General features: G+C 35.4%; 1 protein-coding gene and 1 long non-coding RNA gene across 2 annotated transcripts; one reads left to right on the top strand and one right to left on the bottom strand.

Annotated features, from left to right (window-relative positions):
• Positions 1-5768: 5768 nt before the first annotated feature.
• On the top strand, positions 5769-31178 carry LOC149842319 (uncharacterized). The gene is made up of 3 exons (XR_016431059.1): positions 5769-5856; positions 7289-7405; positions 31062-31178. It is a non-coding gene; the product is annotated as an uncharacterized LOC149842319 (long non-coding RNA).
• A 2971-nt stretch (positions 31179-34149) lies between these two features.
• On the bottom strand, positions 34150-43821 carry LOC149842318 (uncharacterized). Its single transcript, XM_090001383.1, has 4 exons — positions 43526-43821; positions 35988-36089; positions 35491-35617; positions 34150-34492 (listed from the first exon to the last, which is right to left on the bottom strand). The coding sequence occupies exons 1-4, from the start codon at positions 43727-43729 to the stop codon at positions 34449-34451; spliced, it is 477 nt and encodes a 158-aa protein (XP_089857509.1). The 5' UTR covers positions 43730-43821; the 3' UTR covers positions 34150-34448.
• Positions 43822-57504: the final 13683 nt, after the last annotated feature.

Genomic DNA, 57504 nt, shown 5'->3' with positions numbered 1-57504 from the left:
CAAATACTTTCGCTCAAAATTGTAAATAGAAAATTTTTTAAGACCTTTTACCCTTATCACAAATATGATGTGAAGTTTGTGTGATGTATCATTTCGTTTAGGCAAAACTTCATTTAAATGTATATTCACAGATATTTTTTTGTGGTCCTTAGAATGCACGCAAAAAATTATGTTATTTATGCGGCCTTCTATATTAATCATAAAATCATAAATACCTTAGCAAAAAAATGCATATTTTATACCAAAGTCACAGAAAACCGTGTGAACCTACTTTTTTTCTTTCTTTAATCATCACTTAAATGTATGTTTACACTTTTTTTTGCAGTATTCACGAAACATGCATGTAAAAACAAGTTTTGTGAATCTCTTTATGATTGTAACTTCACAACTACTTTAGAAAAATTGCATATTTTTATACCAATTAAAGTTGTTAGAGACCATGTGAACCTCCCTTCTAATTTCTATAACCCTCGCTTTTTATGAAGTTAGTACTTAGAAATGAAATTCGCAAATTGGGTATGAACTTTGTAAATCATGTCATTGCGAATATGCTCTTTATATGTGATTTTTTTAAAGAATTTATGGATTTATCGATATATCACAAATATTAGAGTTGAATACAACACAAATTTCCTTCTTATTAGTGGATTTTTGAACAAGCATTAAATGTGAACTTCATTGTATAAAAGTACGGGAGGGTTTCACCCTAGGACCTTTTTGAGTTTTTTGTAGTCCCCAACCAGTGGTCCCCAGTGTGCGTCTTTCGGCAAAAATTTCAAGTGAATCATAAGTAACAATTCATTAGTGAAAAATCATCAACAGTGTATTTTTTTGGTAAGCACATCTTTAGCAACCGAACCTATTATTTTTTTGAAACAACGGCTTCAATCATTTATTCTTTTGAAACATTGCATGAGTTACTTATTTTGTGAAAGAATTGTATCTTGTATTAAGCATCATCATTCCTACTCTGTGGTTAAATTTGTTGGGCCTTGTTCCATCGACTATTTTTTGATGATAGTTAATGATGTTCTCTAAGAGGGTTAAAGTACACTACCATACTTATCACACTAATTAGAGATGTATATTAGTCTCCAAAAATAGTAACTTTAACAAATTTGTGGCTTTGATGTTTCATAAAACCGGTTATGCAAAAGAGTTATTGAGCCTTCGCTATAGTGATATATTCTTTAGACATAAATAATCGGATTGATATTTTATACGATAATGATGTAGAAGCGATGTTATTTAGTGGTAACATTTACTTAATTGTTTGCTTTAAAACTAAAGAATATGTTGTTAGTTGTGAAGTTAAACAAGCAATTAAAAGTCATGTATAAGAAATATTATGTCATTGGCTATAGCACACAATCTAAGAAGTCAATGTTTGATTATATGGTATGGATGGGATAGGAAAGTAATGGATAATTAGCAATTGCAGTTGATCAATTAATAATTGAATTGATTGGTCAATATAGTAGAATTAATGCAATGTATGAGCATGACATATTTTTGAGTGAATGAAATATAGAAGTATATTCATTTTTTGAATGAATGGAATAAATGTAATGTATGAAAAAATTTAATTTTTTAGTGAATGAAATATATGAGCAAGTTCATTTTTGAATCAATGTAATGAATGCAATGTCACTCGTACATTCAATTTTTTAATGAATGAAATTAATGTAATATATGATAATGAAGTAAAATCACATATTTTATAAGAAAATCGTTGGATATTGTGTGAACCTTCTTTTTTAACCCTCACTTAAATGTAACACTCTGTGAGGACTTCAAAAAACAATGTGTTAATATACATTTAAGTTGGGGTTACAAAAAAGAGGTTTATAAGGTATTCAACGACTTTTATATAAAATATATGATTTTATTAAGGTATTTGCAAAGTTACGATCATAAGGAGGTTTGCAAAACTTGTTTTTCATGTTTCGCGAAGACCGCAAAAACAAAGTGCAAACATACATCTAAATGTTTATTAAAGAGAAGAGAAAGATGATTCGCATGGTTTTTCTTAACTGTAATATATAATATATAATTTTGCTAAGGTATTTATAATTTTATGATTAACATAAAAAATTGAATAAATAACATAATGTTTTGCACGCTTTTTGAGGACAGTAAAGAAATATATGTGAATATACATTTAAGTGAGGTTTTGCCTTAACCGACGAGTTAAATAATATATTGCACAATGTTTGTTTGTGTGAAAAAGGTAAAAAGGTTCTAAAAAGTTTTTTATTTGCCCTATTTAGAGGGCAGGGAGATTTCAAAATTTTAAAAGCATTTTAAAAAAAGGTCATATTTGCCCTACAGTACCATCATTTTTTGTTAAAATAAGAAATAAATAAGAAATTTAATTGAACTTGAATTGTCGTTAGCATCTTTTTTTTTGGGCAATTCAAGCCAATTCCGGCTGATTTTGACAATATTGGGAGAGAGAGAGGATCGGTTGCATGAGGCACTCTTCTTTCCTCAGTACATACGTTCTGCATCCACTTCATATCATATTTAGGATGACGGTTATTTTTTGAAAATATCGTTGATCTTTTTTAAATTACAAAAACCTTGATAAAAGCACAAAATTATCGTTAATTACTTTATGGTTTTGTCTCCTTATAAAAAAATTACATCAGGGCCCACAATTTTCTCGGGATGTTCTTAAAAAGTTATTAAATTTAAATTGATAACAATTTTTTTTTTCTCTTAACGACAAAAATATAATAATGAAGTTTAAGATGTTCTAACTCACAGCGCTCGGTGCAGATCGTGGCTCACATCATTCTTTCTCCAAACAAATAGTGGCACCGCGTACATGATGTCAAGTGGTTAGTTTCTGGTAAAATACAGGCATTTAGTTTACCAAACTCTAAGGTACTGACTCCTTCGTCCCAGGTTCGACTCTCACAGTTTGTGCGGTACCTTTTAACTGGTGAACTCCATAAGAGTTGAGTTTAGGTGTTGGTGACCTCACCCGGAGTTTACCTTGCAGCGAGGTGAGCCCATTAAGTGACCCAGTTCTCAGTGAGGGTTCTTAGTCATTAAGAAAAAAGTTAACAATCAAAGGGTCTGTGTGGTTGGCAGTAGCTGTCAGTGCACGTCGCCTTGTAGTGGGACGTTGCAGGTTCAAACCCCCGTGGTATGTTGAATAGTAACTGGTGGGGTCTGTCTAATCCCAAGCTTGCCTTTAAAAAAAAATATATCAAACCCAACAAAATTTCAGAACAGTGTTACAGGGTTTTGAGATGCATTAGACAGATCCATCAAGCATGGATCTAAAACTGTCAGGTTCGGTTCCGATTTAAAGTGTTATGAAAACCAGAAAAAGAATATTATGGTCTAAATTAGCTACAGATTTGCACATTGACTGAGGAATCTTAACCCGTTAAAGTTAATTGTCAATTGAAAAAGAAGGGGAACGCATACAAAAATAGAACTACCAGTGCTACCTGAGCCCCATGCAACTGCCATCAATATAATAATGTACATGGCACTTGAACTGCTCATCCAATTGTGATAAATATCGCCAGATTTATTCAAAACTCATAAATAAAAAATTATCTAACAGTTTTACACCTTAATTTCTCATGGTATTTTCGAATATCGTGATTTCTTTCATAGAAACATAAATATTATATTTTGTACAATATTTATGTTTGATTAGCTGTTTATTATAAAAATCATCTGTTATTAAACATTTTTATTTGTATTTATTTATAAAAAATTTTATATTTTATATTTGTTTTTTATTATGATGTTTAGTAAAAAAACTAGTTTTTCAAAAAATTAGTAGATTGATGGCACCCTTTCAACAATTAGGAAGGTTGATGACATGCAAAATCTACTAGCTTCATTCTGCACATTTCCTCGGCGCCCCTTTGGGAATGCCTTCTAGGCTAGGCTAGGCTAGGGATGAGGAAAAATGAGGGCCTGTCCCGTCTCGTTCAGTTTGGGGTGGAGATGAAGGACATAAAACGGAGATGGAGGCGGAGTAAAATCAAAACTTGTGCGGGGATGAACTTATGCTTTCTCCTGCCCAGACCCACCCGTTCTTCTCCCCATTTGAAAACTCATCCCAAACCAAGTGTTTTGGGTCTTCAATAACTCTTCATCTTCAATGGCGGGAGGGAGGAGCGGAAGTTTACGATAAGCTGTTTGGACATCGGCACCCATGCTGGATGCAAAAATTACCTCATACCATCTATATAAAATCGTTCGTCCAAATCCTCTGTGCCACTATCGGCACCCTATGCTGATGATATGATTATTTTTGGGCGAGCAAACGTGCAACAAATGCTTAGATTCAAGCTTATTCTCCAGTTTTTTCTTTCTCCTTCTGGGCTTTCCCTAAATGATAGCAAATGCTCTATTACTATGTTCAATGTTCAGTATCCTATGCTTGCAGCGGGTCAACGGATTTTCAATTGTGCAATCTCTGAGTTGCCGATGACGTATTTGGGTCTGCCGTTACAAGTGAAGCGCCTATCTTCCGCTGCTTGGACTCCAACTATTCAAAAAGTGAAAAACAAGCTTTTTTCGTGGCAGGCGTCTTATCTCTCCATTGCTGGCCGTCTGACTTTAATCAGACATGTTCTTTCTTCTATCCCTGAATTCTTCATGTCAATGTTCGTGATGCCGGTGGGCGTGGAGAAGCAGATTTGTCGTTTAATGATGGATTTTCTTTGGTCTGGGTGTCAGCTTAAGAGTAAGCGCCATTTGGTTGGTTGGCGAACGTTGGTGTTACCTAAGCGTATGGCTGGCTTAGGTGTTTTTGCTCCAAGACAGAGGAGTATTGCTCTTGTGGCCAAGCAATGTTGGATGGCCCATCAACCTTGTTCTCCTTGTGCTCGTTTGCTTCATGCTAAATATGGTGCTCCTGATTTATCTAACTTTCGTCATGGAACCCGGGGGCTAGCGATCTCGCACTTGCGAAGCATGTGGCTGAGAGCCTTATCGTCCTTCAGAGATCAAATTGGGGATACAGGTAATTATGACCAGTGGTTGCATTGGGCTATTGCACCAAATGGTGCGTTCCACACCCATAAAGTGTATAGATCGTTGCTCCCCCCAGGGGCAGATTGGTTCCCTGAGTGTGCGTTATGGGGTAAGGGCCCTACCCCAAGATCTCAGGTCTTGGCTTGGTTAATTTTGCATGATAGGGTTCAGACTCACAGTTATTTAAAGAAATTGGGCTTTCAATTCCCAAGTTGGTGTGTGCTGTGTCAAGCTGCTGAAGAAACTACTTTTCATTTATTCTGGTCCTGCCCAATCTTCGTGGCCCTATTTAATAGCACGTGGAGATCTCCGAACGTAATTGTTAAAGAGGAGTCTTTTGAGCTTGATCTGCTCCTAGGCCCTATTGAAATTAGATGTTGCAAGCGGTGGAGACTGATCTGGAAGACATGGTTGCTTACTACTTGGTGGTTTGTTTGGATGGCACGCAATGATGCTACTTTCCGTCAAATTCCGGTCATCCTTAACAATCTTGTCCATAAAATCTTGGTTGATGTATACGCGATTCTACGTATGCATCTTAGAGACCTCTCCTTCCGTCTGAACAACGTTCACTCATCGGTGGTTCCTTCTTTTCCAGAGGATCCTGGTTGAGCTTGGCTTTGTTGTTTGTTGCTAGCTGGCTGTAGTTTCTTTTCCTTTTGCTTTTGTTTTTCTATATTTTAGTTTTGTTTTCTATTTTGTTGGGTTCAACATTTTGTTGATCTTCATGTGTGATAATGTTGATCCTCTTTCGGCACTATCGGCACCCTTGCTGGTTTCTCTCTCTCTCGCGCGCGCTCTCTGGGCGTGAGGATCAAGGAGAAAAGGAAGAAGCTTCAAACCGAGGTACGATCGGTTCTATTTTTCCCTTTTCTTAGCCTTCTAATCCAGAGATTGTGGATTTTCGTGTGTTTGATTATCATGAGGAAAGGCTTCCCATCGATCGTTTAGCGCTAGGGTTTCGATCTGGGGAGTTCTAGGGTTTGAAACTTTCTAACGAATCGAACATGCATTAGGGTTTGATTTTCTTTAACTTTCGTTCTTAATGTTTTTGGGTTGTGGGCTGTTTCCAAGATAGTTTGCATGTTTATCAGTGCGAGGAGTGTTTCTTCAGTGTGGTTGATGTATGTGGTGGTGTTCAGAACGGGTTATTTTTTGTTGGTAAAAATCATCAGCGAGTTCATGTGGATCACAATGTTGCCGAAATTCGGTTTCTACGTGGGGTTTGATTCTGAATTAGGGGTTATTAGCATTCGTCATATGTCGGGATTCTGCAATGGCTGGTCTGGAAACAGTAATCCTTCAGTTTGGGGTTTTGTTATTGACATTACGATGGTTGTTAGTTCTCACCGCAAGGTATCCAGAAAGGCACTTGGTTTGTAGTGATGTGCATTTCTAGAGGTATCCAAGTTTAAATCTTAGGAATAAACAGAAAAGCACTTGGTTGGTAGTGATGTGCGTTTCTTGACAAATTGAGAACTTAATCAGGTACTTGTGTCTCATTCTTTTGCATATCAGATTACTTAGAATTTTGACATTGCTTGGTAGTGGTGACAAGCATGCCAGCGAAAATATGTATGCTGTACTGGGGGTCTTTTTTAGGAAGTGTGAGACAATAAGCAACATTGGGAATGCAGTTCTCTATGAATGCATATGCACTGTTTCATCTATATATCCCGCTCCTAAATTACTAGATGCTGCAGCTGAAGCAACATCCAGATTTCTAAAGGTTTGTTCAATGCAGAATAAATTTTTGGTTTGCTTCCTAGGTACTTAAAGTACACTTAATATGTCAGATGGTTAAACAAACTTGGCCCTCTTGCTTGTAGAGATAATGAAGGCAAGATAGTGATCCTCATCCTGAATATGCTTTTCTGATGTGAACAGAGTGGATTGCAATCTCTTCTGAAAGATTACACTGTTGAACATGTTTACTGTGGATGTTGATATCGTTCTTCCTTTAGGTGTTTTATTTTATATATCTGAAAAATAAATAAATTTCCAGTATCCTAGTTTATTGTGATTAACTTATAATCCTGATTTTCATAAGTAGTATCCTTTTATGATCATTTGCCATTAATAATGTTCTCATCACTTTTACCCCTTTTATGGGGAGTTCTTTATAGCTGGAGAATGTGTTGTTTCCATTAAATACTGTTGTCATGTAGGCCAGTGAATCTTTATGTCAAGGTTATCTTCAACAGGATCCAGGTGGAGTCATGCACATTATGGGGGAGCCTAAGTTGCCTTCTGTTTTCATTTTCTGTTCAAATTTCAGGTTATCTGTTGGGTGCTTGAAGAATATGGAACAGCTGATGGGAAGTACACAGCTTCTTACATAACCGGAAAGTTGTGTGATGTGGCTGAGGCCCACTCAAGTGATGGCACTGTTAAGGTAATGCTGCATTTGAACCTTAAGATTGACCTATTTTTCCATTGTGTTTCTAAATAGATGCTTTGATATTTTTATTTCATAGTTCCTGGTCTTTCTTCTACTATTACTTTTTTATTCTAAACTGGGTTTTGAGCAAAAAAAAGCCACGTTTGGTGTGTTTAGGTGACACCAAAACCTGGTTCACTTAACTGGGCTTTTGCCGGAACCCTGTTAAGTGAAAAAATCCCTCCCTTGGTTTATCGGTGGAGGGCTTTTCCACCCCCCCCTCCCCACGTCACTGTTGTCTGGCCATTTTCGGCTCGTGGCAGGTCGGAAATGGCTTTCAAAAATGCCTTTTTTTCAATATCAAGGCAGGACCAGCCATTTGCCCGCCACCCACCAGACGAGAAATGACCAGCCATTTCATTTTTGTTGGCCCATGACCAGACCCACCTCGAGTTGGGTTCAGGTTGGGTTGGGTGGGTTTGACCTATGCCCGACCCAAACCCTTCTCATTTTAGAAGGCCAAGGGTAAGTTGGTCTTTTACTACAAAAACACTGCTTTAGAAGTCTTCTTAAGTAATGTGCCAAACACACCATTAATGTTTAAAAGTCCTTTCAAGTTACAGTTTTCAAACAACTTGTTTATTCTGCGGTTGCAGTTGAACTTCTAAACTGTGTCATCGTCAGAAGTGGCATCTACGAAAGTTCAAAATATGGAGCGCCAAACGCATCCAAACTATCTTTCCATTTAACAAGGGCATATAGCCTTAAACAAAAGTGAGTACCCCCACATGGCAAACCCAAAGTAACAGAATTACAGGGTGACTCGAGCAAAGACGCAGCCTAGACACACAAAGTAAGCACAGTAAACAAACTTGGTTACCCTGTCTTTCTTCTAACATAAGAAAGTCAGGATTGATATTCTGCTTCATCTACAAGTCAGAAGATGGCTAGTTTGAACAATTCCCAGTACATCCTAAAAAATTGCAGCACCGTGTATGTATTCCTACAAGAAACATTACCAAAGGGGGGCTCTGCTTGTCTGGTAGGAGCAGCTAGTGCATCTTGTGTGGGGATGTTGCAGGTTCAAAACCCCAATGGTATAGTTGTATAATTGGTAGGGGTCTGCCTAACCCCAGCTTGCCTTTCAAAAAAAAGAGAGTGGGTCTTAAGAAAATCATCAATACTAGCAAAACAATAGGGTACATACATTAACTTCCATTGAAGGGGACATCGCCATTCATTCACGAGAGCAATTTTTTTTGGGAACATATCTCTTCCTTCAATACTCTCAAGCCAGATCACTAAAAGCTAAAAAAATCAAAAGAGGATTCACAAGAAAATTAAAAGTAGGGTATGAAGACACTCTTTGCTTTCATTAATTCTCCAAAACTCTCATTATGTTTTCTTTGATACATACAACTCATATTTATACCGGTGGGTACCCCCGTTACCTTACCCAATTAAGTAAGTTATATGTTTAAAATACATGAGTCTGTATGCAGGGGCGAGCCAGGAATTTAAGCCAGGGTGGGCACAATTGCATAGTAAAAAACAAAAATTTAATTTTTATGACAATAAGCTATAATAGCAAGTGACACAAAAAATTCGATGTACTACATAGTGTCATATTAAAAAATATATATACACTAATAATGATTACTAATAAGTAACAAATATTTAATAAGTGAATAAGAACTGAATTAATTAAAATAAATACAAGCTAATTAAAACAAAAAAATACACGCTAATTAAAAGTGCATAAAATTATCATCTATGCTAATTGAAACAAAAAAAATCTAAATCCAACTCTCAATGCCAAATGCATATGGACATCAAATAATTTCATTACATCTTAATTGGTCTGTAAGTGCGGTGATCAACCATGAAGAATAGTGGCATAAAGCTATCTTACCGGCCTGGATTTTGGAAGTTCTTCATAATCACATCAAATGCATGTGTTCTCTTTTACCACCATGCTTTAATTTTCCAAATGTTCTATAACAGTAAATAAATCCAACTTTCTACACCCCCCATTATCCAAATTTAGATCTGGTGGACGGATTTAATGGGTAAACTGCTTGGATTGTTGTTATTTGGGGCTAAAACAAAGATAATCTCGCTTTCCCTCTCTTATGAGTAGAAATCAAAGTTGCATATGCTCAACTTGGACTCCGAACCAGATCAGGGCAAACTTGACCAAACATCATTTAACAAGTTCTATACTTAAAAATAAACGTTAACCAGGCTTTACTCTAAGACCAATCACATTCAACTAAGAAATCCATCCTCTCAAGACATGAGCCTTGAGCCCAAACAATGTTTTACATGGACATTTGTTTTGAAATAATTTATGTATAGCCCGAACAGCAGTCAATCGACAGAGGAGAGCAACCAAAGGAATGAAAGACCACTATGAACACAACCAGGCAAACAAGATCTTCATTGGGGAGCCTCAAATGCAACCCATATGCTACGCTTATATCCAATAACACACACACTCAAAGTAAAAATGGAGGACGAAAAAGCAAGAAAAAAGGCTAAGATTGATTCATACCAGGAAAAAACAGGTGCTACAAACACCACAAAGATTCATAAGACCCCACACAGATTCCAAGAAAGAAACTTATTCATCACCAATATTCTACTCTAGTAACAATGGAGAGGATCTCTGCTCCAATAAGCGAGAGTTAGGGAATTAGCCATTTAGGGTATGCGGGGTGGATTTGGGAATGAAAGGGGAGGGCCCGAGCGAGCCTTGGGTCAAGCACCAATGTTCACCCTGACCTGCGTCAGGGCACTGCCCACATTTCATGAGTCAAGGTGTGCACTACTCACCCTGACCCATATCCCCTTGGGTTATTTCTGTGGGTCAGGGTGGGCGGGCACCTGTCTACCCTCCCCTCCCCATAATGTGGCTCTGCCCTACATCCACTTTGCTTTTTGAATCACCTTTAAGCATAGTGACAAACGTTTTTATCTGCAATTTCTCGTTTTTCAAAAGTTTGCAAGAAATTGAAAAAAAATCATAAATCTCGCATTTTTTCGGCAAAATCTTGGCAATAAAAAAATAAATTAAAAATATATAATTTATTTTTTATAAGAAAATATTAATAAAAATTATTTAAAAATAAAAATGCATGATTTTTTGCGATAAATAGCCATCTAAAATGTAAATATCGCGTTTAAATCACGATATTTATGTTTTTTTCATAAATCTCGTGATATTTTGAAAATTTTACGAGAAATTGTTGTTTTAAACTTTCAGGCAATTTCTCGCGATATTTGTCACTATGCCTTCAAGCTCTTCCAAGGTTGTTAAATGCGATGAGGCGAAGCGAGGCGTAAGCCTCGAGGCGTTGAAGCGTAAGCTTCATGATCAGAATAATAAAATCTATAATATTAATAAAATAATGAATTAAGAAGTGAAAATGAGTTATGCATACACTTACAAAATGAGTATACATAATAGTTGCAACAGAGAGAGAGAGAGAGAGAGAGAGAGAGAGAGAGAGAGAGAGAGAGAGAGAGGTGTTGTGCTTTACTGTTTCAAGCAAACACAAATTGAAAAAATCTAAAGTAATTCATGTACACATGTTGTTGCAGGCCAATCTACAACCCAACTTAGGGATCACAAGCATATGTAGGAAAGATGTGCCAGCTACCTTTCAACAGTTCAAGAAAATTTTAGTATCTCCATCCTATGATAATGTACATACAACACCAACCACCAATTCATATAAGTGAAGTGTCCCTGTTTGAGAGTATCACCAACTATCACTAATAGTTTTATGTACATTAGTAATTGTCATATCCATAGGGAAGGCAATGGCATTTTCAGTTTAAGAGAATCTGCTTGAGATGCAGATCCCGTAGGTGGCCATACAGGTATAGCTCTTAGGTCCTATGCTACATACAATAACAATAAATGAGAAGTATTTATTAAACAAAAATGCAACATGCAGATGGCATGCCTAAACTGAACATTGCTTGCTGCATGAATAAGGTTTCCTTATTGCAGTTGTTTCAAGTGCCAAGTACCTCTGAAGGAACTATCAAAATGAGGTGAAGGGTTAGGTTTGGATAGTTTCAGCAGGCCTGGTTGGATGACTGAACCTCAAGTTTCAGCAGAATTGTTGCAGAAGTCCAATGATTAGAGATAGTAACAGACATGAGTATTATGTATCACATACACCTAGTCCATTAACTAAATGGGTCTAAAATTCAGTTGGCAAACAGTCTGGTCCTATATCTGCATAAACCTGATCCATTTAATAAATGAGACAAAACTTAGGCCCAGCCTACCACATGTAAATGCAGGGAGAAGGATGGAAGCTGGCATACAGGGACATATTGCTAGTCTGTCCCAGTATTGACTTCGTACTAAAATTGCCTAAGATTTTTGTATATCCTTGTCACCAACTCTAGATGTTAGGATGAAAGCTGTATAAAATGGACTAAGGATGGAAGTTGTATAGAATGAACTATGTCTACTGCTTGGCATATAGGATTTTCCAGGACCTTTTGCATCAAGAACACCTGGTTTTTGGTATAAATTATGTTTTTGCATTCTAAATATTATTTCAATAAGTATTTCTAAAGTGAAGAAGCAGTTTAGCAGAATATGGTATTTGTGTTCTTGGTGAACTATAAATTTTTATTTTGCTGAGTTTTATGAAAGTAAGCCTTATGAATATGTCAGCATGATTGTGCATATCTTATCTTTCTCAAAATCCATTATTCAAAAATTTTTACCTGTTAGAATTTTTAGATATTCTATCGTTATATTATTATTAAGAATCTGCACTTCAATTCTCTTTTGCAGACAGGCCCACTGATACAAACTTCTTCAAAACCAGGCCCATGGAGGAAGGTGAGCTTGTTTCCATTGCTGCCTTGTGCGAAAAGTATTTATTTATTGCTACAAAATTTTTATTACAATTTTGGCTTCTGACAATATTGTTTAGGTTATCTCAACTTTGTAGTTCAATGTTATTTGTTAGAGAATTTTTCAATCGCACACCTAAATTTTCTTATAGTTAACAAAAAAATTTCCAGAGTTATTTTCTGTTAGAGTTGCCATAACTATGCATTAGAATTACCTTTTCCCCTACTCCCTCTCTCTTAACGCCTGCCCACCACTCTCATCTTTTCTTTTCCTTTTCAGCTGCCACTGTCACCACCACCACCACCACCATTACCAGCCACCTCTTAATTTGTCTCTTGCTGCCACTGCAACCTTTGAAATGAAGTATGCGGAATTACAAGAACAAAGTGCAAAAACACAAAACAAGTCCAAGAGTGACAATTACAAAGGCACAATACTGTTAAAATATGTAATCTCATATCCATGGTCAAATACTGATTTTACTCTGAGAATTTGTCAAGATCTCATCTGCAACCAGAACTCATTAGAAAATTATCATTAAGATACGAGAAACAGAATCTGTATAAAAGTAAAGGCCATGATTGTCGTGTAACCTATCCATTTTCAAGATTAAAGCACCATCCTCAAGATTAAGTTAGACTAATAGTGCAAGATAAAACCAGTTATATCTACAATCATGAAAACATATTGAATACATGTGGGGCCATCTCCAAATTGACATGTTCTAAAAATACCTTCTATGCACAATTTTTTTCAACAAAATTGTCATAAGCCTTAAACAATATCAAATATTTTCAACAAAATTGTCTTCACTAGGACTAGATAGCTCATCTTCATTTGAATCATCCATATATGGGATAGTTTCTTCTTCATCTTCAATTTCTTCATTATTCGCTCTCTCATTTTCTGAATCTTCTACTTGTTTTCTTTTATCTTCATTCCAAAATATTAACAAAATTAATAATTAAATTTTAAAAAGTATAAGATTTATAAAATACAAGACATACCTTTATTAGCATGCATCTTTTTACGTTTCTTAGTTGAGCTTGGTGAAGTATTAAAAGGAGTAACATATATATCATCCAAATTAAAAGCTGGATCCAACCAAGAATCTTCTAATGCATCTTGTGGCAAAACTGGATCTTGTTTTTCTATAATCCACTCATCATCAGAATCAATATTTTCAAGACACAAAGGATCCTCAACTGTCTTCCTTCTTATATCTCTTTCTTTCAACTTCATATTGTACATGATAAACACCAAAGCATTGAGTTTTTCTTGCTCAAGGCGATTTCGCCTTTTTGTATGTACCTATAAATTAAAAATTTATATAATTACAAATTTGCAATATATTATGCAACAATGAATAATCAATAATATGAAAATATATATATTTACCAAAGAAAAAGTGCTCCAATTACGCTCACATCCTGATGCACTACATGTGAGATTCAACACTTGCATTGCAAAGTTTTTCAATTCTTTTGTTTCATCACCAAATGTATTCCACCAATGAGCTGAGAAAATAAAATAAAAAAGAATGTTAGTAAGAAAAAAATTAGATCAATTAGAATTGAAATTAAGACAATATAAAGAAAAATACATACCTGGATTTTTTCTCTTTCTTGTGTCAATTGCCTCTGGTCTACCAAACAAACCAATTGCACTGCTGAATGTAAGAGCAGTGATGCATTTGATTATCTCACCTCTTGTCAATAATATCCCAAATGTCTATATAGTTGCTCTTATCATTGCCTACATTATGAGCTATTTCTTCCTTTGCCTTTCTCATATCATTAAACAAAAATCCCATAACTGGTTTATCATCTGAATCAACCCTTCTCAATACTTTCACTAAAGGTAATGTGACTTTAATGATATAAACAATTGCTTTCCAAAAATTTCTATCTTCAGTGACAATGTATGTTACTTCTTTACCTTTTGGATTTTTGATATAATACTCACTATCTTGAAATTCTGGAGATAAGAACATATTCTTTAATGCATTTTTGTTTACACCAATACTTTGAAGAGTAAGATAAGAAGTTGCAAAACGAGTAATAGCTGGTCGTAAGAGCTCTTTACCATTTGTATATTTTCTCATCAAATTTAAAATCCATGCATGTCCATATATAAATGTAGTTACAATCTTTGCTTTTTCCAATACTTGTTTATGCAAATGTATCTTGCCAATGTCTTCAAGTATCAAATCTATACAATGTGTTGCACAAGGAGTCCAAAAAATATGTTGAAAAGCTTCAATATCTTTTAACTTCAAACCTGTAGCCTTGTAATTTGCTGCATTATCTGTAACTACTTGTACTACATTGTGTTCTCCGACTTCTTTAATAACTTCACTAAATAACTTTACCAAATTATCAGTTGTCTTTCTTATTCCACTAATATCACAAGACTTCAAAAAGACTGTACCTGAAGGATTGTTCAAAAAAAAATTAATCAAATTTCTACTTTTACCATCCGTCCAACCATCTGCCATTATAGTACAACCAGTTCTTGTCCATGTCTTTTTGTAGTCCTCCAACATAATTTGAGTTTTATCCACTTCATCTTTTAAAATCCAAGTTCTCATCTCATGATATTGGTGGTTTAAATCCTCGATCATAATTAGCAATAGCTTCACACATGGATTCAAAATATCGACTATTGCACAAATTAAATGATAACGCATTTGCAAAAAAGAATCGCCCAATAGCATAACATACTTCCTTTCTTTCTTCTCTTTTAAATGCATTATTTATCGTTGTCTGACGAGCTTCTGAACTCACAAATTGATCCATAGGGCCTCTTGTTTGTGAACTTGCAACTCTACTAGTAGTTGGAGAAGAAAGTGCATCACTCATCAGTCCTTGAGTAAAGCTTTCATTCATACCACTTTGTAATATATTTTTTTCTTTTTGTTTTTCTTCTTTCTTCTTTTGCAAGTATTTTGCGAAAAATTGTGTCACCTCATTTGGTGCATGATCACATGGTTTAGCACCCTTGTGACTTCCAGCTAGATGCTCTTTTATTCTTGCTACACCACTTTTATAAACTACCTTACAATACATACATACCAAATTTCCTCTTTTTTCCTTATCATTCAAATCTTCTTCAAAACAATGCTTCCAAGCTGGATCTATCCTTTTCATTTTTTTTAAGATAAACAACCACCTGCACAAATTTAGATTTTTTTTAAAACAATACAATCCATAATCAAGAAAACATATATTTAAAAGCATCTCTTTATTTTGCAATACAATCTCTTTATTAATATTTGATGCATTTTTATATGCCTCATCGACCACTCTCTTTGAGGTATGTTATTTACTCATTCTACAGAATTGGAAGATCAAACAGAAACATATAGCATATTTAGATTTAATTAATTCTTATGCACATTTCAGTTCAAACTCCTACCATAAGCAAAAATACTTGACATATCGAGATTTCATAATCTAATCCCCAAATACTGAGATCTGTACAATGTAGTGATCTACATATGTCCAACTTTTCAAGCTGCTGGAGGTGGACTTTCTAAATCAGCCACTAAAAGCATCCAAGGCTGGTACTACTTTTACAAAAAAAAATCACAAACTTAAATACCCAAAAATTCAAGACCATGTTAATTCTAACCAAAGGCAAGTTTTTATTCTGACGCCAATCGATAAAATAACCAGTCAAAGGGATTCATAGACTCACAGTAACATTAGCATTTGCATCTCCTTGTTTGGTTATGTAAGCAGTTCCAGCTAAACACATCTATGAAGTTAGATTGTGTCAAAACAACTCGCAAAGTGAGATTCAAACTAGATTGCCGGTACAATCTTTTGTACCAAATCTTAACCCATTAATGAATAAAGGTTGTCACTGCAACAATTATTTTTGTTTTTTTAATTAATTATTAACTTTAAAAATGTAAATGACCTTGCTCAGGGTACAAGTGGCACCGATAAACAGACCAAGTTCATGAAACTGGTAGAGACAATGAATACGGTCGTCGTTCATTCTATGCCAAATGTTACCTAAGAGAATGCAGGTTGGTTTGGTTTGAAGAGTAGTTCAATAAAGGTAAAATGGATCATGTTCGAGCATGAAAGCAAGAAATCTAGTAGCCATCCAATAACGTCCATTCCTTTTTCTTTTAGAATAGTGGAGGATCAATCCATATCAATAAACATTCATTAGCATCCAGATCTTTTCCTTTAGGAAAAACAGGGAATCAACATCCACATCAATGTGCTTAAAGGCAAATTCATGGTCAGTCTGTTCATAACCCAACAACCATTCACGACTACCTATGGATAATCCTAGATAGGTTCTAGGCAGAAGATTGTAATGAACTGATTGTAGATTGTAGATTGTAGATTGTAGATTGAAATAGAAAGCATTACCTTGACCATACTGGGATCCAACCAAGTTAATGTCCTAGTCTATTTGTATCAAGTAATATACTAGCCATCTCCAATATGCTTATGATCATCCCTCCAGAGCTATAAACAAGTGTTCTTTCATCTGTAACTTGGAGTTCAAGAAAGAAGCAAACCGATTTCCTTTGCAGAAAAGCAAGCCCCCCAATTTCTGTTATTCTTTGTAAAGGAATGAGATGAAGAAGAATCTCTTTAAAAGGTTTAACTAATAAAAAAATTCATCATCTTATGATATCTTATCATCCCCATCATCAGAACAATTCATCAAAACCAAAGAATGAAGGCATGCATATTCTTGTATATTTGTAAGTTACATTTTAAAATAGACAAATGCATATAAGCAGAAGCAGAAAAAGAAATACAGATTACAGAGAAAGAGGCGGCGTGTGTTGATCCAAACACGAGGAAGGAGGCAGCGTCGACTCCCCTGAGAGGCGTGGATGCAAGGTAGTCGGCGCTGGGAGCGAGAGACGAGGAGAGGAGAGGAGGAGGGAGGTGCAGGCTGACAAAGCTCTCCCTCCCCTCTGCGATTTTTAAAGAGGGTTGGGGGAGGCACGAAAAGGGAAATGAGGGGATGCGGCGAGGGGGGGGGGAGGGGATGAAGGTTTAAAACTTTAAAAGAAACCCTTTCGTGTTTTAATTTTTGGGGGTTGTACATGAGGCGTACGCCTTATAATCGAAGCGGGACTCGAAGCGAGGCGCGCGCTTCACTCATGTGAAGCGTGCGCTTCGAACCCACAAACGCTTCAATACAGTGCTTCAGTATTTTTATTGTGCGCTTCGCCTCTAAGGCGTACGCCTCAGGTACTGAGGCTTACGCCTCTCACAACACTGAGCTCTTCTTAGATACGGAGATATGTCCTGATCAAACTATGCCATATATAATATGTACAACTTTGACTTGACCATTTGACCCACTAAATCAGCTCAGGCAAAAAATGGTGATAAACAATCTTTAGTAGTTTCAATTGTAGCCTTCAAAATAAGCTTTCCAACGATTCAAGAATCGTCCAACTCTGATATCGGATGACAAAGTAGCCTTTTAAAGTGCATGTGTCGATTTGCTCTCCTTATGGACTCAAATGATGATCAGATTGATCCGGATTTCCCTAGATTCACCTGAATCGCAAACAATTATTTTCGTCAAAGTGGAGGATCATAATTTGGTTGAAGTTTCATATAGTTAGTCAAGTATCTATCAATTTTAAAATAAACCAGCTATTTAGCTGAAAACTATTAGAACCTGTTAATTTGGATGAAGGTCATGCAGTTTGAAACTCATCTAAAGTCATAACAAAGAGGAATGTAACCCATAAATATAAGGAAAAAGAAATCAAAACACACTCACACACGTATATATAAATTTGAGAGTAAGTGCTAACAAAATTTAGGTGACTACATCCACCGAATGGGTGTTTTTATGGTGTTTTTAGCAAAACTGAACTGTGTGTTTAGCATGGTCGATTTGCTAGGAAACAAGACTTAATCCTGTTTTTCTATAAAAAAAACAGGATTTTTTAAACCTTGAATATTTATGTAACTTTTAAACTGTTAATTTCCAAACCTTATAACAACCTATCCATTGATTTCCAAACCTTATAAGAACCTACCCAAGAGTTGATTAGTATAAAATTAAGCATGTAGAACACATCTATACTGTAAGATTTGAAAAAAAATAAAAAATAATAAAAACTCAAAATCCCCTATGATAGTTGTTGGTACCAATTGGTGTAAGCAGCTACACCCTACTCTCTCTCTCTCTCTCTCTCTCTCTCTCTCTCTCTCTCTCTCTCTCTCTATATATATATATATATATATATATATATATATATATATATATATATATATAATGACAAGCGTCCGATACAAAGCAAAGCATCAACTATGAAAAAACGAATTGATTGACTATTGAGTGCAACCCGGTAACTAGATAGACTATGGATAGTTTAGGTGTGCTTAAAGTCTTATATAACTCATGCCGATGTTGCCACCAAAAAACATTTGACTTTGACTGTGAAAAGCTCCTAAGTAGGCACACAGTAATTTAGAGTAGAAGGAGCTCGAAGTTGGATATATATATGGTGATTGGGTACCATGATATTATACGGTGGTGCACACTATCTCAAAATTCATGAAAATAAGGGCAGTTTAGAAATGGTATAAAATATCATATTTCAATCAACTTTAACACTTAAAAATAATGAATAGACAAAAATTAGATTTTGCATTTGGAGGTTAAATCTATGTAAATCAAGTATGCACCACCATAGAATATATATATATATATATATATATATATATATATATATATATATATATATATTGACTACTAATGCAGGCACGAAACTAATGAGATAGAAATCATAGGTGCAAGTTGTAACGACTCAATCTAACCACACATGTGTTCACCATGGTTTGTTTGCTAAGGATCAAGTCTTGGATTGTATTTTTCTAATGTAAAAATGTGATCTTTTGAGTTATGAAATTTTTACACTCATTTTTGGACTCCTTTAAAAATCTAATTACTTATCATAATCATGTGATTCAAAGCAAGTTTCCTACTAAAGAAACCATGTATATCTCATTAGTAACATTTGATCTACAAAAAATCAAAAGAAATTGAAGAAAAAAGTGATTTCTACTCATTAGTTTCATACCTTCATTAGTAGCCGATATATATATATATATATATATATATATATATATGTGTGTGTGTGTGTGTGTGTGTGTGTGTGTGTGTGTATGTGTGTGTGAGAGAGAGAGAGAAAGAGAACTGAATATATTAGGCTCACTTTTCTCATTGTGCCCTGTTAGGCCCCATAGTTTGAAGTGTTTTATGATAGATCTGAACCGTTAGATGTGTTTAGCATGCTTGATTTAGTGAGAATCAACTATTGGATCATGTTTTTTTGACAAAAAATGTATTTTTATGAGCTGGGAAAAATTGATGCCTTCATAGCCATTGATTTTGGATACACATGTCAGATGCTGGTGATCCAAAAGTTGGTTCCCACTAAACAAAACCTATAGATCATATCTATGGTGTTAGATATGAGAAAAAATACCAAAAACTACGAATTTTGAATGAGCGTAACAGGGCAGAATGAGCATCGTACCAATGTGATCTAGATGCTGGGTTTTTAATGGGCCTATCATATGTGTGTATGTGTGTGTGTAAACTGTAGTATAAACTGAGATTTTTTTAAGGTTTTTATTTCTTTTTCTTAAATTTCACTGTATGGATGTGATCTAGATACTTGGTTTTATGGAAACAGACTCTTGGATCATCGGATGCATAAGAAGGATCTTTAAGGCTTGAAAATCAACGAAGAAGGATCTTTAAGGCTTGAAAATCAACGACTTAGAATATTCAAGCATCCAAAAACCATATTTTTTTATAAAAAATAAGTGATCCAATATTCGATTCCTAGCAAATGGACCATGATGAAAGCATCTATAGGGTTTGATTTGCAAAAAAAAAGTATCTAAAATGCTTAGTTCACACTCCAATTCACATATTTTCAGTTAACATATTCTAGTTATACACACACACACACACACACACACACACACACACACACACACACATGGAAGGGCGTAACAGTGAATGTCCTTCCATTGAAAGAGGGTCAGATGCATGAGGCCCGCCTGATTCCTTTTTTTGTGATTTTTGGGCTTTAGCGACAGTCGCAACCACCGCTAGAGCATCATTTGACACACAAAACTGCTGATCTGCGTGGGATCAATGGCAGAAATGGGTCCATTAACAGTGGACACTTTACACCTCTCTCTCTCTCTCTCTCTCTCTCTCTCTCTCTCTCTCTCTCTCTCTCTCTCTCTCTATATATATATATATATATATATATATATATATATATATATATATATATTGGCTATTAATGAGCTAGAAAATATAGGTGCAAGTTGTATCGACCCAATCTAACCACATAGATGTGTTCAGCATGGTTTGTTTGCTAAGGATCTAGCCTTGGATCATGCTTTTATGATGTAAAAATGTGAGCTCTTGAATTATAAAATTTTGGCACATTGTGGACCGGTGATTTTTAATCCCTTTAAAAACCTAATTACTTGTCATAATCACATCACATGATTCAAAACAAGTTTCCTACTAAACAAATCATGTAGATCACATATGTAACAGTTGATCTACAAAAAATAAAAATAAAAAATTGAAGAAAAGAGTGATTTCTACTCATTAGTTTTGGTACTTTCATTAGTAACCAATATTAACTCTTGCTTCTATAGATCTAGCCACCAAATGATAAATCTAATCATATAGATGTGTTCAACATGGTTTATTTATTATGTTAGAAGGTTTTGTCATGTTTAATACATCATAAAATCCCGTGTGAAAATCCAAAGCTCACAATTCATGAAAAAATGGTGGTTTAGAAATGATATAAAACATCATATTTTCATAACTTTAACACAAAAATAATAAATAAAACATGTTCAACATAATCCAAAAACAAAATTTAACCATTGGATCATGTTTAGCATACTTTATTTATTATTTTCATGTGTTAAAGTTGACTCAAAATTGATGTTTTATACCATTTTTAAACTACCCTTATTTTCATGAATTGTAGTGTATTAGACATGAAAAAATCTTATAATATGGTAAATAAACCATGCTAAATACATTTGTACAGTTAGATTTACTATTTGGTGGATATAACTATACAAACAAGTGTACCATCTTATACTATCATGGTACAGAACCATACTCTCTCTCTCTATATATATATATAGAGAGAGAGAGAGCATGTCTTCTCGCATGCATTGTCTGATAATGCATGCGCATAAATGCTTGAATGCAGTTGATATAATGTGCACTTATCTCTTAATTAATGCACGTTTTTCAAAGACCTTAAGTATTACAAAATCCAACGCTCCATATCATGTTATTTCCAATTCACACAAGTTGGTCATAATGCACAAAAGGGAGTTAAGACCAACTACTATAGAAATGTGTCAATTATGCAGGAGTGCTTATTGTCCTGATTGATGTCATTCATCCATGTAATGAACAGCATCCAAAATACCATGGATGGTCTCTATCTCTTAGATGGGCCACATTTTTTTCAGAGTCGTTGATGCCTTACATGAACGACATCTAGAGTTTGCAAAATACACGCTGAGAACATAGGTTCATCCATGGCATTCTGGATGTTATTCATCAGCAATCCGTCATAACCCACTCTGACCTTATGTGCACTCGTTATACAGCAAGGTTGAAGCCAGGAATCTAAACTAGGGTGGGCACAAACGCATAGTAAAAAAATAATAATAAATAATAAACTATACTGACAAAAACATTAATTACTAATAAACTATAATAACAATATGTTTTGAAAAAAAAAAACAAATAATTATTTTAAAGCTTACCTTCATAAAATCAAATATCTTGTAACACCTCAATCTGGGACCTCAAAAGTCTAAGTTTGGTTGGTATTACTTCCTAGAGACAAAGCATACATAGTTTACACCTAGAAAACATGACTTAAATTCATTTTTTTGACAAAGTTCATCATTCATAACATATGAAAATAATAATTACATGAGTGTTTAATGACAAAACATAAAACTAACAAGTACATTGTTGCACAGTCGGAGTAGCTTATTATATCTTACTTGCGCTAGTGTGCCTGAAACCTATATTTGTAATTATATAAGAGGTGAGTCTACAACTCAGTAAAGAATATTTATAAATAATAAATGATTTTAACTTACAATTATAGTGAGCTCTAAGCTCTTAATCTGAGTTTAGTTTTTGACACACCATACAAGGTTTGTATGGTTTACATTCTCCTCTTAACTCTCTCAATCTAACACTCACCCACAACAGATTATAACACTAGGTCGGCTATATTGGTCATAGTCATTTATGGACGTAACAACCTGCGTAGAACACCAAAATTCTACATTGTTGGTCAAACTATGAATCATACATTCTCAGTTATCCTCGGATCATCAAGCACTGCAGTGAAACAACAAGAGAGATTCCTCTGGTAGCTAGCTGGGAGGTCAGGCTCAAACTTGACATGGTTCATGCTACATTCTAACTATAAAGACTTTCAACCATCAATGGTTGTCTAGAGTCCGAGATATTATGCAAATATAAAACCCTAAGTCATATCTTAAGTTCATTACATTGAACCTTAGTCTCAAGCTCGTGTTTTACCCGTTCTTCCATGAGTACCATAATAAAATAATCACAACGAATCTCATTCTCAATTTCAAAATAGCATTAGGGTTCACACTTTGTATCATTACTAAGCATGCAACGAGGTAGAGTCTCTACATCATTAAATTACCGATGACCTACTTTTCATGGTGATTGCACTCTGGCCACGAACCAAGTAACCATTTTCACAGGGCGCCACTTTTGGGATTTAAGGGGTTAAGCATGTTAATCTCAATATAAATTCAAATGATATAACCAGATTCAAGAGACTCAAGGCTAATCACAATCTCATCACCATACATGTTATTCAAAGATTATAACATAAATATGTTATCGTAAAACAATCTCTTTCTAATATGCATGGTGTATCACGATTGGTGTGTGCATATAGTCATCTCATTGCAATTAACTCATGCATGATCATTCTATGCATATCATGCTCACACTCAAGAGTTACATTTCTAAACATGTTAATATACAACAACAATCATAACATGCAACGCAATATGATTTATTCATACTATGATTACTTATAATATCTCTTACTTCGAATACAAATGTTATACTATGGTCGTAATAGAGTTTCAAGTGGATATCATCACACAAGCATGTTCATATTAATACACATACCTTCTTTATATTTTAATAAGATTACCAAAATACCCTTCGCAAGTTTACTCATCAAACATTTATTTGTGTGCCTCTGATTTGACCATAACCATAAGATAAAAATATTTTCCTCTACGATACGAGTTCAACGCACTAAACTTCACTCAATTATGAGTTTAGAGTGCAAAGTTATGCTCATTTTACTTAATCAGATATTGGATACACACAAGGCTTCATTTCAATTCTTATGATTTGACTTGAGTCATCATAGGTCAAAAACAAGTTCGGTATGAGTTTAGAGTACTAGATTTACTGAACCTAGTTTTGATCTAACTTAGTTTGGTTTGAAACTTAATTGAATTCTCAAAATTCATAATAAATTACTTAATCAAAATCGTTGGACTGAATCCAGACCTAATTTTGATCTGGATCCAAAAATGATACATCCAACTATGGGTTAGATCCAGAACTAGCTACATATTGGATCCAGAACTTATTCGAATAGCCTCGAACTGGATCAAGATCTAATTCTGACATGGATCCAATATTGTTTCATCTACTCCATACTAGATCCAGACCCAATTTTTGTCTGAATCCGGTTCAACTTAGATCGGTCTAGTTTGACTGGATCGAATTGGACCCAGATCTGGTCTGGTCTAGATTAAATCAGATCCAAACAAGGAATTGAGACCCTGTCAGACCTGACTTGGTCAGAATCGGTTTGGTCAACCGAGTCGAGTTCAAAACAGTTAACCAGACTCGGTCTGGACTGAACCAGACCGAGTTGGTCTTGGTCAAACCCGGCCCTGTCTAGGTTCACACCCAGACTCGTTCGGTACGACCAAGTCGGTCTGATTCGATATGATCGAGTCGGTCCGATTCGATTGACTGGTTTTTTTTACTTGGTTCAATCTAGGTCGCACCCAGACCGGCCCAGGACTCGGCAGGGCTGGGTATAAGGCAGAAGAGACACAACCCCTTCCCGACCTCCCTCCCCCTCTACTGCCATGACTGTCGGTTTTTGTTGTCTTTTTTTTTCCTGCAACCTACCAGCAGCCATGGTTGTCGGCCTTCTAAAAGAAAAAGGAACAAGATGGGAAGGGCAAATAAGGAGAAAGGGTATACATGAGAGTGTCTCCTGTCGGCAACGTGTTCCGATAACCCCCCCCCCCTCCCCTCTCTCTCTCTCTCTCTCTCTATATATATATATATATATATATTTTTTTTTTTTTTTGAAATCTCTTTGTGTGTCGAGTGGGTAGGGAGGCTCACCGTGGGGGCTCTTTATAGAGCCCTCACGGTGGGTGAGGATAAATCTCACTCTATCGAGCGATCATGGGGGCGAGGTTTATCCTTACACCCCCCCCCCCTACGACGAGAAAGGGGCGAAGGCAGTTTCGTAATTGGGAGAACCATCTTTCCCTATTCTCGTATTAGTTTTTTTTTTCATTTCTTACTCGACATTGTCGGGTGGTTTTACTTGTCTACATTGCAAAAATAATTGGATGGTCAATCTACCTCCATAAAAATATAGCTATATACTAAAAGAAATTATACAGAAAAAACTAAAATCCTAGTAGAAATCAAGCATAAAATGATGATAATTGCTAATTAAAAAGAAAAAATAGATAACCCTTAAAACCCTAATTAGACATTCATATTATTTAAACAGCGTAAATCAAAAACCTAAATCCTAGCAAAAATTCTATTGATCAAAAAATTACTAATATTCTAACCAAAATAAAGCATTCATTATTCATAAATTTATGCCTAATGGTAATTGAAAAAAACACAGAAAACCCCTAAAATCATAACTAAACATTTATGTTATTTTAAAAGAACCAAATCAAAATCACAAACCCTAACAAACATCATTCATAGATATGTTAATTGAAAAAAATAACTAAAAATCTAATTAAAATAAACATGTATTCATGGTACAATGTTTAATAAAAACTGAAATATATCTTGAAAGTCTAATTAAATAATCATGAAACTTGAAAAACCAAAATCAAAAACTTAAATCCTGGCAAAAGTAAAAAAAAAATAAAAGGTTTGATATATATATAGAGAGAGAGAGAGAGGTGGGTGAGTGGGTTGGGGGAGGGCACAACATTTGGATCAGGGTGGACACTACCCACCCTGACCCAAATCCCCTTATTGGGTATTTCCAGGTCAGGGTGGACACTTACCTGTGTTGGCCGTCAGGTGGTAACCACCCTACTCCAGGAAGAACATAAACATCTCTCTCTCACAGCGTGACTCTGTAGCATAAGCATTGACTAAGGGATGTTTATTTCATTTTCATGTAAAAGAAAGGCTTTACATAGGAATGATCATGGATTTCTACAAAAACCTGCCACAGATTTGGAAGTGACAAAGCAATAGCGCAAGTGTAGGAAAGAAATTTTTTTTAATTTTTCCATCCATCCCAAACAAGAGAAAATTTTTGAAAAGAAAATATTTTAAAAATCTGATTTTTTATAAGAAAAATTCTCCACCGGAGGACTTTTTTTATATCAAAATCTTTCTGGGTTAGGCAAAGCCCTCATTCTCTTCTTACCAGTGTTATTAAAAACGCGCCTCAAGGCGCAAAAAGCGTGCCTCGCCTCAAGGCGAGGGCCTTTGTGCCTTGAGGCGCAGGCTTGGAACGCAATACCCTTGAGGCGTGCGCCTCATAGGCCTTGAGGCGCACGCCTTGAGGTGAGGCGCGCCTCGGACTGAGGCATACACACCTCAATTTATTTGGTCAAATGAGGGTCAAAACCCTCATTCGACCAAAAAATTAGGGCTTAAAGAAAGCCCTACGACCCCTTTATGTGTTTTTATTTTTTTTCTCACCCCTATCTCTGTTTTTTTATCACAACCTTCTCTCCCTCACGGCTCACAACATTCTCTCTCGCATGGTGGAGCCCCGAAACAGGTATGGATTTTTTTTTTGCTCTCTCGTTCTCCTATTCTTCTTCTTGTCTCTTCTCTCGTCTCTCGCGTGATACAAAAAAATGCACAGATTTTGTCTCTCTTTTTGCCGTAGTTCATGCACATAAAATGCATTCAACTATTGTAATTTATTCTTTTTGTTTTCACTTAATGTGTTCTGCGTTTTCAATACACCTCTGAATGTGCTCTGCGTTTTCAAGATGCTTCCGAGTATGCTTTGCGTTTTCAATACACATCCAAAGGTGTTCTGCGTTTTCAATACACCTCTGAATGTGCTCGGCATTCTCAATATGCATCTGAAAATAAAAGAAAAACAAAAGATTAGTGCACTTTGCTATGAGGCGTGATTTTATTTATTTTTGTCAGGATGATTCTGTGCCAAATACATTTCGTCGTGTATCTGCTAGGGGTCCTGCATTTTCTTTTATGTACAGAAACATGGTGTTACATTAAAAAATGTCTGTGTTTTATGTTTCATTAGATGGTTAATTTTTTTGTATGTTAATGGATACGATCACTGCAGCTGCGTGTTTTTGCTTTTGCTGGAAATCTGCAAATACACCTGATATGCATTTCCAGCATTGGGGAAAATTTTGATACGCGTGTTTGACAGTGAAAAAGATATAATATGTTGAAATCGCGGTATCTACGTGTTTTTGTTTTTAATGAAAATCTGCAAATACACCTGATATGAAAATCTGCAAATTTGAGATTTTTTTATTTTTTGTTGGTTGTTGCTTCATCAATAAAGCATTTCTTATTTATTTATAATTTTAGATAATTTTTATAGTTTTTTTTAAGTTTTAATAAACAAATTTTTTTTGAGGCTTACGCTTTGCGCCTCGAGGCTTACGCCTCGCCTCAGATTTTGGTGGAGAGCCTCGCTACGCCTCAACGCTTTTCACAACACTGTTTCTTACAGTGAGACTCGCAACCATCCTTCACCTTCGTTTCCAGATCTCTCTCTCTCTCGCTCTCTCATGGGTATGGTCAATCCACTTCTCTTTCTTGTTTCTCTTCAAAAGAGATTGAAAAAGAGGGAAACGACACCCTACCCACCACCACAAGCACCACCATTCTCCACCATTTTTTGCTCACCATCACATGGAGTGATCAAGGAACCACACCCTGACCAAAACGGAAGCAGATTAAGTCATGCTGAACATGAGCGGTTTTGCTCATGCTGACATCCTGGCCGTCTATTTGCATTTTGGATGAATGCCACGTGGTTTTGTTGACTTTTTAGCTTTTTAAAATGCAAATCGAACGGCCACAATGTCAGCATGAGCAAAAACTCTCATGTTCAGCATGACCTGATCTGCTTCCGACCAAAACCGTTTATACTCATCCCCCATATCAACAAATACTTTATACTCACCCCCCCCCCCCTCCCCCCACACACACCACCACCACCACCTACACAAGAGAACATCGTTCTGTTTGGCTGCAAGACATTCTGTTGAGTTTCCAAGATTTTTTTTGGAGGGTGAAATTTGAAAAAAAAATGCAGAATGCATGGCATTCATACCAGTTATGAGAGCCTCAGCTTGCACTGACCATTCTTTGATATAGAAGGGACTAATGTAGTGGATGGTACAATGTCACTGTTGAGAGCCTCATTTATTTGACTGGTAGATCATATATCTCTATGTTATGGAGATAAAATGTCATGCTTTTTTCTTAGAAAAGGAAGCAAATAGATTTTTCTTTGATATAAATAGATTAACTTGGGTTTTGTATCCAATTTTTTGTTTTGCAGCATTTACTTCTTGAATTGTGTATAATTGGTTTGCCATTGTTGTAACTATCATCAACATCTCTCACTTATTTTTTTCTGGTGTTTTCCTTGCCATAAACAAGAGACAAAACTGATTTAGTTTATGTTTAAAGGGTTTTAAGTGAAGCAACTAAGAATCTTTTTGAATGGACCAACTACTTAGTTGGACTAGATTCCCACATAAATCGTATGATGAAAGTTGTTTGATCTCCAAGCCTATGGTGTTTGAATGGTTGGTAGCTATGGCACTAAAGGAATAGGGAAGACCACTCTTGCCAAAGCCATTTACAACAGATTATCCATGGAATTTGAAACTAGTTGCTTTATTTCAAACATCAGAGAAGTATAAAAAAATTTAATGGTCTTGTTTCCCTGCAAAATCAGCTTATCCGTAAAGCATTGAATGATAACTGGTGAAGGGAAGATGAAAAATTTGTTGCTCAAAGAAGGGGGAAGTTGAAGACATCTAAGAACTCGTGTGATTCAGTTCAGTTTCTTGGATTAACATGGTCTGCCCCTTCCTAAATTATGGTTCTAAGTTTTTACTGTATTAATATTACCTTAGGAGAGAAAAAAAGCTTCCATATTGATGTGTTTGTCATGAAATGTGCACTTGGTAGGACTTATTGTATCTGTGCTTAGCATCATATGATACCTTAGATGCTTCTTGGGTTTTTAACTTTTTATCTAGTTTTTATTGAAAATGTGCCTATGAAATGTATGTTTATGCTTTGGTATGATCATTGTTGTATGATTATTCATATATTTGCACATTATAAATGTGAAAACAGGGATTGATGAAGATGTATTTGACATTTATGAGAACATACTAGAGACATAAGAAGAGTTTCAACGTGTATGATAATGTTCTTATTCAAGCAATGAAATAGTTAATGGAAGTAAGACATCCAATGGATTCACAAGTGAGTGATATGCTGATATGGAGAACCAATGCATAGCAATTTTTTGTCTCAAGTACAACAAAGATACTTTGAAGGCCAAATACAAGATTATGCATAGTGGTGTGGGTATAAACCTTGATACAAAGCAAATTGAAGTTACTAATGATGTATGGACTGAATATGTGATGGTAAGCAATGAAAAATAATTTATTTTTGGCTTTCTATTATGTTTTAATTTATAGTTTAGTTGACTAATAGATTGTTGTACTTACATATAAGCATACCCCAAGAATAAGAAGTTTAGGTGTGCATCATGTGCTGGCTATGAAGATTTAGCTCTTTGTTAGCTCTTTGTTTTGGTACCTCTTCTGCGATAAGGTCCCAATATTTTACAGTGCATGCTCATAAAGTCTCACCAACATCCAATCCAATGAGAGAGAAAGTAAAACAAGATATTCTTATCATATTTGACCATGATGACCTTGTTTTCTTATCTTCTAGGGCAACAACCCAGGGTAATATACCATCTAATTTTGAGATTCTTGAGAGAAATGTGAGGGTTTAGAGACAAAAGAGAAAAAAAATCTAAAGATTTCATTATAGATGCAGTCAACAATATTGGTAAAGTTGTGCGAGAGTTGATTAGAGAGTAGAGGACATCAAAGAAAGAAAAATGCATTGAAATTTTGGAAACTATGAGTTTTAAACAATGAAATTGTTTGAAAGGCAATAAGATTGTTTAAAAATGAAAGGAAGGCTCATGTTTTTCTTGCTATGAAGAGCCCAGGTTCGAGTTAGACAAGTGAACCCATTGTTTGAATGATTTAGAAGATATTTTTCCTCATTTTGTACCTAGCCATGAGGATCAAAGAACTTGTCTTTCAATTTTCTCTTTTTTTTATATTAGCTAGAGTGACGATGAAAAATATTATCATATATTTTGTGTGATGAAAGGCACCTCCCCTCATTTTGTACCTAGCTTTAAGGATTAAAAAACTTGTGTCTTAAGTTGTTCATTTTTTTTTGGAATTTTGGCAAGGGGTGGAGATGAAAAACATTTATCATATTTTTTTTATGTGCCTAAGTTTTTGATAGCTTATATTATGTGTATGCCATAGTTAACGCAATACAATTTATACATGTTTTCTTTGCTAATAAGATGTTTGTATATACTCTTTAAAATATATGTATATATTCTTTTGGTTGCAATGTTTGGTTTGATTAATATTATAAGCTTTGTCATGAGAACTTGATTTATTTTATATTTGATGAATAATTATGTTTTCTCTCACTAGAAAAAAAAGTCATGAAGATGATGACGTTTTTCTTGTATCGTTATTATGGATTATCGTACTTCTCTTTGTGAGCTACTACAAAAAAAATTATATTGTTCATGATTCGGTTCATAAGTTAGTGGATGTTGTGCGGGACTTGTTATATAAAAATCATCGAAATTACTTTGATTTACTAAACATGAAGCCTAAGACATTTAAAAAATTATGTAATATATTGAGAACAAAGAGTTTGTTACGTGATCCATGTAATGATCAAAGAACAAGTTATCATTTTCTTGTTAACATTGAGATATAATCAATGTAATCAAGTTGTTCAATATGTATTTCAGCTTTCTGGTGAAACTATTAATAGATATTTTAGTGAAGTATTAGATGCAATTTATGCACTTGGACCAGAGTATATTCAAATGTCTAGCAGTAGAATTTCACCAAAGATAAGTGACGACCCTCAGTTAAACAAAATTTTTGTGTAATTAATAATAATTATAGGTATAAAATAATATGTTTTGTTTTGCATAATTACATTGCTACCATTGACGAAACTTATGTACTTGTATGTGTACCAATAAAAGAAGAACACGATTTTATAATAGAAAGAACCAACTCTCACAAAATGTGATGGTTGCAGTAAGCTTTGATCTAAAGTTTCACCATGTATTGACCGAATGAGAGGGTTCAGCATCAGATTCAAGAATTTTGTATTATGCACCTGATAGAAGAGATGACCCACTTCAATTACCTCAAGGTATATATTAAAATCTAAAAAATGTACTTTTATATGTTCTCCTTGGTACATTGACATATTCATTTATATGTTTTCATATGTATAGATAAGTACTGTCTTGTAGACATGTTATTCCAATACAACTGGATTCCTAGGACCGTTTAGAAAAAATCTGATACAATTTACAAGAGTATACAAATCATGGAGCCCATGCATCAAAAAGATGAAAAAATATTCAATTATCATCATGCATCATCAAAGAATGTTGTTGAGCGTGCATTTGGTTTATTGAAAGCTTGTTTTCCCATGCTTAAAACACCTCAACAATAGAAATACAAAACACAAGTAAATATTGTACTTGCAGTGTGTGTGCTTCACAATTTTATTTTAGAGCAAAACTCAAAATGATGACCAGTTTAGATGATGTTACAAGTAAGAGAAACTTAAGTTGTCCTGATGAAGAAACAGAAGTCATCTCTTGAAGTACCGAACGAGGAAGCAACAACGTTCATCTACAAACTGCAAGGATGTTTTGAAGAGATTACTGTTGTCTTACAGCTATTTATAAGAAATTATGGTTGTAATGCTAAGATTATGTATGTTAAATTTCTATAGTTGTTTGAATTTGTATGAGTTTTTAATTTAAACACTATTGATGTTGAATTTCTATGGTTGTAATGCTTAGACTAAGTATGTGTTATGGTTATAATACTAAGATTGTGGATGTTTACAATTATGTTGCAAAGAATGATCTTGTTACAAATATACTGTTGTTAGAAATGATATTGGTAGGCTTGTCCTTTTTGGATGATCATGATACCAATTATCAGACTTGTGTATAAAACAAGTACAGATTTTCTTTAGATCACCTCATGAATATCTAAAACCTATGGACAACCCACTCCTTTCTATTCAGTTCTATTGTATGCTATGTCACAGGGATTCGGCTAGTAGGGTGCCGCACCTGCGTCGACGCGGGTGCGGCACCGGGTGCGGTCAACCCGATTTTGGGTGCGTTGACCGCACTAGGGTCATTTCGGTTCATTTTTGTTTGGATTTTTTTTTTTTTAAAAAAAATTGCCCTACGAAATGGGCTGCAGAATTTTTAAAAAAAAAATTCTGGACAGCTGCTTGCTGCTGCTGCTCTTGTTTTATAAAGGGGCACTTGTGTCCACAACATCTGATGAGCTTTGTTGGCATCCCATGCTATTTCTGCCTCCAAACAATTAATTCACAGCGTTGGAAAATGTATTGTTAACTTGGAAATGATGATCCATCTTCCTCAAAAATTAAAACCAAAATTCAAGAGCCTTTTGAAGTCTTTATGCTTCAACCAACCAAATCCTTTTTCGTCAAGGATTTTCTCTCTCCATAATAAATGATAATGGTGGTGGTAGATAGAGCCTTGGTGGCTATTAGTATTCACTTTTCTCCTGACGAGATGGGTGCTCTAGTCGTAGCCTTGTGTAGACCTCTCTTTTCCACATGTCAAATCCAATAATGTTTTTTTAGCTGTCATCTGTGTGCAACTGTATATAAAATGAAATTTGAAGAACCCTAGGCAATGGCGTGGCAGTGGCGCCGTAGGCCTCGTGAAGACTCTCTCTCCAACAAACCATGTCAAACCTTTCGCTTATATTTTTTTTCGTGAAGACCAGGGAGTTTCAAACATGATTGAATCATGACAGTCAGCAGAACGCAGCAGGCTGAGCAGGCTGGGTCGATCAGATTGCCAAGTTGAGCTAAAGTACACAACAAGCAGAACATGGGTAACAAGTCTTCAAACAAACACACCAGCAAAAAAAAACTGAACCCGACCCGTGCTGGGGAATCCCCCACCCCCTTCTATATATATATATATTACATTACATTTTTGCCCCTGCTGCACCCGGATTTTTTGGAAGTGCCGAATCCCCGCACCCGCACCCATGTGACATAGATCGTATGTGTATGGCAGATAAATCAACTTATTAACTTCTAAATGTAGCAGCATGTACTTTGTGATGAGTTGGGAGATCCAATAAACTTGAGTGTTCCATTTTGCAAAGAGTTTTTTCTTGTTTTTTTTCCTGGTTCTTTGCTTCCTCTTTTATGGATCTTTGCTAATATAGATGTTTTTCAAAGATTTACAAACAAAACATGTTGATGACTTTGATGAAGAAAGTTCCCAACCTTATTTTTCTTATTATACATAAAACAAGCAAAAAAATTTCTCATACATTTTCAGCTCGTTTTTCTCATGCTACACAAACAACCAAAAATTTTCTTTTGGAAAACATTTCATAGGCAAAAAAAAAAAATCCTATGAGATTTTTTTTGCTTCCAAAATACCCTATATATGAAAGCTTTCAAAAGGAGAGAGGATTTAAACATAAAAAGTTGTAGGTGTTAAGAAAAGCTAGAGTCTACTTGTGACAGCATGGCACTTTTTCACCATGATTTGATGTTTGTTTCAATTCATGGTGAGAAAAGATTACATTTCGAATGTCAGCACTTTCCCATTGCATGAAACAAACAAGGCCCAAGTAACATGAAGCCAGCATAAATAAAACCGACTTTTTTTTTAATAAAACGGACTGTTAAGTCATTAGAAAACCAGTAATAATTACTACACATTTTTCACTATAACCTTTCCACCTTCATTTGGGTTCCACTCATCCCCTATGCCGTTCCTCATCTTCATACCTCTCTTAAATCTTATGATGCATGTTGTTTTGATCAAATCAGACCCTATAGATTGTTTCAGCATGATCAATTTAATAAGAACCAACCCTTGAATCGTATTTTTTCAATGAAAAATGTTTTTTTATTAAAAAAATTTATGTTTTGTCAACCGAAGAATTTTGAATTGCCCAAAACTCCACACACAAGTCGCATTCGGTGATTTAAATGTTAGTCTCCATTAAATGAATGATGTAGATAACATTTGTGAAGTCTGATTCGATCAAGACAACTTGCATTAAAGAACTCACAAGCAGTATGAAGATAGGAATGATAAAGGGATGAGTGGAACCTCCCAGGCCTTGCCATTAATCAGGAGCAGTAGCATCTAAAATTAAAGCCGAGTTTCACGTTACACTACCCCAAGAATGCACCCTCACCCACGCACATCTAGTCTTGAAACAATATATTTAACATGCTAGATTGAAAATCATCAGCTGTGCAAGCACTTGCACCATCAAATAAGTCAAAATGAGAATTTTCTCTCCTGCTTTTACGCTCCTCAGCTACAGACTCGGCCATTTCTGTGCAATGGTTCCTCGTTTGTTTCGTTGGTTTCTCTGCTACGATTTACTTGTTTCCATCGCGATTTCTCTCATGAAAGCCTGCCCAAACTGGACAAAGCAAATATCAAACAAATGTACATCAAACAGAAATATGTTGATATACTAAAATCAAATTATAGTCTTGGCACATGACAATTGCAGGGTGGCCAACTTGCTCAGGGGGCACTAACATGTTAACAAACCATTTTCTGATGCAAGTGACAAACAAGCAGATTAAACGGGCTCTACAGATACAAGTTTTGCTAGTGGATGGATTCTCTCTCTGACAAAGTCCTAACGCAAACACCTATACTCTGCTATTAAACCAGACGTTTATTTGCTTGAATTCTAGGGTGTCAGCATTTCAGCTGCCAAGAAACTCACAAAGTGGAAGATGACTTCACTCCACTTTCTACCTCAAATCCTTAGGTTGCCTTTCCATAGCATCTTGGCTACAGGTTTTGCTCATTCTGTGAAGCGAGTGCTTTAGGGGTATGCAATCAAATCCCTGCCTGACAAAGTCCACTCAGTCAGAGTGTTCTCAAAGCCAACAACTCTTTAGTAAAAAGCTTCTAGCAAGCAATAGTCAACTTCACTCGGCTTGCCAATCAATACTGTATGTTTCTTAAGAAACAAAACAGGTGAGCGGAAGAATTGGGTGAACCGAATGCCCACTTGGTGAATGGAATAGAAGGAAACCTCGTTTTGGGAAGGGTAACAGAGAGTTGGGAGACGTAGAACACAACCAATACGAGGGGTAGGCTGATCATTTTCCCACCCATCACAGGACGGCTTGCTAGTTGCATGGGTTAGCTAGAGGGTTTGGGGATAATAATCAGGGAAGAGCCTACCAAGCAAGCTGGGTGTGAACCTAGTCAAAGGACAACACCTACTGCTATGGTATGTGATGAAATGGCCCAATAATCTGATTAGCTTGAGCCTTGACCTATTATGTGTCAAAAGCACATGGAAATTTTGGGTATCTGAAAAGTTGAACACCTCATGTGGAACTGTAAGTAATTTAAGTGATATTCAGGAATTAATTCGTTAAGCAACAAAAGCAATACCTCCAAAGTGGTGTAGCACAATTGATGATGCTACAGTGACATTCAAAGAAGCAGTGCCACAACCATATTGTGGGATGTAAACAAAGAAATCACAAATTTCACACTCCTTACTTGAAAGACCAGTACCCTGACAAAGATGGAACCAATCAATCCAATGAAAAGAAATCACCCAACATAAAGCACTCAAAGATGCTTAATGAACAGAAGGCTGTAGGTTGTTCCTAGAAGTTGACATTCCAGATATGTTCATAAAGAGGAGATTGCTTTGGAAGTTTTAATAAAAAAGTAACTTGCATGTATCATTGCATTCAGTGTTCACAAAAAGTTTCAATGAAACACTTGATACTAGAATCTCAAAGTAGACTTCGGAGATCCCACACCTTGATAATCATCAACAATCCACATGAGCTGGCCAGATACTCTTCAATTGAATAATGACCCTCTACTATAGATGACTTAGAAACAAGCATTTTACCTGAAAAAACATAGACTGTTACCTCGTTACCGAGTATAAAAGCTGTACTTCTCTTGAAAGGGTGCTCATGCACAGCAACAGCATCATCTACAATCTCCACACCGCATATGTCACAACCCTTTTCCTAAATGGCCAAACAGAAGTTGTACATAAAACCAATGTTGTCTGAAGACAAATTTGCGTTATATGATTCTCCAATTGTTGATTAAACAATCATGAGATGAAAAAGTAAACATTTATCATGGAATTCTCTAATTATTCACTGCTCCCTCCAAAAAAAGAGAGAAAACGAAAGGAAAGAAATATCGGTTATCATTAGCAAAGCACACTCAATGTTCATCAGCAAGAGTACAATTTGTTTTTCTATTTGAATTACAAGATCAAATTTTCCAAGAAAACCATTAGTGACGTTTTTTTGGCGCATGGGAGGGGGTAGCGGCCTAAATTTTTCAGGAAAAAAAATAAAAAAGAAAAGTTGCAGAAGATATGACCAGCACATGAGAAATAGACCACTTCTCATGGATAAATTTTTTATCTTAACTACTTTCCTGGAAACAGAGGATGCTCCTTCTAGTAATCAACTAATTTTTTTTAAGAAAAAGCAGACAATATGTATCTTATACATGAGAAATGAACCACTTAAGTATAAACTCTTTTTATCATAACTAGAAGCTCCTTCCTAGCTATTCTAACCTTATTTGACGTACTTCCTAATAACACCCTATTAGATCCTTGGTTCTTTTTTCTAGGCATATGTGTACAAAACCTCATTTTTTTTAATTCAGAAAATTGATTTAGAATCATCATAACATGGTTTGTAGTGTGCAGCTGTTATAGGCACTTGATAGGTGCAATAAGGCTTGCCAGCTGCTGTTGCTGTGCTGGTGATGGCAGCAATAAAATAATGGAAATTTGGTGCTTGAATTGGGAAATAAGTACCACATGGGAAGACAATCAAATTTCATTATTTCAAATAAACACACTGCTATTTACTTAGATAGCTAGTTTCCAATGTACAATTTCTCTCTTTTGGTACTTTTGTTTTAGAATCTAGACAAGGGTGATTCAAAATTTTTCTAGTAATTGATCGATTTAGTGATTAGGCACACATGTCCACTCAAGTAGAAAAGAAGTTGATTATGCTGCTAACCATTACAAGCTGAATTTTTTTACATAACCAGTCTACTATAAGCATCCTATAAGACAGCACAGCTACCTCGTGTTCAGGCAATAACATAAAGATTAAAAAAGTAATCGACTAACTAATGCAGAAAAATGACCCAACCTATCGGGTAACAAAAGGCTGCCTGTCATGCATAATGTTAGCATCATGATGTAACCCACTTTATATGTTAAGACAATGTTTACCATGCCATGCATATTCCCAGAATTATTGACCATCTATGTCACATAGGTGCGGGTGCGGATGCGGGTACGGCGATACGGCACTTTAAAAAAACTTGGGTGTGGGGGTGCGGGATATATATATATATATATATATATATATATATATATATATATATATATATATATATATATAGTTTTAAGTTAACACTACGTGTATTTGTGTACATTTGTGTATTTATATAATATAATATAGATAAAAATGGACTTGATTAGGGTTAACTGAATCTACTTTTGGACACCTAACGCAAAGGAAGCTGTGTCCAAGTGTCGCACCCGCCTGGGTGTGGGTGCGGTGCCCTGTTAGAAGTGTCTGTGTGACATAGTTGACCATAATCCACATGGGCATCATTGAACACAAGGTCTTTATATCCAATGAGGCTCATAAAATCAAGACAAGTACAGTAGATGGGTTACTGGACATGACAGCCTGACACCCTCAAGGCTCAATCACAGAAAGCTTTATTTAGATTGATAGCACTGTACGCAATGAAAAAAATTAGAGAATCAGCAGCCCTTAAATGTTTCAAATCTAAGTGGATTTAGCCATTTCAGACGTCAAAAGAGCTTGGAAATGATGTGTTGATCTAACTTGTAATTGAAAAAATAATTCCTGACAGCTGTTTCTACCACTAGTAAAGTTATCGATGTCTTCACTCCAAAATATTCTTCAGTTTTCTTGATTAAGGTACAAGGTCTGCATTATATGATGGACCTTAATTTTTTCCATTTGGGATCTTGTTATCAAAAATTTTGCAACAAAATGAAATGCACTTGCCTTGATTTAGCAAAATTCATTTTCAAAATCAATTTAGAAGATGTGGGACGCCTGTTTCAAGACTCAATCATCCTTCTCCACGAGAAGGTGAACCGGATGCATAACTCGAAGTCCACTATCAGGGGAATCTAGATTTAGAGTCCAAACTCTAAGCGAAATGATGAAACATGCAGTTTAGATCAAGAAAGTGTATAAGTATTCAAGCAACAAATAATAAAGAATAAATATACAAGCAAGAGTCAAACCTAAATAACTGAATGGATCCAGATATTACCTTTTTTATATTCAGGATCCGTTTAGTCTTTTGCGCTCTAAATTGCAGGCTTTTTTCAGGCAAAGCCCTCTCCTGGGGCATGTATGATGATCTAAGAGTTATTTCTTCTTGATTCAAGAGCACCTCCGCGTAGGTGTAATAGTTTTAAGGATGAATCTAGTACCACCTCAGCGTAAGGGTCCAGGTTTGAGACGAGAGGGAGACAGAGTGACGACAATCTTAGGGAATTCTTTCTTTTCAGGGTCAACACACAAACAAGAATCTCTTAGATAGTTCAGGTTCTAGGGGTCAACCCCTATTTATAGGTGTCAAGGACGAGATATGGGTTAGAGAAGTTTTTGGATTTACATTTACACAAAATGGATCAATGTTCATCTAAAAGAAAGGGATAGGGCTATCTAAGTAACAACCCACATAAAAATTTGTGCTCAAAATGTGAGCAGGGAGTTGGGATAAGGATAGAAATAAGAAGCAGGGCCTATCCCGACATTCGAGGTAGCAAACGGCAAAAGGATTTACTATTCCAAAGTGACGGCAAAAACTTTTGTCATTTGAACCAAAAGGGGGACGGCAAAAAAAATTGTCATCTGGTGATCAGACAACAACAAGCTTTTGTCGTTTGAATCAAAAGGGGGAAAGACCAAAAGGGGGACGATAAAAACTTCTACCCTCTAGTGATCAGACCAAAATTACCAGAAGCTTCTTAGATAGGTGGGAAGCTCGCTTCTCAAAAACTCGCTCCGGAAGCGCAATACTCCTCTCTTCTGAAACTTGATGAGAACCTCGATTCCTCCACGCTTCTCTTGTGCTTTCCACATACTTCATTTATTCTTATTACATGTTCTCTTACTCAACTTTTCATGTTTTTTGTGTGTTTTCTATTACTCTTCTCACTCACTTCCACGTGCTTTCGCTAAATTGGTAGTCATCATTTTTAGATTTTGTTAAAAATTTAATTCTTACATTAAAACATCATGAAATTTAATATTAGTCACTTTTATTTTAGTTTTTATTTGTGTTTTATTTTGATTCTCATTCAATTCTTATATTCATTTATTTTTTATTCCTCGCTTCCTGCTTCTTATATATTTTAAAATGCATCGCTTCTCACTTCTGCTTCCCGTATCATTTTCCGTTTTCGCTTCCCAGTTTGGCAACCTTGGATCAGACTGCAAAAACTTTTGTCGTCTGGACCAAAAGAGAGACGACAAAAACTTTTTGGTCTTGCCCGCTTTTTATCCGAACGGCAAAAACATTTTGTTGTGTGATCACTAAACTACAAAAGTTTTTGTCGTCCCCCTTTTTATCTTACGCATTTTGGTTTGAACCAATGTTATCAGTATTGGCCTGAATCGGCCGATACACACCATATCAGTAGAAAATCGACACGATTCAAGGGTGAATCGGCGCTATTTTTTAATAAATCCAAAAAAATACTAACAAATAATTTTTCTAATATTATTTTAAGAGTTTTTACACGTGTCACGTTATGATTGACACAATATTTTTTGGGGGGGCCGATACAGAACGATTCAGTTGAGTATCGATACCAACTGATGCAACTAAATCGGTGGTCAAACGATTCAAGGCCGATACTGATACTGACAACATTGGTCCGGACGACAAAAGCTTTTGTCGTCTGATTACCAAACGGCAAAAGTTTTTGTCATCCCCCTTTTGGTCTTGCCCCCTTTTGGTTCGAACAACAAAAGTTTTTGTCGTCTATTGATGATCATACGACAAAAGCTTTTGTCATCCCCCTTTTGGTCCAGATGGCAAAAGTTTTTGTTGTCTACTTTGGGAAGGCAAAAACTTTTGTCATCCGCTACCTCAAATGTTGGGATAGGCCCCCGGCCTTATCCCAACCTCCTGCGCATATTTTGAGCGCAAATCTTTCTATGTGATGTTCGCTAGATTGCCCTATCCCTTCTTTGTGGATGAACATAAATTTACTTAGAGTGGATCTGAATCCAAAAACTCCTCTAACCCATATTTTATCCTTGACACCTGTAAATAAAGGTTGACCCTTAAAACCTAAACCACGTAAGAAGTTCATGTCTGAGTGTTGGCCCTAGAAAGAAAGAATTCTCTAACATTGTCCTCACTTTGTCCCTCTCTCGTCTCAATCCCGGACCCCTACGTTGAGGCGCTGCTAGATTCATCCCTAGAACCATTACACCTACGTGGAGGTGTTGCCGGAACAAGAAGAAACAACTCAGCAACCCTTAGATCATCATACACGCCCCAGGAGGGGGCTTTGCCAAAAAAGTCTTGCAATTTAGAGCTTAGAGGACTAAACGGATCCTGAGTCTAAAAAAATGTAATATTTAGATCCATTTCAGTTATTTATGCTATACTCTTGCTTTTATATTCATTTTACATTATTTGTTGTGTGAGTACTTATACGCTTTCTTGATTTAAATTGTATATTGCATCATTTCGCCGGGAGTTTAGACCCTAGATTCAGATTATCATGATAGTGGACTCCGAGCTACGAAGGTTGAACCTGCCTCCGCTTCACCTTCTCGTAGAGAAGGATGGCTGAGGCTTGAAACAGGTGCCCCACGTCTTCTAAATTGATTTTGGAAATGGCTTTTGAGAAATCAAGGTGAGTGCATTTCTTTTTGTCACAAAATTTTTGTTAACGGATCAATACATCATTAACTGAGTCCATTTGTTACCATGTGTATAGCAATTGTCACCATCTTTATTGCATCAAGATCATCGTCATCATTGGAAAGATCAATAAGCTTGTTCTCATCAGTCTTTTCTATCTAGGGGCTCCTTAGTAGAGCACAATGATTCCAAAAATATCAAAGAGAAAAAGAGAGAGCAACCACATTCTATAACAATTTTGTTCTCTACAAAAAATTTCACCACCATGATTACATTTCGCTATGTATTTATTAGTGTTCCCATAGGTTTGTACTATCAGTTTTCTTTAATGCATAACCCATATACATGCAAATGAATTATATAAAAAAAAATCCAAGCTTATATATAGTAGTGTCATAGTTATTTTACACTTTTGCATCTTGACGGGGGGCTTAGGTGGCTTACTCGATGAACCAAGACATCCAATTATACAACCTCAATATCAACACCCACTACTTATGAAGGTCAATAATCTTTGCTCAACATAAATAAAACATTCTAACAAAGGCACCTATTCTTCCTCTATCAAAAAAAGAAAAGGCACCTATTCTTCACTCCAGTGCAGCACTATCATCTAGATTGGGTCATATTCAAACTGATGATGTGACGCATCTCAAATGATACTTGAGAATGCCTGAAAAATGAAAATGTGGTGACAGTGCCAAAGACCCAAAGGTTGACAAACCACTTGTATGTTTCATGTAACATAACAGTAGGAAAATTCACAAACCAGATGAGAAGTAAAAAAAAAGAATATAAACAACAATAATCACTATGCACCTGCCATCTGGTTATGATGATACAATCTAATTTACACATAATAATGAAAGCCAAGGGACTAAATGACCCTTTTTCCTATTGACATGATTTAACTACAGTTTCCAAAATGAAAAGGCCTCTAAAGAATGGGGAGATGGAATATCACAGAAAACATATGAATAGAAGATTGGAAAAAACTGAACCCCTAATTATTTTATCCTTTAAAGTAGATCATCTACAAATGAAATTTTAAGGTGTAACAAGAAGTAGAAGAAGAAGAAGAGCATCATCTTCTTCTCAAAGAGTCCTTAAATCCATCAATATTCTTAAACCATCATGAAGGAGTTTCTAGGATCCACAAGGAATAGAGGAGCTCAAAGGAAATACAAATTAGATTAATTGATGAAAAACTACTGAATACATCCATATTTATGGGACTCAAAATCCCAATTCAAAAAAGAGCTCAAACAAAAAAGTATTGTTGGAGAATAAAACTCATGGTAAGAAAGTTTTGCTAAAGAAGGAGCTCTAATTTGGCAGTTTTCTTCCAAAAAATGAGCACGTTTGGAAGTGGGAAAGATGTAGGAAAAGTGATACAAAGTAGAAAATCCATACGGTTTTTTCGACCCTTGCAAACGAGAGAGACTTTTTCACTCAGAAAGTTTTCTAAAAAGTACACTTTTTGACAGGAAAGTTTCCTCATGGGGGAGAGGGTGGAGGAATGTTTTATACCAAGAGAAAATGGTGATTTACACTCCCCACCATCCATCTCACCACCACCACCACCATCACTCACCTCCCAAAAAACCGCCCTCCCCACGATTTTTCACCATCCATCACCACCACCACTGCCACCCACCTCTCGGAAAAAACGCACAGGAGAAACTCCACCATCCATCTCACTATCACCACCATCACCATCACCCACCTCACGGAAAACGGTGTGGAAGAAGTTCCACCACCAACCCAACGATGATTTCCCACCACCATTCATCTCACCCCACCTCCCAAAAAACTGAGAAGCTCCACCACCACACCACTCTCCTCTTCTCTCTCATTTTTTTAACATTTCCCATTTTATTTATCTCATGCTACCCAAACAAGTGAAAAATACTCATTTTACCAAAATTATCGTATCAAAACTTCTCATAGGCAAAATTTTCTTTTCTTATGAGAGTTTTTCTTGCTTCCAAACGTGCCCTAAAACTCCCATCGTTTCTCCACTAAGCACATATCTCGAATAAAAATTATCTTGGAAACTTTTGAGCTCGTGTTTTGGTCTACACAATATCTATCAACAGCGTCCAACCAAACTAATTCTGCCCCATTCAAAGAGGTGGCGACAAGTCAAACAGAAAAGAATAAAATGAGCAAAACATAAATCTTGAACACTGAAAGCATCAACCACAAGCATAAATTGACGGGATTCTGCATTATAAAAACAATCAACCATCCCAAAGTTACTACATGAACAAAAAAGTTCCGCCTAACATATATCAGATCGTAATATAAACACCAAGTATGATGGTAAACTGAATAAGTAATAAAAGCCCTAGAAAGGGCATAGCCCGAGCTTAATGTCCTTGATATACACAATCAAAACCCTTCTGGTGATTCCAGAAAAACGAAAGGAAGAGAAGAAGAGGATTGCTGGCGATGAGATTAACTCGAGGAAAGCAAATGGGAATACCTTGAGGTAGAGGCGGGCGTCGGAGAGGGTGTGGAAGTGGCGGAAGCGGAGGTGGGAAGCGGAGCCGTGGCTGCCGAAGGCGTTGAAATCCCTCCTTCCCACAAGGATCAGCTCCGATGCGGCGAAGGCCGTCGCGCTCCGAACCAGCATCCCGACGTTGTGCCTCTTCGCCACGTTGTGGACGATCACGAAGCTCTCAGCCATCTCTCTCTCTACCAAGAGCCCTCGAAGTAGAAAGGAGGGAAGCCGCGCGCCCGAAAACTGTAATTCATAGACCTGATCTGCTTCCACTCTCAATAGAGCGACTATTGTTCGAAAGTTCCCGGTTAAGCCTTCGTTCTTCTAATTATGAACTCCGTGCCCCTCCTTGGGCCCACAGTGGAGAGCCGAAGAAAGCTGTCCAAAGGGAGGGTGGCTGTAAAGATGAGAAACGCGTTTTCTGGAAAACTGTTTTCTAAACCAGAAATATCGTGCTTCCTAAACGTTTAGAAAACACAAAAAAAAAATCTATAGGAAACGCGCTTCCTATACCACGAGAAACACATTTGGCCTTTCATCGGATGCATGTTTTTCATGCTTGATTTTTTCATAGGATGCATGTCTAATACAGTGTTTTTTTTATGATTCATAACTTTGAAAATTTTGAAATTTTTTGCTAATTTTTTAATGAATATGATAAAAATCATAGAAAATAACCTTAAAATTAGGTGATGTCGGCTGGGTTTCGGCGTGGCCCAGGGCCCACTGACAAGATCTAAATGCGATAGTTAATATTTGTAAAAAAAAAAAATTTAACCTTTAATTTTGAGCAAAAATTGAACAAAATTCAAGTTAAATTCAGGCAAAATTCGAAGGCAAAAATCAGGTAAGTATACCATTAGATGCGTCTCATAATTCTGAGAACATTGATAGTTCGTTTTTCTAAAATCGGGTTACGGTTGACCCAAAATTTATGTTTTTCAAAGATGACCCGTATCTAGTTTTATATTTTTTTTAATTAAATCGGATTGAATTCGATCCATTTGATTCAAGTTGATATGGATCTGAACTTAATCTATGACTCATATTAACTAGGATCTAGTTCAGGTTGGATCCATATAAATTTTGAATATGGATTTAGATCTTAGATTCGGATCTGAAATCCAAATATGACTAATTTAAAACTTTAAAATCAATTTAAATGTTAAATTGAGTAGAATTCTATTACGAGAGGACATTAAGAAGGGGGCAACACCCTCTACAATATTTTTTAAATAAATTATTTAATAATTAAATATTAAATCATTAATAAAATATAATAATAAATTAAATTTTAAATTTATTTATTAGATAAGGTGTAGTTCTACATGAAGTAGAACTCTACCTAGATGGGTTCTCTAGAGGGGGCATCACCCTCTAGATAAACCTCTAATTAAATAATATATATAAAAAAAAAGATAACGAGATAATTAGGAGAGGTTAGAGAGGTAGAGTTCTACCCTCTATGGGATAGTGGCCTCTAGAGGGTGACACCCTCTCGAGGAGTCCTCTAGATAAGGGAGATAGTTAGAGATAAAATAAAAAAGAATAAAAGTTCTATAAAGTAGATAAAAAGAGTTAGATTCCCCTTATATCTAGAATCATTATTCTAGAGAGAGAGAGGAAAGAAAGGAAGAAAAAGAAGGGGAAGGAGGAATCCATCATTCTCATCAAGAATTCGATGATTTTTTTGTCTATTTTTACTTTCAAAATAAGGTACGGGCTTTTCTCTAAAAAAAATGGCATAAATCTAAATTGATGTATAGATATTAGAGGAAAAAGGAAAAATATGAAATTTAATTCAAAAATACATCTATATGTATATATAATATCGATTATATACATATATATAGGTTATTTCTTGAGATAATAGTTTTTCCTATGTACACAAATATGAAAATATATGTAAATATATTTCTAGATTTGTCGATACTTGTGATTTTAATTTTTACATGAGAAAAAAATAAAGGAAGCATGTAGATAGATCTTTTTTTATATATTTTGTTCATGCTCATGTGACTATGCATGTAATCTATGGTTACCAAGTGTTTTCTTGTTGAATATATATGTATATATATGGTGCCCTGTTGATTTTTCGGTTTGAACTATACTGGATGATTGTCATTAAATTTATTTCATACTATTATGCTTACCAGATTGAGATCATGTGATAGATGTAAACATGTTTATATATTATGCATATCAAAATTGTTATTAAACTGATTTTATTTATGGCCAACTGTCATTAATATATGTGACTGTCATCGCTTTGATTTCACATCATAAAATCTGTTTTGATTATATGTGAACTGTTATTAAACTTATTTTTCTGACTGATAATCAGATTTGTTAAACCATACGGTGGATTGTTCTTAAATTTATTTTTCTGACTGATAATCAGATTTGTTAGACCATACGGTGGACTGTTATTGGACTTATTCTTTTTTGTCATAACATTGGTTGATTGTCGGACGATTGTCATCAATCTGAATTCACGTTTTATAATCTAGTTTTGATGCTGATATGCATATCAAAATTGGTCATGATGTTGTTTTTACAAATGTCAACACTAGTTTTCTTTGCTGATTATGTTGTCCATCATTAGAACTTAATATATGTGCAGTAACGAGGACTGTTATCAGACTTCTATGTGTATGTCTTGATGACTGTCTGAATATTTTGTTCCAAGTGTTGGTTGTCATCAGACCTGTATATATAAACTTGTTTAGCAGCATACTAAAAATATATATATATATATATATATATATATATATATATATATATATTTGAAAGTTGTGGATTGTTAGCAACTTGATTTTTATTCGGTTATATAGTGATTGTCATCAACTTTAAGTTCACCTTATAAAAATCTGTGTTAGCATTGATATGCTGACTGTCGTAACCTCAAATTGCATATCGTCATGAAGCTTGTCATCAAGCTTCAATATATATTATTATGTTGTACTGTTTTGGCTGCTTATAACTTCTTGTTGGTGAGCTGATATGGGCAGTCGAGATGCACTTGTGTGTAGCCATAATGTGTTATTCACATCACATTTGCGGTGCACTGTTGGCAACAACAACATGTTGTTGCCTGCCTTAGTGCGACAGTGACATGCTGATGGACAGCATGTCATTGGGCAGGATGATATATATTTATATGTAGATCAGTTTTGGCCACTCTTTGTGGGGGTACAAGCTGTCCATATTTGTGCACATGCAATCTGATTGGATTTGTCGAATGATATGTTTTGTGCAATCTGAGCTGATTTTCATGGCTTGTGGCACATTGATTTTAATCATATTTCAGTGTTTTGTATGTTTTTTTTTCTGAACAGTGTAGCTATGTTCGGATCAGAAATCATATAGACCACACTGTGCTATATAAATGTTTATATTTAATTATGCATGTTATGCATATAATTATTATGCTACAAATACGCATATCATATGCATGGAAATTCTGAAATTTATTTAATGTTTGCATAAGTATGATCATGTGTGTGATTGGGAGTTTATGCATGAATTGGAACATGATAATGTGTGTTGCAAACATTTGTCTGCATGCGTATGCAAATTGGTTTTATGTGCATTCTTGTTGTATGATTAAACGTGCATTGTGGACATTTTTAAAATAAGTGTGTTACATGTTCATTAAAATTTTGCATTAGATGCATAAATCACTTTGAGATATTTTTGTGGTCAGATGTGAACCACTGCAGGCTATATGGGTCAGGAGCGTGTGTTGCTCTAATGATGTTGATTTAAACTTATGCATTCAAAAATTTATTTCTGGAATTATTGGTTTTCTAAAATTAATTGCACTATTAAAAATATGACGGACCAGGGCTCGAGTTGGGTTTTGCATATGAATTTGCAAAACAGTTCTTATCTAAAGAACTTGAAATTGTTTAAAAAGGTAAAATAGACCAAACATTGTAATTCATTTCGTCTTTGATGTCCCTTCCACACTATGGGAATCTTAGATTATAGTTTTGAGAAAATCGTAAGGATACTAAAACTTTATGTGTGATTGTGCCCCTAAAGCCAATGTATTGGTTCACCTCCCAACCACGGCTTTAGGGAGATTTCAGCTACTTTGCCTCGGGGGTATTGGTGTTAACTCAACTATAGTTATTAGTATACCAAAAAAGTGGCGTCAATGGTTGAGGATTTTCATTGATGTTGCAGCATTAGGTGATGAATCCTAATGTTCCAATAGATGGTAAGGATTCCTTATATCGGTCGAAGAATAAGTGTGGAACCCAGTAATAAAATATAAATTATGTGTTAAGCTAGAACTCAAAACATAACTTAGACTTCAAGAATATTGTACCCATTTTGAATACCTGCGGGTTTAAAGAAAAGTGAAAATTATAATTGTGTGCATTTAATGGAGACATGCATACAAAAGCAACTTTGATAAATAACTTAATAAGTTATTCATGCATGTGCATTGGATCCTGCATCTTTACTATTTTGCATTAGTTTATACATTCATACCTATTCTGCCTAGCATGATATTTATTATTGCATGATACTTATTTCAATGTCTGAATGGTAAGTTAATTATGAAAGTTGTTGTTGTTATATTCCTCTAAAATTATGCATGAATTTAGTTGATGTTGTTTCTTTTCTGTTGAATTTTTATAGGAATTTATACAAAGGACTTTGGTTCTTACCCCGTCTTTCAAAACTGTTTTTCAGGACTGGGAGCTCAGTGATGTGGTGACTTGCTACATGGAGCATGTGAGTTTTGTGTGACATGTTCTGAGTTTTTGACATAGTGGCTCATTGTGATAGACTATTTGTTTATTCCAGTTATATGACATTTATTTTATTCATTAATAAAGTTGATTATTCATTTGTTGATTCAATGCATTATCTCGTGTGGTTTGGTATTTATTAAATCTGTGAGACCCTGGATCCTTCCATTTTATTTTTATAATTAATTTAAATAATATAAAAAAAGTATATATTTTATGAGGATAAGTTGGGATCGTTGCACAGTTGATATCTGAGTCAAACCCTAAAATTTTGCATTAAACCATTTTTGGTATACCAAATTGTCTTTGTATAAGACAAAGTTGGTATTTGAGCCCTATTATATATGTTCGAACCACTATCAGAAAGTCACGACTCATACTCCAGAGGCAGTCTACATCACTGGTAAGAGTTATTCAATACATTTATCCTTATTGTTATAAAGTTGTTAAATTTCTATGTTGTTGGTCGTAGGAAAAATTTAATTTAATTTCTTATATTTGAATTAAAAATTTGACGTGTTTGTATGATTGTGATTTTTATGGGGATCAATCCTAAGAGGGTAGGTTTGATTAGGGTATAATTTTCTAACAAACCTTTATGTTATAGATGTGTACTCATGCCCGAGCTTTATCTTTTGTCACTCTAGCTGACTGGTAAAAGCAGGAGATTTTTCTCACGAATATCCTCAACACTCTGGCAACGACGGAGACTACGCATGTCCAGGCACAGGCGACACAACAGAAAACATGTGTTCATCCCACCGAGGTTACTCTGAACCCCAACGCAGTCATGTTCAAGAAGTTTTTGAGGTTGGATCTGTCAACCTTCTCAGAGAAGGCCAACCCAGAGGCAGTTGAGAGGTAGGTCGAAGAGATAGAGTGAGCATTTCACGTCCTGCTAGTGTCCGAGAACATGTAGACTAATTTTGGCATGTACCGTTTGAAGGGCAATGCCAAGAAGTGGTGGGAAACCCTACAATGGGTGAAGTACACAGGTGTGGAGGACATCCCCTGGGAGACTTTAAGGGAGGAGTTTCTGGATGCATATTTTCATACTTATGCTCGAGAGCGTATGTAACAACAGTTTCTCAAGTTGGTTCAGAGGAACATGAGTTTGGTAGATTATACCATCAAAATTTGAAGTTTGGAGCTTTATTGCCCAAGCTTGTTCGTTGACGATAAGGCGGGGGTGGCAAAATACATGCATGGATTGAAGGACGGTCTCTAGGTTCGTGCGATGATAAGATGTGCTATGACTTTCAATGATGCAATAGAGTTTGCATTCATCCTGAATGAGGAGTGAGAACGATTCAAGGGTGAATCATAGAAAAGGAGAGTCAACGGGAGTGGCACCAGCAGCCGTGCAAGGAAGAACCCACCAGCGGGCGGCAAGGTGCAGCGGGATAAGGCAAAGAAGCAGAGGACCCAGTAGGGAAACCAGCAGGGTCGACCTGAGGCAACAGGGGAAGGCTTTGTTTGTTTGCAGGTGTTGTGGTATAAGTTTTATGAAATCGATTTTAAAGATGTATTTTTGTGAAAATGGTTTGTAAAAGTCAGACACCAAATCATAAAAACTAGCTCACACTAGGGTGAGACTTGGATCGAACTCAGGGAACAATTTTGAGAAACTTTATATTCCACACAATAGAACTTTATTGCCTTGAAAAAAAATTAAACGTAACTAACAAATATAAAAAGGAATTGCTCAAAGACTTATTACAATCCAAGAGCTGAAAGTAAATTAATTACAAACTTTGAATGTGGCCTTCAGGCCCTAATTAACTATAGAAAAAAAAAACAATAAAAAAATTGGAGATTCACTTTTGCTCTTTCACAGAAGATCCAAATACACTTCAACACACTACACCCCGTATGTAGCAACCACCTGCAAAAAGCGAACACACAAACATGAAATGCAAAATACTATGCTAAAAGGGGTTAGCAAACTAAACTACAAATATGTCCTGTGCAATTTCAGAAAACCTATTAGAACCAGTTTCTGGAAAACCACAAAACAATATAGCAAATGAATTCGGTTCCTACTAAAAATTTACAGAAAGAATCCTAACACGCATAGAAACTGTATCCAGTTTACAAAATTAAAATTTTTTATGTGAAACTCTCAGAACAGTTAAATAAACAGAAAATTATAGAAACCATAAATTGCTCAGAAATTTTTTTACAGCATCTCGTATCCGACTGTGTCAGTATATCAAACTGAATCAAAACTGAACAAATTTTTTTAAATTGAAACTAGATTTATCCAAGAATCCAATCCACTTTATATATTCGAATTCAAATTTCGAAAGCTTTAGATGTCCTAAAAACAAAATGCGGCAAAAATACAGAAAGAAATACAACAAAATTACTAGAGTTTTTTGGATAAGTCATCAAAAAATTATGTGATAGTCTATGAAATAACATCAGATCTTGATGAATTTCTCCATAATGAAAGTAGATTCATTAAAGAATCTGGTCCAATTTACAGATTCAAATTTGGAATCTGAAAACTCAACTTATACTAAAAATAAAATAAGATAGACACTTAAAATGAAACAGGAATTAAGAATTATCGATTTTCACATTTTGATTCAATTAATCGAATCAAAGAATGAATGAATCGGAATTTCAGCAAGTGACACTAATTTTTAATCTAACTAATTACAAAATACAATCAAAGAAACAAGAAATGAAATGCAAAAATTAAATTTATGCTTGTAGAATGAAACGATCAACGACTACAATTGGATTTGCGCCAATTGAGCATGGATCATCATTCTCTTTTTATGATTTTGCTAAAATTGAAATGAAAAATCAGATCAAATGATTTGATCCGACCTAATCTGATCTAATGAAAAAAAGAACAAAAAGAATGTTGGAATTACAGAAATTAACTACATCTAAGTGAGATGATCGATCAATGGCTTGGAATTGGACTTGCACTAAGTCCAAAAATGCCAATCGATTCTTCTTCTTTTGGGATTTTTCAAATTGGAAATCAAATGCAATACAAACAACTACAAAGTATAAACTAAAAATTACAGAATTAAATGCAGCAAAGTAAAGAAAAGAAAATAAAAAATCAAAAGAAGAACACGCAATTGCGTGATTTGGAGATGAAGAAGAGAGCGAACTCACAAGATTTGCAATCCGGCAACTCCTCTGGCCTTGGTTGAGAGAAAGAGTGGTTTGCACTTCTTGGAATACGCAGCACAATCTCTAGAATGGATCTCCACCTAGATTCTTTGTGAAAGAAAGATAATAGAAGAAGAAGTGGAAGAAGAAGAAAGATTTTAGAGGGTGGCGTGGGATAGAGAGGAGAGGGGATTAGAGAGAGAGGGTTGTGGGTGAAATGAGATTGAAGACCCCTTTCACACCACCCTAGATGGGGTATTTATATCCATTTAATGATATTCACAAATTAACTTCAAGAATTCTTTGGAAATTCAAAATACTACCTAATTAAAATAAAAATTAAAAAAACAAGGTAGTGCCAATTCCAAAAGAGGTTTCTTGAAAAATTTTGAATTGGATTTGGGTTTTGAGTTTATTGATCACATTTGAGTTGGATCCATGATTCAATTAACGTGATTTGGACTGGATCAAGATTTGATTCACCTCAAAATTCATTTCAAAACCATAAAATGGCAATAATTTTCTTATTTTAACTCTAGATTTCATGAGATTTTAATTGTAGCTCATTAATTCCTGGAACATCATAAACATGTGTTGTAAAACAATAAAAGACACATAAATACATTATTTTTGTATTAATCATGAATGAATTATCATGCATTATCAAATTTTCCCATGCTTATTGTTTGTTGGTCATCGAGCAAACGTGATTGCAAGACTACAAGAAAATAAAACTATATTCTAAACAATGCAGAATTAATGTAAAATGCCTAACTCATTTTCGTAGGAATCACGGTTGAATTTAGCATATACAACGAGCCCTGTAAACCTCTGGGTTACCCCAGTGGACGAGTAATGTCTCATGAGGGTTTCCAGTGATGATAACCACAAACATCTCTGTCATGCATAATTTTATAGTTTTAAAAAAATATATTAGAAATTTAAAAGTTATTTTTAACAAATATATTTAAGGTACTCACATTCTTTTTAATTTATTAAATCATTCATGCCTCCACATTAGAAAAAATTCTTTCTATCTCTTTAGAATTCTCAGATTATTTATGTTTCATTTTTTAGAAAAACTTGTTTACTCATGTCATTATTTACTTATCATTACACAAATGTTATTGCACATTTTGTAAAACTTTTTCAAGCAATGTTTTTCTTTTCTTTAAGCTCTTTTATTTTTATTTATCTTTCATTGAGCACTATGTTAATTTTCATATTTCATGACCCATGTAACGAGCTTTAGGCCAATGACTCCCAGGTCAGACGACCTTAGGGCACTAGACACAGAGTGTCCCTCAGACTTAATCACACGGGTCACTACATCTTGAATTTTCATAGTTACATATAGTTTTTTTCTCCTTTTAGCAATACTAATCGGGTTTTCTAATGGATCCTTGTAGTGAGTTTTGGGCCGATGGCTCCCAAATCCGATGGCTTTAGGGCACCAGGTGTAGAACATCCCTCAGGCTTAATTACTTGAATCCAAAAGGCCTCATGTGATAAGTGCATAGAGAGTTTTGATATTTCGTGCAGCCCTATTCGCTTGAGTACAGACACTTCAACTCGTATCTGGACCTAATGATTAGGAATTCAATCACATAACTGCAAGCACTTCAGCTTGTGCCTGAACCTTGATTTTAAATGTGTTACAACTCGAAGTGTCAAAATACTATTTATATGTTCTTATTTTTCTTTCTTTGCTAACATTGCTCATTTTTTAAAAATTCAATGCATTTGTATTCATGTAAATCATAATAGACTTTAACAGTTATAACAAATATTTTTTGCAAATGCCACATAAGTAACCTTTTCATCTAAATTGATTTCGAAAAAAATTTCTACATGGGGCTTAAAATTCATCTCACAGATGTCAAAGATATGAAAAAAATATCATATATTGTTAAACTTTTGCTTTAAAAATGCCCAGTTTTTATGATTTTTTCAAAAAAATTATATATGGACATATATTTTTAGGTATATCATACATTCCCCACATGTTTGAATGTCACTGTCCTCAGTGACACTCCTTCACGTTTGAATGAAAACATATGAATGCATAAATACACATAAAGAACATAGGGTGGTGGGAGAAGGAAAGATACGACCAGATATAAATGTTGGAGCTCCCTTGATAAGATGTCTTGTGTTGCAATATAAAACACAGGCTCCTCAATGTCCTGTCTGATTCAAAAATTCATACACAGTGAAGTACATCAAATATATGCATGGATCAATTATAAGAACAATTCATTATATCTATCATGAGTTGTCTCTCATGCAACGCTAAGTTTTAAGTCTTGAGCAAGATTTCAGATACTGCTAGCCCTCACTGTCTATGAGGTCGATGAACTCAATGTGTTGTCCCACGCCAAGATTCGAGATATAGGGCTTCAGCCTTTACCCATTTACTTTGAAAAGCCCTCTCATTTTGGGGTCCACTAATGTGACTGCACTATGGAAAAAAACTGTGTGGACTACAAACGGGCCATCCCATTGAGACCTAAGCTTGCCTGGAAAAAATTATAACCTAGCATTGAATAGCCAAACTTTTTGTCCTGGCATGAACTCCTTCTTAAGAATGTGCTTGTCATGGAAGGCTTTTGTTCATACTTTATAAATTTTGGCATTATCATATGCCTCATTGCGGAGCTCTTCTAGCTCACTCAACTGCCATCTGCGCTCCTTGTCAACCGGGGATAAATCAAAATTGAATGCTTTGATGGCCCAGTAGGCCTTATGCTCCAACTCAATGGGAAGATGGCATGCTTTTCAAAAAATCAATCGATACTGAGACATGCCAATGAGAGTCTTATATGCGGTCCTATATGTCCATAAGGCATCATCTAAACGTTGGGACCAGTTCGTACGGTCTGGTCTAACCGTCTTTTCTAAGATCCTCTTGATCTCCCTGTTGGAGACCTCAACTTGCCTGTTGGTCTGTAGGTGGTATGGAGTGACTATCTTATGATGCACAAAATACTTCTTCAATAAAGAAGCAACTTGCATGTTCTTGATATGCTTTCCCCCATCACTAATGATAGCTCATGGCATATCGAACCGACTGAAGATGTTGTGCTTAATGAATTTAAGCACTACCTTGTGATCATTGGTTCTAGTCTACCTCTACTCACTTGGAAACATAATTCACTCCAACAAGAATATACACAAAACCAAATGAGGGTGAAAAAAAACCTATAAAATTGATCCCCCATATGTCAAAATCTCAACTATCAGAATGGGGATCAAGGGCATCATATCCCTCTTAGATATGTTTCCCATCTGCTGGCAACACAGACATCTACGACAATAATCATGAGCATCCTTATGCAATGTGGGCCACCAAAATCCATATTGTAAGACCTTTGCTGCAGTCATTCTACTGGAAAAGTGACCCCCATATGCCAAGGTGTGACAAAAAGTCAAAATAGAATGAACCTCCTTCTCAGGCACACACCTCTAGATAACTTGGCCTGCACCTAATCGAAATAAGTCTGGATCCTCCCCAAAGTAATGCTTTACATGCGCCATAAAATGATCTTTTTCCATCTTACCCCAATGCATAGGGAATTTTCCTATCACTAGATAATTCACAATGTTAGCAAACCAAGGAAAACACTGAACGCTCAGAATCTGCTCATCCAAAAAAAAGTCATTAATCAGTCTCAACTGAGGGGATGACTTTACTGTCAATCTCAACAACTGATCTACTACTACATTCTGACTACCGCTCTTGTCTTGAATCTTAAGATCAAATTCTTATAGTAACAAGATCCAATAGTCGAGTCACGGTTTGGTGTCTTTCTTACTCATCAAATACCGCAAAGTGGTATGGTCTGAGTAGACGACCACCTTAGAGCTCAATACGTATGATCAAAACTTCTCTAATGCGAATACTACTGCTAATAGTTCCTTCTATATAGTGGTATAGTTTAGTTGAGCATCAGAGAGGGTTATGCTAGCGTAATAAATCACATATGGTTTCTGATCAATTCTTTGTCCGAGAATGGCTCCAACCGCATAGTCAGAGGCGTCACATATTATCTCAAAGGGAAGTGCTCAATTTGGAGATCGCAGAATTGGGGCTGAGTTTAAGGCTTTCTTAAGTGTAAGGAAAGCCTGCACGCAATCAGAACTTAAGTGAAAGGGTGTCTCCTTAGAAAGTAAGGTACATAATGGATGGGAGATCTTAGTAAAGTATTTGATAAATCTACGATAAAATCCAGCATGTCCTAGAAATGAATGGATCTGGCGTACTGAGGTAGGTGGAGTAAGTTTTGTAATGGTTTCTACCTTCCACTATAAGAAACTTGTGGATTAGCGATGACCCAAATTCGTCGCTAATCCAACGCTAATCCGTCGCTAAACAGCTTAGCGACGGATAGCTTCCATCACGAAATTTTCGATGCTAATTAGCGACAAAATATATTTGTCACTCATTCCGTTGCTAAGTAACGACAGAATGTATTTGTCACCAGTTTTGTCGCTAAGTTGCGACGGAATAATGAATGCCAACATCCATCGCAAGGCCGTCGTTACTATATGATGATTTTGGTGTTACGACGGATTTATAGTCGTTGCTAATCCATCGCCACATTCAACGCTAATAGTAATTAGCGACAAATATATTCATCGCAAACAAAGAAAACAAAATTAAAAATATTTGAAAATTAAATATCGAGAAAAAATTTCTCGTGATACAATTTATATTTCCTGTACAATTTATATTTCCTGTGAATAAAAAATAAAGTACACATCAAAATACATATAAAAAGAAACTAAAACAATTAATCGATCCACTGCAAAATTCGCAAGTTCTAATTATTTACAATTCAACATTTATATTTTTTAAATAAAAAGACGGTAGAACAAATTCAACACATGAATCTAATTATCGCCAAGATTTTGTGCGTCCTCTTGTTCATTGTCTTGATCTGTCCTTTCAGCTCCACTATGCTGATTATCGCCAGCAACCTACACGAGGAAAGAAAGGTCAGTATTGATAAACAAAATATACTGAAATAAATTATACTCTATGTGTGATTCTATCATGCTCATACGTGTTCTAAGACAGTAAAAAAATTGTATATGTGATTCTATCATGCTCATATGTGTTTTAAGGCAGTAAAAAAACTGTATATATGATTCTGTCATGCTCATGTGTGTTCTTAAGGCAGTAAAAAAAACTTATATGTGATTCAATGATGCTCATATGTGCTCTAAGGCAGTCAAAAAAATGTATATGTGATTCAATCATGCTCATGTGTGTTCTAAGGCAGTAAAAAAACTTTATATGTGATTCAATCATGCTCATATGTGTTCTAAAGACAGTAAAAAAACTATTTTTGGGATTCTATCATACTCATATATATGTGCTCTAGGGTAGTAAAAAAATTGTATATGTGATTCTATCATGCTCATATGTGTTCTAAGGCAGGCAAAAAACTGTATATGTGATTATATCATGCTCATATGTGTTTTAAGGCAACTTAAAAACTTTATATGTGATTCAATCATGCTCATATGTGTTCTAAAGGCAGTAAAAAAACTTTATATGTGATTCTACCATGCTCATATGTGCTCTAAGATAGTAACAAAACTGTATATGTGATTCTACCATGCTTATATGTGTTCTAAGGCAGTAAAAAAACTTTATATGTGATTCTATCATGCTCATATGTGTTCTAAGGCAGGCAAAAAACTTTATATGTGATTCTATCATGCTCATATGTGTTTTAAGGCAGGAAAAAAACTGTATATGTGATTGTATCATGCTCATATGTGTTGTAAGGCAGTCAAAAAAATTGTATATATTTTTCTTGCTGCAGTGGATCACGCCAGATGCTTTTTTTGTTGCAGTCTTCATATTGTGCCACATGTCTGTAAATCGATTGGCAGCCACCTTCTGCCACACCTTCCTTGCATCATGTTCCTTTATCGTAGTCGTGAAGCGATTCGAAGCCTATAAATATTTTCAGAAAGTTAGTAGACATGACTATAACAAATAATTAAATATGAAACACATTAACTATGACAAACAACTGTATACCGTGA

The sequence above is a fragment of the Nuphar pumila genome, chromosome 3 (genome assembly GCF_984573655.1).
Source record: "Nuphar pumila chromosome 3, dmNupPumi1.hap1.1, whole genome shotgun sequence".
NCBI lineage: Eukaryota > Viridiplantae > Streptophyta > Magnoliopsida > Nymphaeales > Nymphaeaceae > Nuphar > Nuphar pumila.
The sequence above is the reverse complement of the archived record's forward strand: the minus strand, read 5'-3'. Positions and strand labels throughout refer to the sequence as shown.

Bases quoted from the DNA above. Each gene is read 5' to 3' on its own strand.
- LOC149842318 (XM_090001383.1), bottom strand. From the start codon at position 43,729: ATGGCTGAGAGCTTCGTGATCGTCCACAACGTGGCGAAGAGGCACAAC. The intron at 36,090-43,525 runs GTATTCCCATTT...TTGGCCATTTAG, and splicing joins ACGCCCGCCTCTACCTCAAG to GAAAAGGGTTGTGACATATG. The intron at 34,493-35,490 runs GTATTGCTTTTG...TGCTTTGTCCAG, and splicing joins TGTGCTACACCACTTTGGAG to TTTGGGCAGGCTTTCATGAG.